Source organism: Lithobates pipiens, unplaced genomic scaffold (genome assembly GCF_037356315.1).
Source record: "Lithobates pipiens isolate NorthernLeopardFrog02 unplaced genomic scaffold, aLitPip1_a1.2 Scaffold_8, whole genome shotgun sequence".
In the NCBI taxonomy this organism is placed as follows: domain Eukaryota; kingdom Metazoa; phylum Chordata; class Amphibia; order Anura; family Ranidae; genus Lithobates; species Lithobates pipiens.
In genome coordinates this window covers 420,568,032-420,640,120 of record NW_027507903.1, presented here as the reverse complement: position 1 = coordinate 420,640,120, position 72,089 = coordinate 420,568,032, and positions in this window count along the sequence as shown.

Sequence of the window (72,089 nt, the reverse complement as noted above, 5' to 3'; positions counted from 1 at the left end):
ATACAACACTGTACCCAAATGAAATTTTTATCATTTTTTTCCCACAAATAGAGCTTTCTTTTGGTGGTATTTAGTTACAGCTCGGAGTTTTATTTTTTGCTAAACAAACAAAAAAAGATGCAAAAAAAAAAAAAAAAAATCATGTTTTAATAGTTTGTTATAAAATTTTGCAAACGGGTCATTTTTCTCCTTCATTGAAGTGCGCTGATTAGGCGGCACTGATAGGCTGCATTGGTGGGCACTGATGGGCTGCATTGGTGGGCACTGATGGGCTGCATTGGTGGGCACTGATGGGCTGCACTGGTGGGCACTGATAGGCATAGTTAAGGCGGCACTAATAGGCACAGATAAGGCGGCACCGATGGGCACAGATAAGGCGGCACTGATGGGCAAAGATGGGCACAGATAAGATGGCATGGATGGGTGGCACGGATAAGTGGCACGGATGGGTGGCACGGATGGGCACTGATAGGTACCACAGATAGATGGGACTGATGGGCACTGATAGGTGGCACTGATAGGTGGCTCTGATAGGTGGCACTGCTGGGCACTGATGGGCGGCACTGCTGGGCACTGATGGGCGGCACTGCTGGGCACTGATGGGCGGCACTGGGGTGCAGCACCTTTGAGGCAGATTTTGGGTGGCACTGTGGGTGGCACTGTGGGTGGCACTGTGGGTGGCACTGTGGGCACTGCTGGGTGGCACTGTGGGCACTGCTGGGTGGCACTGTGGGCACTATGGGCACTGCTGGGTGGCACTGACAGGGGGGCACTTACTTTATTTCAGGATGGCACTGCGGGTGGCAGGTGGGCACTGGCAGGGGGCAGGTGTCCGCTGGATATGCTGGCCGTGATCGGGACTGATGTCCCGAACACGGCCGCCGGCGATCGGCTTTTTTTTTTTCTCCTCGCGCTGTCAGCGCGAGGAGGAATACTAGCCGATTACCGGCTCCGTTTTATCACATGATCAGCTGTCATTGGCTGACAGCTGATCACGTGATAAGGGGTCGGGATCGACCCCTTACACGGATCGGTGATCAGGCGAGTCTCACGGACTCGCCGATCACAGAGCGCGCCGCGCACGCCCCTCAGGGGGCGCGCAGGCCGCTCGTAACCGGGACGACGTCAATAGACGTAGTCCCGGCAATCTAGGTCCGCGCTAATGCCGTCATTCGGCAATAGCGCGGTACCCAAGTGGTTAATAATAAACACCTTCATTTACAAATTGCATTTTGTGTTTACTTGTGTTGTCCTTGACTATTGTTTAAATTGGTTTGATGTTCCGAAACACTTAAGTGTGACAAACATGCAAAGGAACAGGAAATGAGGAAGGGGGCAAACGCTTTTTCACACCACTGTATTAACTGTCCGGTGGGCTGCCAATAGTATAAGTAAGGAGGGGCTTCCCAACGTATCACACATTATTTAGGCATTCAGCTCTCAATCAAGTGGAGAGGGTTACCTGTCCAAAACATCCCCTCCTCATTTTTTAGCAAGGGCCCCTCAGATGGGGGGGGGGGTGGGGGGGTGATAACTCTGGTAAGGGGACCTTATATTTTAGGATTTAAATAATAATTTCCCAAAATGTTATACTAATTTAGACCAAAAATGTGGGTGTCTAATCTGCTTGCAATGTTGATTTGAAAAAATTTAAAAATTTTGGTCTTGTTTCACTCCACAGTGTCCTTCAACACCACAGGAATGGCAGACTGTGGCCTCCCACTTTGCCAGTCGTTGAGACTTTCCCAATTGTGGAGGTGCAATTGATGGGAAACACGTCTGCATCGTCCCACCACCCAACTCAGGGGGTCTGACTATTTTAAATACAAGGGGTTTCATAGTATTGTGATGTTGGCGGTGGTGTCTGCAACCTATGACTTCTTGTATGTGGACGTGGGGCAAAATGGATGGATGGATGTCGGATGGTGGAGTGTTCTCACGGACGGAGTTCTACTGGCGTCTCCAGAGTGGCAGTCTGGGCTTGCCACCCCCAGAAGAGAATCAGGAAGGACTCCCGTTCATCTTCGTCACGGATGAGGCGTTTGCCCTGGCAAACCATCTGATGCAGCCTTTCCCGATGAGGACCCTCACCCCGGACAAGAGGATTTTTAATTTCCGCCTGTCCAGAGCCCGAAGAGTGGTTGGAATACTGACCAGCCAGTTACGCCTTTTTTTTAACACCTATCCACATGGCAGAATACAAAATTAATCACATTGTGCTGGCGTGCTGTGTTCTTCACAATTTCCTAAAAAGACATTCTGCAAACAATGCGGTCTCAGTTGTCCAAGAAGCAGACTTGCTTGAAAATGAGAACCTCACGGGCCTTTAAGCTGCACGTCCTGGCTTGCCCCCCCACAAAGCGCCCGTGAGGTCAGAACCCAATATATGGACTACTTTGTGGGTAGGGGGGCCATTGATATGTCAGACAATGTCTGAGAGGCATTTTTGGGAATACATTTTTCATAGAAACTGCAATCTTTGTTTTCATTTACTGCTTGGCTTGGTTTTAGGTGTCTCCTAGGTAAATTTATGTTTTTTCTTGTTGTGCCTTTTTCCACAACAGTGCAAACCCAAGTTCTGAGCGAGATGAGGGGACAGTCTCTTCTTCAGATAATCTTATTATGTTGTGGGTCTGCTACACACACCTTGTTTTTGTTAACTAATGTATGTAGTGCATTACTGACCAAAATCGTGCTCATTTTCAGCACCATGGCAGGAAAATGGCATGATTGTGAAAGTTAACACATCACTGTGGGTGTTATTTACTAAAGGCACATCCACTATGCACTACAAGTGCACTGCAAAAGTACACCTGAAACTGCACTTGGAGTGCAAAGTGGAGTTGCCTTTAGTAAATATCACCCATTGTCACTGAAAACAACAATTTTACTCCAAATACATCTTTTGCGCAATGAAAAAGGAAGCCACACATTGTTGATAATTTAACTTTTTAATCAAAGCACATTCACGTGTGCGTTTAGAAAAGGGTTTTACAACAAATCAACAAATTGGGTGTATCAAAAACATTATTTCAGGTAATTATTTTTTTTTTAATTGGTGTTTTTGTGTAAACAGGTATGTATCAAAGCGTAACATGCAGAACACAGGAACTTACAAAGTTCAACTTTGAAAAGTGAAGACAATATCAGACATGAGTATGTACAAACTGGGCTGATATTGCCTTCATAACATGGGGTGTCACCCCTGGAAAAGCCAAATTTGGAAGATGCACACAGTGTGTCAACATGTGCTATCTCCCATCATGGGGGATCAATGTACATGTTTTGGGGCTGCAACCCCTTCATCTCAGCCACTTTCCACAAAACACGTACATTGATCCCCCATGATGGGAGATAGCGCATGTTGACACACTCTGTGCATCTTCCAAATTTGGATTTTTCTAAAATACAAAAGTTGTGTTTTAAAAGCAAAAAAATAAAACCCTAGCTAGTTTGGGCTGTTTCACATTCTCCCCAAAACATCAATGATGTTCTTCATTTTATTTTTCACATCATTGATGTTTTGCTGTATATTTTCTAAATCCCGATTGCACCCCATTATCTCCCCAATCAGGATCTGGGCACTTTCACTGGTAAAATGGCATTCTTCTTCCACATCACCTACAAAACAAAGCAAAAAAACACACCATGTATTATAAATATGGTGACATACATTGATGAGCTTACCGGAAGCTGTGTTCTCTGACACTCACCTGTTGTGGTGACAATTTGTTCAACTTCAACGATCTCTCCCTCCTCCTCCTCCTGCTCCTCTGCTTTTGGTTTTGGTATTTTGCCTTCTTTGGGAGGGGTGTGGTCCCTAGTGTCCTCAGACTTCCCGAGTCTTCTTTCCCCTATGTGAATGTAAAAAAGGAATAATTAGCACACAGAGGGCAGAAATAGAAATATGAAACATTGCTTGGAAGTGTTGTACAATTGTGTTTTTTGGCCGAGTTCAACGGTGAGAACATTATTGTGGACACTTGGTTAAGCTGGAATACTTACCTGCAGAACGATGTTTCTTACGAACGAATGAAACCATGAACTTGAAAGTTTCCATTTTAAACTGCACAACATGAAATCAAAGCACATGGAGCAGTATGCAAGCAATAATAATAATAATATGAACACACGACAACTACTTACTTTTTTGAAGAACACGCTTGATCCTTCTGTACTGATCGTGCTCCCTCAGTTTCAGGTTTGACCAGCGTTTTCTCAGTTGATCCTTGGATCGGCGTACCCCAAAATTCTTCTGAAGACTCTTTACAACTTTAGTCATGATCTTGGCCTTTCTGATATTTGGGTTTGGGTAAGGTCCATACTTCCCATCATAGTCGGTCCTGTTCAATATGTCCACCATCTCCAACATCTCTACAAAAGACATATTTGAGGCCTTAAATCTTCTCTTCCTGGATGGGGACATTTCAGGCTCTGGGCTTTCCTCGCTCTCCTCCTCGTTAGTGGAAATTTGATTGCGCACCTGCGTTGTCTCCGCCATGTGCTCTCCCCACTGCGCCGAAAGTGAAGGGGCGGGGAATAGTCTAGAAAGAACGTCAGGGGTGGGCGGAGTTTCACGCATGCGCACTGTATATAAAACGCAACACATGTGTGTTGTCCGTACGATCTGTGAACAGAGTGAGGAGCTGACGTGACGATCGTGCAAACGAAGGTAAAATTTTAAACTTGGTACATCACTAGACTAGACTGCTTCTATCTAGGCCGATGTTGGGACAAGATTAGGAGGGTTTATCATGGCATTATTAGTATTTTAGGGTTTGTCTTGTGTTGTGTCTTGCAGACAAAATGGATCCATTCCAAAACCCCAATTTTATGGGTCTATTCCTGGAAGTGTACAGGGAGCTGCCCTGCCTGTGGCAGATCAACAACCCATTTTATCACGACAGAAGAAAGAGGAACGCAGCGCTGGAGAAACTTCTTTCTTTGGTGCGGCAGACATGGCCTATGTGAAGAGGAAAATTGGTGCCATGAAGATTACATATCTCAGGGAGAGAAAGAAGCACCCAGAGTCCCTGAGATCAGGAGATCCAGATGCCATTTATTACCCCAGGATGGTTTACTTTGAGAGGCTGCATTTTCTGGTAGACCAGGGGGAACCCAGGCCACCACTCTCCAGTCTTCCTTCAAGGCTTCCTTCACCCCCAGCTGAGGCTTCCAACGTCCAACCTGGGCCTTCCAGGCAGCAACATGTGGTGGGGCCCAGCTTGAGACAGGTATTGCATTGTTGAACATATTTCTTGTTGTACATTTAATGATGTTAACTAGATGTTCTTATTGATCAGTAAGTTGTGATTTAACAAAGTGGTTTACATATCAATAGACAGTAGTGACAAAAATGATTGGGATGAGAATGAAAAATGCTGGGCTCAGAATGATAGTCTGGTCTATTTGGTAACATTCAATTTGCAACAGTCATGAGCTAAAAATGGTGTGATTGATGAGCAAAAAAGTAAAACTATGTCCCATTTTCATACACAGGAAGACCTCAGCCGGGGGGAGGCTGTGGCAAGTGGCAGCCAGGAGGTCGACCAACGCCCTCCTTCTCCTCCTCCTGCCACAACTACAGGAGCCCAGCCACAGCCTGGAAGGATGCCTGGTGGGAAGTGCCTAAGGAAGACGAGAGAGTGATGGCCTGGGTTCAGTCTGGTCTGACAGAAGATGCAGCCTCTTGAAGAACCATATCCTGGGGACATAGATGGCATCGGCTTTTCCTGATCTCTAGGACTTCTGGACCAGACTTCTCTCCCTGAGATATGTACTCCTCAGGCCACCAATTGTTCATGTTAAAATTAGTTCATGTCTGCCCTGGGGGCCAAAGGCTTCCCCAAATTGACAAGTTTATCCAGCGCTGCCTTCCTCTTTTTAGTTGTTTGAGACCTAAATAAAGTTTTTTTTGGTTTGAAGAAATACTTGCATATGTGTTTTACTTCAAAAAGGACAGTTTATTTGTGAACAGGCAGGTACATTTCAAAAAAACAAAGTGAAATGAATAACAAGGGGTACCAACACTAAACAACCTCCTGTAGATTAAAAAATAAAAACAAAATATAAAAAAGATAATAATGTTGTTGTGGTAAGTTTACACACAAAATACACCCCAAAAAATGGAAAATATGAGCAAACTGTCAAAAAAGGACATGTTTATGAAAAAAAACAAACCCAAAATTCACCCAAAAAACAATAAAAATAAAATTGTGTAGATGTGACGAATTCAAAAATTGTATTGCTGAAATGAGTAAAATAGAGTCAGGAAATACATTCGGGAGAAGTATGTGTGACTATGAGCATGAAAAGAAGTTCCTTCTTGCAGCATTGTAAAGAACAAGAGAATGCGCTTCATGAAAGAATTTTTAACATTGCAACGTGACGAATGTGCTATATCGATTACGAGCAGTAGTTTTTCCTGAGCGAGTACTTCCTTGTCGGAATTTGATTGTGAGCATGCGTGGCACTTTGTCCGTCAGAGCAGGCTACACATGATCGGAGTATGTCCGATCGGAGCATTTTGTCGGAAAATTTTACCGGCAAGTTGGAAAAGTTGGTCCGTCGGAAACAGTCCGATGCAGACCACACACAGTCAGAATATCCGACAAAACGCTCCGATAGGAAACATTCCGTCAGGGTATCTCCGACCGTGTGTACAAGGGCTAGGTCTTTATAAGATCAGATCCAGTCCATACAGTAACCCCTGGCACTCACTTCCCTCTAGCAGTAGGCAGGCACACCTGAGAGTTCCAACACCAGGTCTTACTCACAATCTCCTAGCAGCTGTCTGCCACCCAACTTCTATACAACACTCTTCAGGGAGGGAGAAAAAGATCCTTCAGTAGACCTGGACCCCAGAATGACATCCTCCAGCAAAAAATTCTTTAGTGGTCCTCTGCACACTCCAGCCCAGAAACTGCTGAGGCCCAAACGGCAAATCTTCTCTCACACTAGCCCCATGAAAATTGGAACACTCGTAGCATAGGAAGAACACTTTGGAAAGGCCTCCCAAATTGTCTCTGATCATGTTTTATATAAACCACTTAGCGACCGTACCATGCAGATATATTGCGGCAGGGTGGCCACTCTGTGCCAGATCATTGACACTTCCAGGTCTGAGGTGCACGCTTGCGCCTCCGGGACACACCAATCTTTTCGGAGATCAGCAGAGCGGCGGTGTGCCTGTGTAAACAAGGCAGATTGCCATTCTTTAATAAGGGAAGACAGAGATCTTGTGTTTTCCACAGTAAATGCACCCCCCCCCCACACAGTTATAAAACACTCCCAGGGAACACAGTTAACCTTTTGATTGCCCCTGATGTTAACCCCTTCCCTGCCAGTGGCATTAGTACAGTGACAGTGCATTTGTTTTAGCACTGATCACTGTATTGGTGTCACTGGTCCCCAAAAAGTGTCAAATTTGTCAGCCGCAATGTTGCAGTCCTGCTATAAATTCCCGATTGCCACCATTATTAGTTAAAAAAAAAAATCCATAAATCTATTCCATAGTTTGTAAAAACTTTTGTGCAAACCAATCAATATATGCTTTTTTTATACCAAAAATATGCAGCGGAATAAATATTGACCTAAATTTAAGAAGAAATGTGATTTTTGTGATTTTTTTTTTTATTGGGTATGTTTTATATCAAAAAGTAAAAAAAATATATTTTTTTCAATATTGTCAGTCTTTTTTGTTTATAGAAATAAAATATATAAACCAAACATAACAAAAAATAAAAACCGCAGAGATAATCAAATATCACCAAAAGAAAGCTCTATTTGTGGGACATAAATTGTCAGTTAAAATAACGCGATGCCGTATTGCAAAAAATGGCTGGGTTGTGAAGGGTGTAAACCTTCTGGAGCTGAAGTGGTTAAGGAAACGTTGTTAAGTGTATATATGAATGTCATTACTCATTTACATTTAGCACGTGGCGAGTGGCGAGTGGCGAGTATAAGTTATATAAATGTGAAATTCTAGAGTTTCAGACATTTGGTTTACAGCTATGTTGATGTTGCTGTAGAAAGGGGAATTGCACACCCCTCCTTCTCTCCTCCAACCTCCTATGTCCTTCCTGACTGTTATGAAATTTTCCATAATCAATGGACTCTAGGGAAGGTACAGAAAGTGATATCAGCTCAAAGCCCATTTAAAATCTCACATTTTAACTTCTCTTTTTAATCTTGTAGCACCATATTTTATCATGTGTAACTCATTTTTACTTGGAAATGCTATAAAATATTCAAAAACTATTTTTTTCCCCTCAGAATGCTGCTTCTCTTTAATAGTATTGGATGTATAAATATTAAAAAGGTTTTTTTCCTAGCTCTGATGAAGGAGCAGTTTTGGCCCCCAAAATGCGTTTGATACTTTTTGAATTGTCCCTTTGACCTTTATTGTAATAAAGTCATATCTGGTCCATTTAGCAGTGGTGTGGCACTTGAATTTCCATTTTTGTTATATTACATTACAAGCCAAGAAGACCATGATAACCCTAGGGCAGTGATTGCGAACTTTGGCACCCCAGATGTTTTGGAACTACATTTCCCATGATGCTCATGCACTCTGCAGTGTAGTGGAGCATCATGGGAAATATAGTTCCAAAACATCTGGGGTGCCAAGGTTCGCCATCACTGTCCTAGGGTATAGAAGCCAACAGCCTGGGAACAAGATCATTTACAGGACTTCCGGTTCCGGCGCCGCATGAGCTAGCTGCGTTCCCGCCTAGCTCCCGCTGCAGAGCCCCACAAACTGGCCTAAAAGACCTGCTACAGCGGCCCCAGTGCCCCACTTTGGCTCCGAGTATCCCCCCACGATCCCCGCTCCTATGGATCGTTTCGTCGAGAAAACGGGAGCCCGTTCGTACGCGGCCACGGCGGCGTCCGCCGAACGGCCGCAAATCGAGCCCCCGGCTTCGGCCTACTCCGCCCCAGCTTCGCAGGCCTCTGCTGCGGATCACCCGGAAGCGGCTAGAGAGGTAAGCGGGGTCGCTTCTTCAGCATCCCCAGTGAACTCCGGACCCCCCCACCCCCGTGGGCACGCTACAACAACCCCTCACAACCAGACTGGGGATATCCACCAGCCATCCCTTGGGGATGATGGACACACAAACCGCATAGCACAAGCGGTGGCGGCCCTGCTATCTCCCATGATCACAGCTTCTGTGGAGAAAGCCATACAGGCTGGGATGAAACAAATTAAGGACCAACTTACAGAGCATGCTACAAGGCTTAATGAACTTGAACACAGAGTCTCTGAGGTGGAAGATGATCTCTATCAGTCCCAAGCCACAGAGCAGTCTCAGGAAAAAACGCTTCAATATGTCATCCAAAAGTTAGATGATTTAGAGAACAGATCCAGACGCTCCAACCTGCGATTCGTCGGTGTCCCCGAGTCGCTCCCCAATGCTAATTTGAGTGACTTCTGCGCAAAACGCATCCCGGAAGCCATGGGACTCACTGGCCCCTTCACAGTGGAAAGGGCCCACCGCATAGGATAATTTCATGCAGACCGCAAGACCCCCCGTCACATCATTGCCAAATATCTTAATTACGCGGAAAAGGCTGTTATCCTACAAGCATTCCGGCAGTCTCCCTCTGTGCATGTTGATGGGGTCAAGATTCTTTTTTTTTTTTTTTTTTTTTATTCCAGAAAATGTCTTTTATTTATATAAACAGTTAATACAAGAGACAACAGATGCGGAAAAAGTGACACGAGTACATAGACCAAAAATCTTGTTCAGCCTTGTATAAGTACAATTAATTAAACAGAGCACAAACTGATCAGTAAGCCCCTCTCCTGTTACTGAAGGGTGTGGACTCGAGAATCAAATGGTCTCTCATATCGTGGACAATCATGGTATAGGGTCTCGAGTATGCGGTCTGCAAAGATAGTTGGAGAAGTAAAGTGTTTTGTTGTACGTGGAGATGGCTACGTTGAAGGCTCGTGTGACAAGCTCCACATGTAAGGTGGTGTGTAAGTAATTTGGTCAGGTGTATAGGGGAGGAAATGGTGAGTAAACAGTTCAGTTGGAATGGGAGGGAGAGGGGTGGGAAGAGGGGGAAGGGGGGAGAGTGGAAGAAAAAAAAAAGGGGGGGACCTGGGGGGAAGATGGGGGTGTTGGTCTCTGACTCCCTTGCAAGTGCTCTTAGCTGAATTATTCTTTTGTTCGGTAAACTGAAGGGAGTACAATTCTGAACCGGATGTCTGGAGTTCCATTAAAATGGGATGGGTACAGAGAGAAAGATATCAATATATTTTGGTTGTAGTTGATGAAACAAATTAAACCAGTTTTCAGTGGACTGTCTATCGTATCCTGAGTGGCCCATTCGAGCTAGGTGGTAGGGTTACTGAGGGCGTTAAATGCCGTTGTTGCCTGGAAGGATATCCAGCCAGCCCATTGTTTGCTAAATCTGGTAGGGGTATCGTGGGCAGTGTGTATAAGTTTTTCCATGTCTGCAATTTTCTGAATCCTGGCGAACCATTCTTTAAGTGACGGTGTGGTCGAGGATTTCCAGTGTAGGGGTATACATTGTTTCGCCGCGTTGATTAAATGCATCGTTAGGGACTTATGATACTGCTTATGAGGGAGTGTCGAGAGGTGAAGGAGAAATTGTGCCGGTGTGAACGGGATGTCATGACAGGTAACGGTGGAGATAGTTTGATGGACAGCTTTCCAGAACGTCTGGATAGCTGGGCACTCCCACCATATGTGAAGCAGGGTGCCCTTTGACTGATGGCAACGCCAGCAAGCATCAGAAACCGTCGGTTTAAATTTGTTAAGGAGAAACGGTGTGCGATACCATCTGGATTGGATTTTATATCCATTTTCCTGCGCATACACATTTCTCGAGCCTTTGTGGATGTTCAGGAAAATCTTCTCCCAGTTCTCTTCTGAGATCGGGATCGCTAGATCATTTTCCCATTGCTTGCAGGCTTTACCGTCGTTAGCTTTTAAGTTTTCATACAAGAGATTGTGGGTGAAAGAGATAAGATGAGTTTGGGGTGTTCTCTGCATACATAGTCTTTCGAAAGAAGTCAGTTGTCTTGAGTATTGTGCATCTTTGTCTGTGGATTTAAGGTATTGTGTAAGGAGAAGATAATCCCATGGGGGGGATGGGCGGGCGTTCCACCGTCAAGGATAGTTGATGGGCTGAAAGGAGTTTGCCTCGACGGTACAGTTGATGTGCTCTGGGGCACTTTTCCGGCCAGTAGTTAGTCAGGTAGCGATTGTGCATGCCCGGAGGAAAGTCAGGGTTTAGTTTTATTGGTGTCATTGGGCCTGGGGTCGAGGATAGGAGCGTTTTTCGACATGTTTGGTGGAAATACTGCAAGGTCGGACCAATCAAGGGGTGTTCTAGCATATCCCTTGGGATGCGGTTCAGGGGTATTCAAGGGAGGGCGTTCAAATGCAAGTCAGTAAAGGATGCCTCCAAATTGACCCAGTCTTTTCGAGCTGAATGAAGGTTCCAATCAAGAATTCTCGTGAGATGTACTGCTATGTTATAGTTAGAGAGATTAGGAAGGCCGATGCCTCCGAGATGCTTCGGACGAGTAAGCGTGAGAAATTTTATTCTAGGTGAGCGGCCAAGATTCTAATTTTCGCGGACTACTTTATTGAGGTATCAAAAAAACGTAAAGCCTTTCAACCGATATGTTTGGAACTGTTTAAACTACAAATTAAGTTCTCACTGGCATTCCCCCGCCGTGCTTCGTCTCAAATCCCCCAAAGGGGAACAACTCTCCTTCCAAGACCCTTCTGAAGCGGAAGCATTCTTACGCTCTCTTCGATCAGACTCCTCACCGGCTACACCATCCAAATCTGCCTCAACCCTTCGAGCCCTGGATCAAAGGAGCCCTAGGAAAGACTCCCCCAAACGCTTCCGAGCTTCGGATCCAGACCATCGGCACCGTAACTTTCCTCGCTGAGGACTCTACTGTCTCCTTACGACGGTTTTGTGTTTTTCTTTTGTCCCCTCCTTCCACCCGGTTTGCAAGCTAAGATGTGCTGAGTAGTGGCTGTCCGCTACCCGCACACCCTTGGGTATTCGTCTCATCTCTCCCTCCCCTCCATACCAGCCACTCGGATCTGTGCCAGTTAGTACCGGGAGCTGCTACTCTGCCGGACACGAAGGTTCTGGACTACGGACGCCGCAAGCCTTCAGCATTTGTCCCTCTCCTTTCAGGTTATACGCCCGAGTTCACAGACAAGTGTTCAGGTTTTTATTATACTGTGTTTGCTCCTTTGACTTTGCAAAATGTTCTAAGTTAATGTTTACAATTTTTATTGCCTTACCCTGCTTTACCTTTGTTTCTACAATTATGCCAGGTCTTAGCATGACTCCACTGTGTACTATACCCCCCTTCTACTGACTAGCCGTTACGCTGTGACGCATATCCTAGTCCGGCGGGCCTTATAGGGTCTTACGGTACTGCCCGCTATTTACCCCTTCCTCCGCGGGGCTCTGCTGGGGAGCTCCCCCCTATACACAGTGAGCTCATGCGGAAAAAAGAGAAGTACATGCTGTTGTTTCTTTGTTTGGTTATTCTTCCTCTATTTTCGTTTACCCCCATGCCCCCACTTTCCATGCCCGTCCCTGGTCCTCCCCCCATGTTCCCCTGGGTTCTCCCCTTTATCAGTCAAGGATCCCTGGACAGAACCCCATGCCCTATATCTCTATTGAGCTCGGCCTATGCTACCTAACTATTCATGCCCATTTACGTTTCACATCCGGTCATTTACACCCACAGATTCCGCCCCTCTTAGAGTAGTCTCCTGGAATGTCAAGGGTCTCCGCTCTCCTCAAAAGAGAGTGAAGATCCTTCGTCATCTTAAAAGGCTCAAGGCTGACATTGCCCTATTGCAGGAGACCCACCTACATGCATCCGATTTTTCGCGCATGCAAAAACTGTGGGTGGGATCAGTACATGGAGCCGAATCAGTGGGTCGGAAAGCGGGGGTACTACTCCTAATTCACAAAAATCTTCCTTGCACAATTCTATCCACCCTCTCAGATAATATGGGTCGTTTTTTCACCGCAACGGTGCGGATAGGCACCAAAGAAATTTTTATCTCCAACATTTATGCCCCTAATAACCCCACTAAGCAATTTCATTCTGAGCTTTCGTCGTGGCTACTTCAATTCACCCACTTGCCTCATTTAGTAGGGGGTGATTTCAATGACGTTATGCACCCCTCGGTTGACAGATCCTCCCCAAACAAACAATCGCACGGTGCCACCACACCGAGTCCTACTATATTTGCCTCCACCATGGACTCCCTACACATGACGGATCTATGGCGTCTCGCCCATCCTACAGACAGAGAATTCACGTTTTAATTCCAACCCTCATAGATCCCTGGCCAGACTTGACCACTTTTTTGCTTCGGATGATTTCATAACCATGATCTCCGACTCTGAAATACATGATATAGCGGTCTCAGACCATGCTCCAGTAGCTATCGCCCTGGACAGACTGGAGCTCCCCCCTCACCCCAACCTTTGGCGCTTTCCAGCTTTCTTGGCTAATAACTCAGGTTTTATTACATTCATGGACAAGGCCTGGGTGGAGTACTCCTCTACAAACGCCATCCATGTGGCAGACCCTAATCTATTCTGGGATGCAGGGAAAGCGTACCTTAGAGGTCGCATTATCTGTTACGCCACGTCATTTAAACGCAATGCACTCAAGCATTACAAATCCGCCAGTGCCAGACTACATGCAGCCCAACGGCAGCTCTCATTATCCAACTCCACCATACATCACGATGAGTGGGTATCAGCCAAGTCAGCTTTCGACAATTGGGCCGACACCCTTGAACGTACGAAAAAGGCTTACTTGGATGCTACCCTTCACAAGTACGGCAACAAAGCCGGAAAACTCCTCTCCAGACTGTGTAAAGGGGGTCATCGCCCCACTCACATCACCTCCCTCCGTGATCACACGGGACGCACGCACTCTTCTCCTCAAGCCATAAATGAGACTATGTTAAAGTACTACACTGATCTCTACGCACCGGACCCCGTCATACGAGAAAAGGCTCGGCCCTTCTTAGACAAAGTGTCACTTCCCACCCTTTCAGCGCAGCAATTAGAGTCCCTCAATGCCCCCATCACTCTATCTGAAATTGAAACTACCATTCGCCATCTTCACTCACATAAGGCACCAGGCCCCGACGGCTTTACTAGCGATTTTTATAAAAACCTCATTCACATCACGGCACCCACACTCCTCTCAGTCTACTCCTCTATTTGGGCGGGGGGCCCTTATCTTCCTTCCGGGAATCAAGCTGTAATTAAGCTTCTTTCTAAAAAAGGGAAAGACCCATTGCAACCCGGTTCATATAGACCTATCTCCCTCCTTAATCTAGATGTGAAAATCCTCTCAAAGATTGTTGCCACGAGACTAGCCGATATTCTCCCCCACCTAATCCATCCAGCCCAATTGGGATTTGTTAAAGGTCGGACAGCCACTTTAAACATCCGTAAAGTTCTACTAGCTCTCGAATCTGCCAAACAAAACCCCAATGGTACCTATGCCATCATTACTTTAGACGCTGAAAAAGCCTTTGACAATGTCAGTTTCGATTGGCTATCCATGACCCTCTCCAAATTAGGATTCTCAGGCCCATTTAGTCACCTTATACCCTCGATGTACGCCTCTCCCACCGCCCATCTGGTAGCGGCAGGCCTTCTCTCACCAAATTTCCCCCTACACAAAGGTACCAGACAGGGCTGCCCCCTATCTCCCCTCCTCGTTAATATAGCCTTGGAACCCCTCTCTAGATACCTATCCCATTCGGCTCCCCTCCAGGGTATAAAAATAGGAGGCGTGGAACTCCGCACATCCCTGTTCGCAGACGATATCCTTATATTCTCCTCAAACCCCTCATCTGACATTCACACCATTAAAAATACTTTCGATGAGTTTAGGTTGTGCTCAGGGCTACGCATAAATTACTCTAAAAGTGAAATTTTACCCATTGGCTCTCACTCCTCCCCTTCCTGGGTTAGTGACTCCCTATTTTCTGTAGCCCACTCATACATCACCTACCTGGGAATCAAAATTGGGAAACTGCCTTCTTCTTTGTATCAGCTGAACTATCCCCCTTTGTTGACTAAGATATCCCAAGAATTGACCAACTGGATGGATCTGCCCCTCTCACTCCTGGGAAGGTGCCACCTTATAAAAATGGTCAGCTTTGCCAGACTTCTATATCCTATGCAAACTCTCCCACTCTTGCTCAAGCACAAAGATGTTACTTCATTAGAATCTGCTATTTCCAAATTTTTATGGCACGGCAAAAGACCACGTATTGCTTTCAAAAAATTGCACCTTCCCAGGGGCGACGGAGGTATCAGTCTACTTTTTGTTATTAGAAAAATCCAATAAACTCAATTTTAGTCATACATTTAGGCCAAAATGTATTCAGCCACATGTCTTTGGTAAAAAAAAAGTCAATAATTGTATATTTATTGGTTTGCGCAAAAGTTGTCACATCTACAAACTAAGGTACGTTTTCTGGAATTTACGCAGCTTTTAGTTTACGACTGCCTATCTCATTTCTTGAGGTGCTAAAATGGCAGGGCAGTACAAACCCCCCCCAAATGACCCCATTTTGGAAAGTAGACACCCTAAGGAAATTGATAAGTGGCATGTTGAGCCCATTGAATATTTTATTTTTTTGCCTCAAGCGATTGAATAATGACCAAATTTTTTTTTTTTTTTTTTTTTACACAAAGTTGTCACTAAATGATATATTGCTCACACATGCTATGGGCATATGTGAAATGACACCCCAAAATAAATTCTGCTGCTTCTCCTGAGTACGGGGATACCACATATGTGGGACTTTTTGGGAGCCTAGCCGCGTACGGGGCCCCGAAAACCAAGCACCGCCTTCAGGCTTTCTAAGGGCGTAAATTTTTGATTTCACTTCTCACTACCTATTACAGTTTTGAAGGCCATAAAATGCCAAGATGGCACAAAACCCCCACAAATGACCTCATTTTAGAAAGTAGACACCCCAAGCTATTTGCTGAGAGGCATTTTGAGTCCATGGAATATTTTATATTTTGCCACAAGTTGCGGGAAAATTACAAACTTTTTTTTTTTTTTCACAAAGTTGTCACTAAATGATATATTGCTCACACATGCTATGGGCATATGTGAAATGACACCCCAAAATAAATTCTGCTGCTTCTCCTGAGTACGGGGATACCACATATGTGGGACTTTTTGGGAGCCTAGCCGCGTACGGGGCCCCGAAAACCAAGCACCGCCTTCAGGCTTTCTAAGGGCGTAAATTTTTGATTTCACTTCTCACTACCTATTACAGTTTTGAAGGCCATAAAATGCCAAGATGGCACAAAACCCCCACAAATGACCCCATTTTAGAAAGTAGACACCCCAAGCTATTTGCTGAGAGGCATTTTGAGTCCATGGAATATTTTATATTTTGCCACAAGTTGCGGGAAAATTACAAACTTTAATTTTTTTTTATTTTTTTTTCACAAAGTTGTCACTAAATGATATATTGCTCACACATGCTATGGGCATATGTGAAATGACACCCCAAAATAAATTCTGCTGCTTCTCCTGAGTACAGGGATACCACATATGTGGGACTTTTTGGGAGCCTAGCCGCGTACGGGGCCCCGAAAACCAAGAACCGCCTTCAGGTTTTCTAAGGGCGTAAATATTTGACTTCACTCCTCACTACCTATTACAGTTTTGAAGGCCATAAAATGCCAAGATGGCACAAAACCACCACAAATGACCCCATTTTAGAAAGTAGACACCCCAAGCTATTTGCTGAGAGGCATGTTGAGTCCATGGAATATTTTATATTTTGCCACAATTTGCGGGAAAATTACAAACTTTTTTTTTTTTTTTTTCACAAAGTTGTCACTAAATGATATATTGCTCACGCATGCCATGGGCATATGTGAAATGACACCCCAAAATAAATTCTGCTGCTTCTCCTGAGTACGGGGATACCACATATGTGGGACTTTTTGGGAGCCTAGCCGCGTACGGGGCCCCGAAAACCAAGCACCGCCTTCAGGCTTTCTAAGGGCGTTACAGTTTTGAAGGCCATAAAATGCCAAGATGGCACAAACCCCCCCCCCAAATGACCCCATTTTGGAAAGTAGACACCCCTAAATTTAGGGGTACACTAGTGAGACTAGGTAATAAATGGCGGGTGCCCTGAAACTATAAAAAAAATAACTAACCAACCAGCGTCACCTGTAACAGTTATATGGTGATCACTGGTGAAAGGGTTAACTAGGGGGCAATCAGGGGGCTTTATGCGGTAGTATATGGGGGTCCCTGGCGCTATAAAAAGCTGCGGCGAACCTAAATACCTACCTGCCTAACTAGCGTCACCTGTGACACTAATACAGTGATCAGAAAAACGATCGCTTATTAGGCTGGGTTCACACTGGAGCGATGCGGGAACGCCACGAATCCGCGGCGGGTTCCCGCATCACATGCCTCCCGGCGGCAGTTCACACTGCCCTATGCGAACTGCTGGGAGTGTCAGTGAAATGTTAATGACACCCCCAGATCAGTTCGCATATCGCAGTGCGATCTGCAAACTCGGATCGCATGGTGTGAACACCCATGCGATCCGATTCTGCTGCGGACCAAAAAAAGGGTCCCGTGCGAGTTTGCAGCGGGTGCGGCGGGTGCGACACGAATTCAGCCATACTATCTGTATGGCTGAACTCGAATCGCACAGAGATCGGATGTGATTTGCACTGCAGTGCGGTGCGAATCACATCCGTTCTCATAAACCGCTGCAATGTGAACCCAGCCTTAGTGACACTGGCGACGGGGGGTGATCACGGGGTTAAACCTTTATTGGGGGGGTTAGGGGGGTACCTTAGAACTAAAGGGGGCTAACCCTAACTGCCCTAACAGTTATTACAGTCACAAATGACACCCGCCGGGTGATCAGGGGGTTAAACCTTTATTAGGTAATAAATGGCGGGTGCCCTGAAACTATAAAAAAATAACTAACCAACCAGCGTCACCTGTAACAGTTATATGGTGATCACTGGTGAAAGGGTTAACTAGGGGGCAATCAGGGGGCTTTATGCGGTAGTATATGGGGGTCCCTGGCGCTATAAAAAGCTGCGGCGAACCTAAATACCTACCTGCCTAACTAGCGTCACCTGTGACACTAATACAGCGATCAGAAAAACTATCGCTTATTAGGCTGGGTTCACACTGGAGCGATGCGGGAACGCCATGAATCCGCGGCGGGTTCCCGCATCGCATGCCTCCCGGCGGCAGTTCACACTGCCCTATGCGAACTGCTGGGAGTGTCAGTGAAATGTTAATGACACCCCCAGATCAGTTCGCATATCGCAGTGCGATCTGCAAACTCGGATCGCATGGTGTGAACACCCATGCGATCCAATTCTGCTGCGGGCCAAAAAAAGGGTCCCGTGCGAATTTGCGGCGGGTGCGGCGGGTGCGACACGAATTCAGCCATACTATCTGTATGGCTGAACTCGAATCGCACAGAGATCGGATGTGATTTGCACTGCAGTGCGGTGCGAATCACATTCGTTCTCATAAACCGCTGCAATGTGAACCCAGCCTTAGTGACACTGGCGACGGGGGGTGATCACGGGGTTAAACCTTTATTGGGGGGGTTAGGGGGGCACATTAGAACTAAAGGGGGCTAACCCTAACTGCCCTAACAGTTATTACAGTCACAAATAACACCAATGCAAAAAAAAAAAAAAAAAAAGCAATTGGTGTCACTGTGACTGGGGGGGCAGGGGTAATTGGGGGGTGATCGGGGGGTAAAGGGGGGGTGTGAGTGTGCCTGGCATGTTCTACTGTATGTGTGGTGTGTTGGTGCAACTCACCGAACCTCTCTCCTCGGTGCCGGAACGAAAAATACCGACACGGAGGAGAGAATACATCACTTCCTCTCCTGTGTTTACATTACAGGAGAGGAAGTGATGTCACGGGACATTTTCATTCGTCGGGAGCGATCGCGAGGGGGTGGCCATGAATGAATGGCCGTCCCCTCGTCCGGGATCGCTCCCGAACGAATACCGACCGCCGCAGGCACCGGGCGGGGGCCCGATCGGGCCCCCGACCGGCGGGCAGGCAAGGACGTACATGTAAGCCCTTATGCCTGCCCGTGCCATTCTGTCGACGTACATCGTCGTGCGGCGGTCGGCAAGTGGTTAAGATTGCCCACAGGGCCTACATTCCTTTTCTTTCCCCTAAATCCAAACGCGATGGAGCCTCCTGCCCCCACTGTCATCACTCGAAGCCGCCCCTCTCTCATCGTTTATGGTCTTGCCCTATTATATCCACCTTCTGGGACCAGGTCTTGGCTTTCATTTTCGACGTCACCTTGCTGAAATTACCTAAAGAACCTCTACTCCTAATCTTCGAATATTGGGACCCCATTCTGTTACCCTGGTCTACCTCTACAGGCACTGGACCCTCTCCAGGGTCACATCCAACGCGAGCTATAGTGGACTGGATCCTGTTATGTTTACTTTTGGCCCGTCGTCTCATACTACGATTTTGGCTACAGCCTTCTGGCCCTCCAGCCTCCCAACTCCACAAGGATCTTCTATCCCTTCTACACACGGAGAGGCTCACGACAGATTTCTCCCATGTTAAACAAAAAGCGGCCTTCCTCGCCAGGTGGCAGTTGTTCATGACCACAACCATGTCACTACAGGATCAACGCGCATTGGATCAACTCTCTTTTATCTACAATGATTTCCTCCATTCCTGATACCACTTTGTGACTTTTCTACATAGGCCAACTCTCCTCAACTCTCCTCCTCACCAGGATCCTTCTATGTGGACATTACCATTGAACCCCCCTCATCCATGTCCCTCCCTGTTCTTGCTTACCCCCCCTATTTCTTTCAATACATTGCTTTACAAGTTACAGTTAGGCATTTGGCCCTTGGGGAGCCGGATTTATCGTCTGCTCTATTTAAGGTTCAAAACAGTCGCTGATCCATCCAGTCTGGTCATTATTGCCCTCGGTTTCCATAATTTCACTGTCTTTGTACGTTCCTATGTCTCACGGTTCTCTTTTGCCCCAGGGATTGACCTGGATATGTACCTCTTCTGTACTGAATGTGCCTTAACATGAGTCTATGTATTTTCTTTTTCCTAATAAAAATTATTATAAAAAAAAAAAAAAAAAAAAAAGATCATTTACATCAACATCAATACGGTAAGATAATATAGTAATACCAACAAGATAACCTTACATGTCCAGCATTATTTTTCCACTTTCCTGAAATAGAGTGAACTGGACAGCATGGTAAAACTCTTGTGCCTACTGGACTTTGTAGTCATATCGTTCAACGGTTATGAAAAAGAAAATGAAGGTAACACTCTGAAAATGCAGCTTGTTAGTACAGTGTATATCTACTAGGAATAGCATGCCAATAACCAAGATGACTCCTTTGGGTAGATTCCTGTGCACAGTCACAGGCCAGTTCCTTGCCCTTCATAAGCACTTAGAAAATGTGCACATGTGCATCTGTGCACGCAGACACGCTCATCTGTGACAGTTCATGGAGCCAGATGGGCTATTTAAACGTAGTCTCTGCTCCAGTGATGTCTCGTCTACAGCATTCCAGTGCAAACCTGCCTTCTGTTACCCTGCAGTTACTGACCTGATTTGTCTTGACTATACCTTGAACTTGTCTCCTGACCTCTGCTCCCTTGGCTTGTACACTGCTGATCTGTTATCTTTGGCTTGTACACTGATTATACTTCTGTCTGTGACGCTGCACCGGATCTGACTACAAGTATCTGACCTGGCTTGCCTGACTCCACTGCTATCGGGCCTGATGCTAGTCCTATGTTGAAAGCATCTGTCTGCTACCAGCCTGTGCCTCATCAGTCTGCTGCCACCAGTGCCAGCTGTTCTGCCTGCTGCTAACCTGCCATAACCCAGCTTGCCTACTTGCTGTGGTTCTCCCCCCAGCTTACCGCTGTCCGGTCTGGACATCCTATCAGCTTCACTGATAGCAAGACCAACAGGCACTCATTCCACTCTGCGCCCCTGCGCCACCTGTCTAGTCTATCAGGGGCCCCAAGCCAGAGGTGTAAGAGCGGCCTTCTTTAGTACATTAAGCTTCCCACCATGTATGTGACAATATCCATGCGATTGTCTATTTCTGTAAATTCAATTGGGCTTTAAACATTTTTTATATGGAGAATAGAATATGGTGAGGATCCCCTGTTAAAGTGATATTACGCCACTTTTTTTTTCACCCGTATCTTGTATACTGCTTCTGTTTTTTTACAAGCTTGCCATTATAGCTATTGCTACCAGTTCCTTGATCGCTGCCCACACTTTCCTGTTCTCATGTGTCTCCTGTACTCTGTGGAGTCTCATAAAGGACACCCTTATGTGTACTTCAGCCCTTGACCATAATGTGCGACCTTATTTTGTACTAGAGATGAGGGTGGCCATGTGACCAAATCATGTGCACAGGACTTCAAAAAGAAACAAGATATGAAATTGCTGCTTTGTAAAGGTGATGAAGACAGGCCTGGGGCATGCGCAGTGCTATCATTTGGATGGGAGACACAGTAATGCTGACATGATCAGTCATGCGACCCCCTACTGTGTGCACTGCTTACACTCAATGCCCTCTGTGACCAAATTCCACATTAGCAGCATGGATACATAAGGGGGATGATTAACTAAAGGCAAATGGACTGAGCTTAATGAACGCAGTGAAGCTTCTCTTTGTAAAGACCACCCAATCAGGTGCAAGGAAGAAAAAAAAAAAACAGTATTTTTGCTTACACATGATTGGATGATGGAAATCAGCAGAGCGTCACCACATTCACGAAGCTCTGGGGAAAACGAGTGCAATAGTTCCAGGCTTTTTGCTGTTTACTAAATCAACCCCTTGGAGTACCACAAGTGACACAAGAGATTGGGGATATAAAAAAAAAATAGCTGATGTTGTTGCTTTGATTTAGGTTAAGGCTTTTATATAAAAAGATGAAGGTTTAGATCTACTTTAAGTAATCATACTATACACTACACACAGAAATGTGTACATAAGGCTAATTCACTTCTACACTTACAGCTTTGTTGTCTGCCCTAAAGATTGGATTACAAGATGCTAACAGATACTCTATGATATGCTTATAATTGGAAAAGACCTCCTCTCACACTCTGTGTGCCTGATTGATTTTACTTTATTAACTGCAGTTTCCCTGTCTTGTCAAATAAATGATTACTATTCAGTACAACACAGCATGCAAACAGCTCTGTAAATACAGTGAGCCATAGGTTAGACAGAGAACCAGCTGAATGCATCTTTGTGCTTTTGTTTTTAAAGTATAATAAAAGAGGGGTTACTTGGGATTTGGGTCACTTGTCCTAAAGCACATGCACAAATATACACATATATCTTAAGGCTTTCATAAAGGGGCACTCACAAAAATATTTTTTCTTAAAGAGCAATTCCAGGTAAGTAAGAGCCATAATACTACATTGTAAATGCTGCCATTGTTTCAGAATGTGCAGATAAGTTTATTTTTGAGGCACATTTTTGAGTTTAAAGGATATCTAAATCCAACAGCAAAGATGCAATATATTGTAGATATACCAGTCCTTGTGTGGAAAACCAAAAATGTATCCTAAATCACAGAGTGGTACTGTGGATACATCAGAGATAATGATGTGCCACGTCCTAAAATATTATAAAGAATGAAGGAACAAAAGGGCTATGGACTTTTTAGGCACCGTGGACAAAGAGACAACATTATATATAAAATAAATTGTATTTCTTTTTTTTGTTTACAAACGATTTTTATTATTTGTAAGGTCAGAGTATAAAACAGTTAAGTGAAGGTACAGGTATAAAAGTATATGATAATAACAATAAATGTAGTACAGGAATATAACAAGGATTATGGTTGAATGAATAATAGAAAAGAATCTGTAAATTTGCTCATTGTTGTATTATTGGCTATATGTAAGTGGTAGAGGTGGGAAGGGTTATATAGTAATTGATACTTGAATGTTGCGGCGGGGGGGTGGAAGATAGTAAAAAGCTGAGCCTAGGTTCCTCTTTTCTCACCCCATACCTACCATTCTCTCTTAAATTAAAAGAGCGGTATCCCATAGCATCCACTTCTTTTGGTAAAGGGGCATTGAGTCGTATAGCATGTGGTGAATTCTTTCTGAAAGTTTGATGTTCATCATGCGGTTGAGGATTTGTGGCCAAGGTACCGTAGTGGAGCGCCAATTAAAGGCTATGGCCCAATGTATTGTGCTTAGGAATGTATGGATTAGGGTAATGTTGTTCTTTGGGATATCTTGTACAGGGAAGAATAGGAGACATATTTGGGGCGTAAGAGAGAGCTTTTTACCGGCTATTTTTTCTATAACTTTGCTGGCCTTATGCCAAATGTTTTTTATGTGAGGGCAATCCCAATAGATATGTAATAGGGTTCCCTGGGAGGGGCAACCCCTAAAGCAGAGAGGAGAAATTGAGGGATAGAAAGTGTTAAGTTTGGCAGGGGTAAGGTACCATCTATGTAACAATTTGATGGAAGATTCTCTAATTGAGGTTGTTTTTGTGCATTTATGTAGGTTTGTAATGATAGAGTCCCACTGCTCAGAAGTATATGTGGTATTTAGGTCAGATTCCCACTGTAGCATGGGGAGTGTTTTCTCAGGCATATTGGACTCGTTTAAGCACTTATAAATCTTGGATATTATGCCCCTATCTCGAGGGAAGGAAATGCAAATTTGCTCGAATTGTGTGTAAGGGGGGTGGAGTGTGAGTGAATAAAATTTCTGATAGAAGTGTTTTATATTGGTATAGTTCTCTAATTCCGAGGGTGGGAGATCATATCTTATTTGTAGACTAGTGAAGGTGAGGAATGAGTTATTGTGAGAGAGTGATTTTAGGTGCGTTAGATTATGTAGCTTCCAATGAGATAGAGAATTATGATCTTGGGCTCTTTCTGGGGGGGAAAAGCGAGGGTCGCCTAGAAAGGAAGCAAGGGGGGGAGTATCAGAGGATAATTTAAATTTAGTGACCTGTTTATTCCATAGTTGAAGAGTGTGAGTGACGATAGAGTTTAAATGCCTTAGTTTCTGTGGAGGAATAGATTTGGACCAGAGGAGTCCTTGTAGATTATAGGGTAGGATAGATTCTTCCTCAAAGCGAAGCCAAGGGATATGAGGTGAATGGGCATACCATTGAGCTAATTGGGTGAATCTGGCCGAAAGATAATATTGCCAGAGGTTAGGGATACCTAGACCTCCCTTTATTTGGGGTCTAAACATAAGAGAATTGCTAAATCTATTTTTTTTGTTAAGCCAAATAAATTTATTGATGTCCCTTTGTAGGGAGTCTAATGTTTTTTTAGCTAATGCAATGGGAAGAGCTCTAAAAAAAAACAATAATTTTGGTAAAATCATCATTTTCACGGCAACTATTCTGCCCGAGAATGAGATGTGGTATGACGACCAAAGTTTAAGTAGATTTTTAATCTTGTTGATTAATGAGGGGTAGTTTGCTTGGTATAGTGATTTATATAATGGTGTAATCTGTATACCTAAATATCTGAATGAGTCCTCATTCCAGTTAAATGAGAAATTGTCTTTAAGCAAAGAAATTAAGGTTGGGGGAATGTTAATCGGTAAAGCCGAGCACTTGGACAAGTTTACACAAAGACCTGTCAAGTCATGAAAGATGTCTAGGGTTTTTGTAAGGTTGGGAAGAGAGATGAGAGGGTCAGTTATAAATAGAAGCACGTCATCAGCATAAAGACTTAATTTATATTCTCTGGTTCCTTTGGAGTATCCTTTAATATCTAGGTTGTTTCTGATAGCGCAGGCTAGGGGTTCTATTGCAAGTGCGAAAAGTAGAGGGGAAAGGGGACATCCCTGTCTTGTGCCTTTGGTCAGGGGGAAGAATTCAGAATTGTTGCCAGGGAGTTTAATACGTGTTTGTGGGTTGTGATACAGAGCCTTAAATCCATGAACGAAGTTATTGTTAATGCCATATTTGGGAAGTAGAATGTCTAGATATGACCAGGATACGCTATCAAAAGCTTTGTGTATATCTAGGCTAAGTAGTAGAGTGGGTTTGGAATGTAAATTGGAATCTTGAATAATATTTGAGGTCAATCTTATGTTATCTGTAATTTGCCTGTTTGGAATGAAGCCTGTTTGATCAGGGTCGACTAAAGGAGAGATAACTCTGGATAGTCTATCTGCCAAGATACGACCAAATATTTTCAAGTCATTATCTATCACTGATATTGGGCGGTAGTTTTGGGGGGCCGTATGGTCTTTATTTGGTTTGGGAAGAAGGGACATGTTGGCTAAGAGCATCTCAGATGGAAATTGGGCGCCTTGTAAAATATTGTTATATAGTTTAGTAAGGTGTGGAGTAATAATAGAGGAAAATTTTTTGTAATATGACGTGGAAAAGCCGTCTGGGCCAGGGGCTGTGGATATCTTTAAAGTGCCAATGATTTTATTGATTTCAGTGTCAGTGCAAGGGGCATTGAGAGATTCAACTTGTTCCGTGGAGAGGGTAGGTAGTGTAATGTCATTAAGCCAATCTAAAGAGGTTTGATTAGGAAAGGGTTGTGGAGTAGAGAGGAGATTTTTATAGTAGTCTAAAAACAGTTTCATGACTTCTTTGGGGTGAGACACTGTGTTTCCAGATGTATTTCTTAATTTATATGTGTGGGGTGGTTTCATGGATTGATTTAATTTTCTAGCGAACATAGTGGAATATGAATTACTGTTGAGTAGAAATCTAGCTTTAGACCATCTAAGGGCTTTTTCAGTATCAGAGGTTAATAATGAGTCTAAAGTTGTACGTTTCTCCTGGATTTGTTTAAGAAGGTCGCTAGACGGGTTCTGGTTATTTCTATGATATAGATGGTCTAGATCCTTTGTGAGGGACCTGATGTCTGCTAGCTTGGACTTGTTTTTGAATGAGGCGATATTAATCAAATGGCCTCTAATCACCGCCTTATGTGCCATCCAAACATTTGAAGGAGACATGTCCGGTGTTACATTATTTGCAAAATATTGCTCAAGGTGAGATCGAATTTGCTGGATGCATAAAGGGTCAGTAAGTATAGAGTCGTTAATTCGCCATGAATGTGTAGTTTTGGCTAGACCTATGCAAGAGGTGTCAAAAGAAACTATGTGGTGATCCGACCAGGAGCATGTGTGGATGTCAGCCTTGGAGGAGTTGGCAAGTAGGATTGGGGAGCAGAAGATATAGTCTAGACGGGCGAAGCTGTTGTGTGGGTGGGAATAAAATGTGTAGGATTTGATGCCAACATTGTGTGCTCTCCAAGAGTCTATTAATTGGTGGTTATATAATAATTTATTAAGAGACTTGGGGAAGGCTTTTGAAGATGGGACAACTCTACTTCTGTCAAGGGCAGAATGGGCAGCTAGATTGAAATCACCTCCCACAATTAAGTGCGTGGAGTGATATTTATCCAGAGTGTCAAAAAATGTATTGAAAAAGTTTGAATGGGCATTATTGGGAGCATAAATCGAAGCGATGGTGATGGAGCGGCCCTTAATTGAGCCTTTCAGAATTAGATAACGACTATCAGGGTCTTTATAGAGACTCTGAATTTCAAAAACTACTGAGTTTCTAATGAATATGGCGGCTCCTCTAGATTTCGTGTTGTAGGTAGTACAGTAATATTGACTAAAGCTTTTGTCAAAAAATTTGGGGTGTTTTTCTGTAGCAAAATGGGTTTCTTGCATTAAGATTATGTCCGCCCCCAATCTTTTGTAGTGGCGAAAGGCTTTCTTCCTCTTATGAGGTGAGTTAATGCCCTGGGCATTGTGAGAGATCACCCTGAGACCCATTGTGGAGGCATTAATAGGCTACAGAGGTTATTAAATAGTGGCAGGGGGTCATGGGGCCCAGGAATTGATCTGAGGCTGAGTTGATTTGATATTGGTGATGTGGTTGATTCCTTCAACAAGGTGTAAAGCAAGATGGAGATACTACCTAGCGAAGGGAGGAATTCTGTGGTAACTATGTGGCCGACTGTGATATCAAGTGTATATATTAAATACTTCATCAAAACCTTGTGTATGTATATTCTAGTTATTCTTTTAGTAAGAGATATATTGTACCTATACCCGTAAACAATGTACATATGGGTTCTTAAAGTGTAGAACCAAACAAATTCTAAGATCCTGAACAGTGTGAGTGCTACCCAGCATAAAATCTCACCATCATATTGCATTAAATAACGTAGAGAATATTTGTTTGACCTAATCAAATGTATCAGAACATAAAGTATAATACTGTAAATAAATGAATTATAGTCGTTAATAACATGGGGGTCAGTGTGAGAAGCACTAACTGACCAAAAAGAAAATTGCTGCGGACAATAATGTCCATAACTCACAAATGGAGCATCCTCCAAAAAAAAAATGGAAAGCAGGTTCATTAGTAGAAGTGTATCCACCAGGTGAATCATGCTTATGGAGTCCTTTGTGAGTAGGGGAACAAACTAGCAGAGGCGGAGAAGAACAGCCTCAGCGAGGATTTTATAAACTATAAAAAGAATAAACCAAGAGTGTGCTATTACCCTATGGAGAGAGGAAGAAAAGGGGAAGAGAAAAAAACAAAAAAAATTATATCTTTATCTTTAGGAAATTCCCCTTCTCTTTAACCATACCACAGGTGCACAGTGTCATATAGAAACATGCATAGGGGGTTATATAAAACCAACTCGAAAACTCTTAACGGTGTGTAACTGCTAAATATAGATCATAATAATACAAATATTAAAATTTAGAATCATTTGGGCTATAAAGGTTATGTTTTAGGGACCAGTAGGGAATGGGGGAGAAAAAAAAAAAAAAAAAAAAAAAAAAAAAAAAGGGAAGGAGGGGGATGTGATAAGTGTATACAAACACATGAAATCCCATAGAAAAGATTATGTAAATACCGAACTGATAATTTCTGAAGGAATAGAGCTGCTAAGTACCAATCGTAATAAGTCAAACTTTAGTACTTGCTGAATAAAAAACTGTAAAAGTTGGTCTTAGGATCAAGCGTAGAAAAAAAAAAAAAAAAAAAAAAAAAAAAAAGGGGGGGGGGGGTTTCCACTGCTCCTGTAAAAGAATGGAGACAAAGCAGTCGGCAGAGCGTAAATATAGCTTCAGGGGTCTAAATTTCTGAGTGAGGGGCGCCATCTTCCTTGTCCTCGACGTGTGGCTGGGGTGGCCCAGATAGGTGAGGTATGAGGAGTAGAAGGTGGTCTTGCAACTGTGCCCGGGTCCAGGAGTCCCAACTTTACTAGAAGATCTTTGCCTTCTGATATGTTGAAGACTGTGTAGGTAGTACCATTGTGAGGGACTGTTAATTTAAATGGGAAACCCCACCGGTACCTGATATGAGCTGATTGTAATACCGATGTTATCTCTTTCATTTTGCGTCTCCTCTCCAGGGTGGCTTGTGAGATATCTGGGAATATTTGGATTCTTGAGCCATCTAATTCAATATTTTGCATGTTCCTAGATGCTCTAAGTATACTTTCTTTTACTATGAAGTCTTTCATGCAAAGTATAATGTCCCGTGAGGGTTTATCTGGGGGAGGCTTGGGACGCAGGGCCCTATGAATCCTATCACACGTGAATGAGGACGGAGGTAAATCTGGGAGGAGGTTGTGGAACAGCTTGGACACCGCAGGTAACAATTCCGTGACAGACTCTGGGATGCCACGAATCCGCAGGTTATTTCTGCGGTTGCGATTGTCCAAATCCTCCACTTGTGATTGTAAGTAAGAGTGGTTTTCTGCCAAGAGTTCAAAGTCCCTTCTAAGATCGTTGTGCGCGAGTGAGAGTTCGTCGTGTTTGGTTTCTAGAACATCTGTGCGATTTCCTAGAGTAGCAATTTCTTGAGTAAGTGTGTTTGTAGTCTTTTGGAGTTCGCACTGTATTTTGTCTACAAGTTTTTCGTAGATCTTGGTTAAACTGGAATCTAGGTCAGCCTTTGTGATCTGGGAGGGGAGATCGCTGATATTTTGTTTTGAAGGAGACTTTACTTGAGGGCCAGAAGCGGCCGTGCAGGGTTGCTCCTGTGATGAGCTGGTGCCTTTTTGAGCCATATTCCTTTGCTCTTTATTGCGTAGTGGGTATGTGGTTAATAAGTGCTGTTGCGCACGGCGATTGTTCGCCTTCCTGCCCGACGGCATGCACTAGTATGAAATGTATGGATTTTTATATGAAATATGACTATTAAAGGCAATAGAACACTATCTTTCGTATTGAATCCTCGCTGAATCAATGGGGTTATTGGATACGTATGCTGAACTGCATCGCGACTCGCAAGCGTCCCCTATTGTATGTGAATATATCTTCAGTTCATTTTATCTCACGGTCTCAGGGTTATAGCCTGTATCCGGATCATTGTGCGACTACATTTTGCCTGATGAGTATAGGGTAAGAACCAGTAGCCAGGGTTTGTGGTAAAACAGTCTGGGAGATGTAGAGTAATAGTGGTCACTGGTCGCAACACAAAAGGGAGTTCTCTCCAAGAAGATAAACTTGGGGGTTGCTCTTGGGGACCCACAGAGAGCAATTGCGGACTGTTATGGTGGCTGCAGCTGGTAGTAGGGATAGGGTAGGGAGGGGATGTGGACTTGTCTGCGCCTTGGCCCGGGAGAGCCCCCAAGGTGATGTATTGCTGTGATATATCAGGGAGAGGATCTGATTGTGATGGGGCAGAGGGGCTACAGGTGGATTAGGGTGTACCAAGATGGCCGCTTCTCACCTTGATGTTCAGATGTGATGCTCTGCTGTTGATCCTCCAGTCGACCTTGGGGTTCAAGGGAGATGAGATGCTGGACCTTTGGTGCGGGAGAGTTAAGGGGGGCCGCCGCAAACCCCACGGAGCACAGCAAAAAGGCCTAGAGGAGGCCTGGTAGGCCGCAAAATGGTGGACGGCGCCTGAAGGCCTGATGTATGAGTGTGTCAGCAGCCTTAGGGCGCAGAGCCCCCTGATCACCTGTCGTGGTGCGGGCGCTGTTAGCAAAGGGTAGCTGTAGGTCCGGATAGTGGCTACAACAGGCTTGGAGTCTGCAATAGGTCCCGATAGCCGCAGGATGGAGGCCGTGTGTTGGGGGATGGATCCGGCCGCGAGCCGGGGTGTAAAGTGAATGTGCCGTCCGGTGCCAAGAAGACCATCTGTCGTCAGGGGGCTGCCGCTGATGATGAAGATCCCCGATGGTCCGGCCGAGCGGTGAAATCTAGCCCGGTGGACACGGAGGCCTCATAGGCCGCAAGATGGCGGCCGGAGGTCCGGAGAAGGCGCCGGCCGCGGGCCGAGTTAAAATGCGGGGCGGTAGGTAATTTGGCACTGATCGGGTCAGGGGAAGCCCGGACTACAGTGCAGTGGGTCTGTGAACTCGAAGGGCTGTCCGATGGCGGTGGATGGCTCTGGATTAGGTCCGGGGTGAGGGAGCCTCTGCAAGGTGCGTCTGATGTCTTCTCCGTCCGGACACGCCCCCAAATAAATTGTATTTCTTAAAAAATATTTTGAATTATACAAACACTTTATAAACCATATTCCACAACAATAATCATATCAATATACAACATCTGATATAGGTACCACAAAGAGTTCAAAAACTATAAATCAAACCTCAGCCCAGGATCATCTGAATCATCAGGGTGGCCTATAAGAAAGAAGTTTTTTTGCATAGTTGTATTTTGTATTTTGTATTTTCTTTTATTTATTTCAGTATCCTAAGTATAATTAGATTTGTATTATTATTATTCAGTTACCCTTATCAAGCATGTATATAAACATGCCATGGGTACATTATGTTCTCACTTACCCCACAATATACCAAAAGTAATTAGCAACCAACTACCCCAATATAAACAAATTTAGTAATTGATAAACAATCAATTGATGAGGCACTCACCGAAAACAAAAGCCAAACACGATAAAAAGTAGTCCCCTTATATTTAAATAGAAGGGAGATGTAGCCAATCCTGGAGCAACAGGTCCAAGAATCACAATAAAATCCTTGCAATAGGGAGGGGAAGATGACCCCACCACTAGGTAGTTGGTACAAAACTGGCAAAACATCTGAAATTGATAGTAACAAACCGTAAGCCAAATTACCAAATGGCCATTAAACTAGCAAAGACAGTGTTTAAACATGTCACCTACAGCTTATACATAAAGCCTTTTGAGTAGTAGCATCCGTATGATGGAGAGAGGACAGTGTGTAGCAGCTATGCAGAGCTCGCGCAGAGCATGCTATTTGTATACACATCCCGCCCGTAGTCACCCAATCGGCGTGAAGCCGACGTGACGTCATCCGAGCTGGCCGCTGTATCATTGCACATGAGCCCGGCCAAACAACGCACCTACGTGTGATCACACATCGCGCTGAGCAGCAGAGCGCATGGAGAGACAGGCATCGGTCAGAGAGGCAGCGTCAAGGAGCTCCCCCTAATGGGCCGATGCCTGCACCGCATCTGCAACAAGGTTGCAGTCTGTGACGCTGGGCTGCCGCATGGTGCCAAATCCCGATCCTCCCACCGCCGTAAAGTACCCAAACGCTAGACAATCTCAGAGGACACCTTCTAATGAGAAAAACACCATAAAATAACATGTACTGAAACATATTACTATATAATATAAGGTATAGTCATTCATCCTATAGCTAGACCCTGATGAAAGGTCAATCTAGCAATGTTAAACAGGTTAGTTAAATCGCCATTAATTATGTCGGTTTATTGCCTGTAATATAGAAATCACATTGTTTTTAAGAGTACAAAAATAAAGAAAAAAGGGGAAGAGGGGCAGCATGGAACTATAAAATGTTTTTTTGAAAGTAGACATTCCAAGATATTTAGTAAGATGCGTAGTGAGGTGTTTGATGTTGTAATTTTTCCCCGCAATTCTTTGCAATATGAAGATTTTATTTTTTTTTTTCACACAAAATTGTCATTGTAATAGGTTATTTATCTCACATGGCATGTGTATACCACAAATGGCGCCCCAAAATACATTCTGCTACTCCTCCTAAGTATGGTGATACCACATGTGTGGGACTTTTTCACAGCCTGTCCACATAGAGAGGCCCAACATGCAGGGAGCATCATCAGGTGTTCTAGGAGCATAAATTACACATCTAACTTGGTGACTACTTATTACACTTTTGAAGGACCTGGAGTACCAGGACAATGGAAACACCCACAAAATGACCTCATTTTGGAAAGCTAACACCCCAATTTATAATCTATGAGGCAAAATGAGTCTTTTGAATTGTTCATTTTTCTTCCAGAAGTTTTTAGAAAACATGCAAAAAAAAAATTAAAACACATTTTTTTTACACACAGTTGCCCATTTATAAGATATTTCCAACATATAACATGTACATAGCAAAAATGACACCCCCAAAATACATTCTGCTACTCCTCCTGAGTACGGCGATACCACATGTGTGAGACTTTTACACAGCCTGGCCACATACAGAGGCCCAACATTGAAATAGCACTTTCAAGGGTTTTAGGAGCATAAATTACACATCTCATTTCTCAACCACCTATTAGCCCTTGTACACACGGTCGGACATTCCGACGGAAAATGTCTGATTGGACCATGTTGTCGGATAATCCGACCGTATGTGGGCTCCATCGGACTGTTTCCGTCGGAATATCCGACCGACATAGTTTTAGAGCTGACCTATAAAATTTTCCGACAACATGGTCTGATCGGACTTTGTCCGATCGTTTGTAGAGAATTCCGATCGGACAAAGTGCCACACATGCTCAGATCAAATTCCTATATTAAAGCTATTGGCTACTAGCCTGAACGTTGTCCCGTCATAACGAAATAACGTCATCATGTTACGTACGATCGGATTTTCCGACAACTTTGTCCGACCGTGTGTATGCAACACAAGTTTCGGACAAAATCTTGTTGTCAGAATGTCCGACCGTGTGTACAAGGGCTTACATTTTTGAAGGCCCTGGAGCACCAGGACAATGGAAACACCCACAAAATTACCCCATTTTGGAAAGCTAACACCCCAATTTATAATCTATGAGGCATAATGAGTCTTTTAAATGGTTATTTTTTTTCCAGAAGTTTTTGGAAAACATGCAAAAAAAAATTAAAACACATTTTTTTTTTACACAAAGTTGTCCATTTATAAGATAATTCCAACATATAGCATGTACATAGCAAAAATGACACCCCCAAAATACATTTTGCTACTCCTCCTGAGTACGGCGATACCACATGTGTGAGACTTTTACACAGCCTGGCCACATACAGAGGCCCAACATTGAAATATCACGGGTTTTAGGAGCATAAATTACACATATCATTTCTCAACCACCTATTACACTTTTGAAGGCCCTGGAGCACCAGGACAATGGAAAAACCCACAAAATTACCCCATTTTGGAAAGATAACACCTCAACTTATAATCTATGAGGCATAATGAGTCTTTTGAATGATTAATTTTTTTTCCAGAAGTTTTTGGAAAATGTGGAAAAAACTATGAAAACGCATTTTTTTTACACAAAGTTGTCCATTTATATTTATATATATATTTATATATATATATATATATTTATAGATATTTCCAACACATAGCATTTATATAGCAAAAATGATACCCCAAAATACATTCTGCTACTCCTCCTGAGTATGGCGATACCACATGTGTGAGACTTTTACACAGCCTGGTCACATACAAGGAACACCGTCAGGTGTTCTAGGAACACATAGCATGCACATACCAAGAATTACACCCCGAAAAACATTCTGCTGAGCAAAGGGTAAAAAAAGATTACCTGTGGTTTTGGTAGCACAGTTGTCCACAGGAGGATAGCACTGGTCCAGGCAGCAGGCAGGGACTTGGTCAGCAAAAGCAAATGCAATTGTCCAGATAACAGGCAGGAACACTATCCATAGTCGGTAAAGGCAACATGCAGGGATATTGTCCATATACAGTCCAGGGTCAGTGCAGGCAGAGATTGTCAACAGTGCCAAAATATTGATCCTGGTAATAGGCCGGAACATGGGTCATGGGCATCCATCCATGTGGTGCGGTCAGTTCATGCGACAGGCAGAGGCAGGATGGCATAAGTCCTACAGGCAGCACGCAGAAGTAGGGCCTCGTTCAGGACAGAATGGGGACAGGGGTAGAGGCTTCGTCCACCCAAATCTCTTTGAAGCCTCCGAGTCTCCAGACCCTAATACAGGAATGAGAAAACAAAAAAAAATGTTTTCTTCATCCAGAAAAACAATTCTGGGGCCCCGCCCCTCACATATGTGAGACCCCTGTGTTATGAATCCCACTAGTCCAGTGGCAGGGCACAAGATCAGTCCAAGAGGCAGGCAAAAAAGATGGCCAAACAGTCTAGGGTTAGTTCTAGATCAGGCAGAGGTATGAACAGAATCGGTAGGCAGAAGCTTGGTTAAATAACAAGCTAGGGTCAGTTCCATATCAGGCAGAGGTATGAACAGAATCGGTAGGCAGAAGCATGGTCAAATAACAAGCCAGGGTCAGTTACAGAGCAAGTAGAGGCATAAGGGGTGTGAAGGTAAATGGCAGGAAGTGAGGGTTATGTTTACCATACTTCACTAATAATTTAGTGAAGTATGGTAACAGCAGAAACAGTAAACTATGCAGAGACCTGGTTGGGAAGGACATTGGGGACAATAAAAAATGGTGTCTCTTCTCACTCCTCCTTTGGAGCACACCTGGGAGGGATTTTTTCAGGAACGTGGCATTCAGAAAGTCTGCTAATCACATCGGATTGAATGGATTCTGGTGGGCCATTTGGGAATACAAGGGCAGTGGTAATTTCCTCCTGGTAGCCAAGTAAGGATTTGGGGTTTTCAGTGGATTTGTGATAAATAACGTAGCTGTTGTATATGATCAAACAAATAAATGGAAACTTTTTTATACCACTGGTATTTTCGTCTTGTGGCAAGGTAGGGTTCAAGCATTTGGTCGTTGAAATCGACACCCCCCATGAACATGATGTATTTGTGGATACATGTTGGCTTTTGGATTCGGCCATTCCTCCTGGTGATCTCCACAAAGGTATTATTGTGGATCGATGAAAGAATATATACATCCCTTCTGTCCCTCCACTTCACAGCCAGAATTTCCTCATTCCGTAAGCTCACCATCTCCCCTCTTCTTAGCTTCTTGTTGACGAGGCTTTGAGGAAAGCCCTTCCGATTCTTCCTTACGGTGCCACATGCTGGAGTGTTCTTTCTGTGAAGGTTGCGGAACGGGCAAACTAGTATAAAAATTGTCCACATACAAATGATAGTCTTTCTCCAGGAGTGGGTTTATGAGTTCCCAAACGACTTTCCCACTCGATCCAATGTATTCTGGGCAATTAGGGGGATGTAGATGGGTGTCCTTCCCTTCGTATACCATGAAGGCATAGGTATACCCTGTAGCTCGGTCACACAATTTATACATCTTCACCCCATAGCGGGCCCTTTTGGTGGGAATAAATTGTTCTATGCACAGCCTGCCAGTAAATTTGACAAGGGACTCATCCACACATAGGTGTTGGTCTGGGCTAAACAACTGGGGGAAGATATCAGAAAAATAATTTAGTAGTGGCCGAATTTTATAAAATTGTCAAAATTTGGGTAATTTCGGGGAGGGCACTGGGTATTGTCGTTATAGTGTAGGAAACTCATAATCATGAGATATCTGGCCTGGGAATTACTGAGGAAAACATAGGCATGTGATGGATGGGGAAGGTAGACCAATAGGAAAGTAAAAAAATTTTTTTTTTGGTTAGTCTAATACAAAATGTGAGGTCCAAGCATTTTTTAAACTTCTCCACTGTTAGGGCTCTCCACTCATAGGGACAGGCATAATAGGACTTTGGGTTACTTGCTATAAATTGTTGGCCATATAGGTTGCACTGGGCCACAATTGATGCAAGCAGGTCCTCAGTAAAAATAAGGTTGAAAAAATCAATTGGTGAAAAATTTCTGTGTCCACTTGGACTCCTGGCTTGGCAGTGAAAGGGGGAATGATAGCTTCTCCTGAATTAGGAGGAAGCCATAAGGGGTTCTGAAGGGAATAGGGAAGGCTGGCATGGGACCTAACCCTTTGGGACTGAGGTGACACCCCACTAATACATGGCCTTTGCCGAGGTACTGCGGTGCTGGTGGATGGCACTGCCTCCTCACCAGTACGCCTTCGTCTGGCGGGTGGACTCTCATCCTCCTCTGAGGTTGTCAGTGTTCCACTGCTTCGGACAGGCTAGTAGTCCGCGTTAGACTCAGAATCCAAATATGAGGAATATGAAGCAGAGAGCTCCCCATTGCTCTTGTTGGCCACAAGAATATTGTATGCCTCCTCGGCTGAAAATAATCTTTGTGACATTCTTAGTGATCACAAATGGCACTGATGATATGTGACACTGGCAGATTGCACTGGTGACAGATGGCACTGATGTGGCAGGTGACACTGACAGGTGACACTGATGTGGCAGGTGACACTGACAGGTGGCACTGATGACAGATGGCACTGATGACAGATGGCACTGATACGTGGCACTGATGACACATGACACTGGCAGATGGCACTGGTGACAGATGGCACTGATGACATGTGACACTGGTAGATGGCACTTATACGTAGCACTAATGACATGTGGCACTTATGTGGCACTGATGACACGTGGCACTGATGTGGCAAGTGACACTGACAGGTGGCACTGATGTAGCAGGTGACAATGACAGATGGCACTGATGACAGATGGCACTGATAGATGGCACTGATGACAGATGGCACTGTGACACTAACAGTGATGAGCACTGTGGCACTGTATGGGCACTGATGTGTGTATTCTGTACTTGCAAATACTGTTTGCACTCACAGATGCAGCACAGATCCTCTCTCTCCTCACACGCGGTCTCTGTGTGAGGAGAGAGAGCCAGCAATGAGAGATGATCTCATATGTTTACACTTGAGATCATCTCTCATTGGCAGCTCTGATCGCGCTGTAAATGGCCACTGTGATCGGCCGCTTACAGAGATGTGTGACTGGCTGTGTCCAAGGGACATGGCCAGCACAGAACTTCCCGATGCATGCCCATGGGAGCGCGCATTGTGGAAGTAAACAAGAGGACGTCCAGGGATGCCATCCAGGCAATTGGAGTCTGCGCTGTAGCCGTCTTTCGGCTACAGCGCGGACGCCTAGTGGTTAAAGTCTATGGGTGTCAGGAAAACCCTTCCCACGGACATCCGAGTGGTGTAAGACGCAGAAGATCACCTGTGCGTAAGAAGAGCGTTATTGCGGTCGGCTCCCGTTTTGACACAATTGGCGCCAATGGCGCTATTTAAAGGGGATCTTTGCCTTGCTGTCTTGCTGCCCGATCAACAGCGTTCCTGTGTGCTCTGCTATCCTGCATCTGAACTCACCTGATCTGTACTGAACCCGGCCTGTTCCTGACTTCTCTGCTTGCTGCCTGCCCCCGACTTTTGGCTTTCTACCTGACTACTCTTCTGGATTTAGTTTCGGTACCTGATCTGCTCGTCTGTGCTTGACCCGAACTGTTGACCTACTCTGCTACCCGCCAGTCTCCTGTTTACTGTTGTTGGACGTGTTCAGCAAAAAGGGGGCAGAAATACTTCCCCCCCATAGACCCTATGACTGTCCGATTGAGCTCCTCCCTGGAGCCGAAATCCCTTTCGGGAGAATTTTCCCCTCAACGGAAGTGGAACTAGAGACTCTCAGGACTTACATTGATGACAATCTGAAAAAAGGGTTTATACGCCCTTCTACCTCCCCAGCAGGAGCAGGGATCTTTTTTTGTAGAGAAGAAGGACCATTCCTTGCGCCCTTGTGTAGACTATCGGGACTTAAATAAAGTTACGGTCAAGAACCGGTACCCATTGCCTTTGGTACCCAAATTATTTCAGAGACTCGGAACAGCCGTTATTTTCACTAAGCTGGATCTTCGCGGAGCCTACAATTTGGTCCGTATCCGAAGCGGGGATGAATGGAAGACTGCCTTCTGCACCCGCTTCGGACACTTCGAGTATCTTGTAATGCCCTTTGGGCTATGCAACGCTCCTGCGACCTTCCAGCATTTTGTGAATGATATTTTCAGAGACTATCTTGACCTGTTTGTCATAGTGTATTTGGATGACATCTTGATCTTTTCCCCCTCTCTGCCTATTCACAGGGAACACGTCAGAAAGGTTCTAACCCGGCTTCGTCTACACGGCCTGTACACGAAACCTGAGAAGTGCGAGTTTGAACGTCGCAGCATCCAGTTTCTGGGGCTGATTATCTCGGTAGATGAAATCAAGATGGACCCACAGAAGGTTTCCGCCATCCTGGACTGGCCAGCTCCTACAGATAAGAGAGGAATCCAACGTTTTGTGGGGTTTGCGAATTTCTATCGCAAATTTATCAAGGGCTTCTCTACTATCATCGCCCCGATCACAAGATTGACCAGACAGGGTATCAAGTTCCAGTGGACCCCGGAAGCTCAGGCTGCTTTCACCTCTCTTAAAAAACAATTTGTGTCAGCCTCTGTCCTGAAGCATCCTGATCCTGCGCTGCCCTATATCCTAGAGGTTGACGCATCCGAGATTGCAGTGGGAGCAGTACTCTCTCAGAGACAAGGCCCCAAGGCCCTACTGCATCCGGTGGCTTTCTTCTCGCGCAAATTGTCCGAAGCGGAGAATAACTATGACGTCGGGGACAGGGAGCTACTCGCTATCAAAGCCACACTTGAAGAATGGCGCTACCTCCTGGAGGGAGCGGCTCATCCCATTCTGGTATACACTGACCACAAGAACTTAGAGTACTTGAAGGCTGCTAAGAGGCTGAAGCCGCGTCAGGCCAGATGTGCACTCTTTTTTACGAGATTTTCATTCCACATTACCTATAGGCCCGGGTCAAAAAACACCAAACCCGACGCGCTATCTCGGATGTTCAGTGAACCCAAAGCTTCTCAACCACCAGATACCATCCTTGCACCCGGAAACTTCCTTATGCTCCAGGGAGACTTATTGTCCCAACTCAAGCAGGCCTCATCGTCGGCTCCTCATCCATCAAACACCACCTTACATTCCAGCGATGACTTATTGTGGCATGAAAATAGGATCTACGTACCTCAGCAACTACGGGTTGCCGTCCTTAAATCCTGCCACGACCACGAACTGGCCGGCCATTTTGGGGTACACAAGACTGCCAAACTCCTTCAACGCACCTTCTGGTGGCCCCAGCTGCTAAGAGATTGCAAGCTTTATGTTGAGTCATGCATCACCTGTAACCAGAACAAGGGTAGCAAGACCAAGGCCTGGGGGCTGCTGAACCCGCTCTCTATTCCGGAAAGGCCATGGAAAATGATTTCCATGGACTTTATTGTTGAATTACCACCGTCAGAAGACTACACCACTATCTTCCTGGTGGTTGACAGATTCTCCAAGATGGCTCATTTCCTGCCCATGAAGGGTACACCTTCTGCCCCTGAGACCGCAAGGATCTTCATTAAGGAAATAGTAAGACTACACGGTATACCTGCAAACATTGTTTCCGATCGAGGGGTGTGATTTACGTCTAGATTTTGGAGAGCTTTGTGTGAGTCCCTGAAGATTGACCTCTCGTTCTCCTCTGCCTACCATCCCCAGACCAATGGCCAGACCGAAGGAACAAACCAGACCCTCGAGCAATATTTTCGGTGCTATTCTTCTTTCTCTCAGGACGATTGGGTATCCCTTTTGCCCCTTGCCGAGTTCGCCTACAACAACTCCATCCATTCTGCAACGAATCAGTCTCCCTTTTTTGCCAATTATGTCTTTCACCCTCTGTTCCTGTCAAACAACATTCCAGAATGCACAGTTCCGGCGGCCCAGGAAACCTTGAACTTTTTCTGCACAAATAACAAGCTGCTTCAAGAGACAATGGCAAGGACCCAAGAACGCAACAAGGCGGCATTTGACAAGAAGAGGAGAGCTTGATTTGAAACCCGGGGATCTAGTCTGGCTGTCTACCCTGAATTTGAAATTGGCATGCCCATCCAGGAAACTGGGCCCAAAGTTTGTGGGTCTCTTCTCAGTAACTAGGAAAATGAATAATGTGGCCTATGAACTGAAACTACCGGAATCTTTTCGTATCCACCCAGTGTTCCATGTGGCCCTCCTAAAACCCTCAATCCAGGATCCCTTCACCAATCAGAACGTCGGTCCCCCTGAACCTGTGCTTATTAACGGTGAGGAAGAATTTGAGGTTGCGCGCAAGAAGAGCGTTATTGCGGTCGGCGGTGCGTGCGTGCGGGAGCGCGCGCGGCCGTTTTGACACAATTGGCGCCAATGGTGCTATTTAAAGGGGATCTTTGCCTTGCTGTCTTGCTGCCCGATCAGCAGCGTTCCTGTGTGCTCTGCTATCCTGCATCTGAACTCACCTGATCCGTACTGAACCTGGCCTGTTCCTGACTTCTCTGCTTGCTGCCTGCCCCAGACTTTTGGCTTTCTACCTGACTACTCTTCTGGATTTAGTTTCGGTACCTGATCTGCTCGCCTGTGCTTGACCCGGACTGTTGACCTACTCTGCTACCCGCCAGTCTCCTGTTTACTGTTGCTGGACTACCGAACACCTCCCGGTTCTCCACCGTACCCGGCTGTTGCCTTCCGCTGTGTTCTGTTGCCTCTCACCTCCTGCTGCTGGACTACAGGACTCCTCCCGCTGTCCGCTGTACCCTGCTGGCACCTGCATTCTGCTGCTGGACTACAGGACTCCTCCCGCTGTCCGCTGTATCCTTCTGTTACCTGCATTCTGCTGCTGGACTACAGGACTCCTCCCGCTGTCCGCTGTATCCTGCTGTCACCTGCACTCCGCTACTGGACTACTGGACACCTCCCATTACGACCGGTCTCCTGCCTTCTACACTGGCCATCCAGTCAGGCGCTTGTGCTCCTCTGTGCTCCCGTGCCCCTGTCATCTCTATCAGGGCCTCCCGAGTCAGAGGTTTACGAGAGGCCGCTCCCTGCATTCCGGGCTCTGCCTTAAGGTACGTGACAATGGGACATGAACATGAAAAATCTAAAGTGCTCAATTTAAAGACTTATATGCAAGTTATTGCCATAAAAAGTGTTTGGGAACCCGGGTTCCACCCCAGGGGACATGTAGCAATGTAAAAAAAGTAATTTAATATTGATTGCGGCTTTAATGAATTGTCGGGTCTCGACAATATAGATAAAATTCAATGAAAAAAACAGCATGGGTTCCCTCACAGTCCATTACCTGGACTGGTTTGGTCTGAATATTAGGGGGAACCCTGAAACAAGATTTTTTTTAAGAATTGCGTGGGCTTCCCTCCAAAATCCATACCAGGCCCTTCAGGTCTGGTATGGAAAATAAGGGTAGCCCTGCTCCAAATATAAAAAAAAGTGTAGCCCCCCCCCCCAAAATCCATAGCAGACCCTTATCCGAGCACGCAACCTGGCAGGCTGCAGGAAAAGAGGGGGGTGAGGGAGTGCCCCCCTTCCTGAACCATACCAGACCACATGCCCTAAACATGGGGAGGGTGCTTTAGAGTAGCCCCTCAAAGCACCTTGTCCCCATGTTGATGGGGACAAGTACCTTATTCCCTCAACCCTTGCCGGTGGTTGTGGGGGTTTACGGGTGGAGGGCTTATCTGAATCATACAAAAAGACCTTCCACTCGTTTCTATTACTACCATTGGAGCAATGTTCATCTCTGACCATCACTCAATTACTGCCACATTAACATTTCCAGAACCTTTGCAATTCACCAAAACCTGGAGTCTAGATTCCTTGCTACTTTCTGATACCATCTCGGACATCCACAATCACTAAAAACACATCCTCGACTTTTTTGACATTAATAATACCCCTGACATCACAACCCCCTGACCCAGTGGGAAGCACACAAGTGTATAATTAGCAGTGTCTTCTTGAAAATGGCAGCTAGCCACAAACTAATCAAACAAGAGTCTATTAATGCCATCTTAAAGAAGATACAAAACCTGGAAAAGACACACAAACTAACCAGAGTTTGGCACACCAAATTGGAACTAGATCAAGCTTGCTCTTGCTTAACTATTTCATTACAGGACATCTACACCCCCTTCCTGCCCAAGCCAATTTTCAGCTTTCAGCGCTGTCGCTGTTTAAATGACAATTGCATGGTTATGCTACACTGTATTCAAACAGAATTTTTATCAGTTTGTTCCCACAAATAGAGCTTTCATTTGGTAGTATTTGATCACCTCTGCGTTTTTTATTTTTTGCTAAACAAATAAAAAAAAACAAAAAAAAAGTTTTTCTTTAGTTTCTGTTATAAAATTTTGTAAATAAGTAGGCTTTCTCCTTCACTGATGGGCACTGATAAGGCGGCACTGACAGGCACTGATAAGGCGGCACTAACAGGCACTGATAAGGCAGGCCCTATGAGGTGGCACCAATGGGCACTGATGGGCACTGATAGGTGGCACTGATGGGTGGGACTGATATGCTGCACCAATGGGCATTGATAGGCGGCACTGATGGGCATTCATGAGTGGGACTGGGGGTACTGATGGGCACTGATAGGCGACACTGATGGGCACTTAATGGCTGCACTGATGGGTACTTATAGGTGGCACTGATAGGCGGAACTGCTGGGCGCTGATGGGTACTCATAGGTGGCACTGCTGGGCACTGATATGTGGCACTGATGAGCACTGATATGTGGCACTGATAGATAGCATTGATAGGCATCACTGATAGCACAGGAACTGGCAGACATTGGGGATGGACACTGATTGGCAGCTGCCTGGGCACTGACTAGCATCTGCCTGGGAACTATTTGGCATTTCCCTGGTGGTCTAGGGTGGTATATCTGGTGGTCCAGTGTGGTGCCAATGCCTGGTGGTCCTGGTGGCATCCTGGGAGTCCTGGATTGGCTTCCGAGGGGGGGCTGCACTGATAACCAATCAGCACAGAACCCTCCCGTCAGGAGAGCAGTCAATTGGTTATCTTCTACTCGTGTCTGTCAGACGTGAGTTAGGAAAAGCCGATCAAAGGTCCTGTTTACATTATGATCAGCCGTGATTGGACATGGCTGACATGGTAAAGAGCGTCCGTCAGAGGCTGTTTACCGAGTTCGGTGTAGCGGTGTGTCAGACTGACACACCAAACCACCGATCGATGCAATGCACGCCCCCACGGGCGTGCGAGAGCGGTTGTTCTGGAGGGCCATCATATGACGTCCACCCAGAATGAGAGCCACACCGCCCAGCCGTCATTTGACTGTGGGCGGGCGGCAAGTGGTTAAAGGAGGAACTAGGAAAGAAAGTTAGAAGAAAGTACATTTTCTCACAAAAGCTATTCTACAAACATAGTAATAAAAGCGGAAGACTTCTAGACCAAGCCCTTCAAAACAAAAAAGCAAGCTCCTCAATCCGTTCTATACGTACACCAACAGTATATCGTCTATACATAACATGATGTGGGACAACACACATGCTGACGACTGGAAAGCTCACAAGGCCTGGGCTCAAAACCTTCACATAAATGTGTCAAATTCTAGTTGGTAAAAAATATACTGTAATATACACAAGGGCTCCATCAATGTCTCCATCCAAGGGAACAGTTACAAAATTGCATCACATTGGTACTGTACCCTTGCCATTTTACACAAATATTATCCCTCTGTCTCAGACCTATGCTGGAGATGCCAGCACATGTAAAAATAAATAAATAAATAAATAAATAAATTGGGAGCCTAATAAATACCTAAACACGATGGTACCTCCATATATGATGGTAGGGTGTGTTCACAAGCTGAATATGTCACATAAAATTTAAATAAAAATTGTACACACCCAAGGGTTAACTCCTCATTACAATTTATTCAGATAGGTTTAAAACATTACATATCTCTCCATAAAATATCTATGAAAAATATAGCCTCCCCCACACAACCCCACCACCCCCCAACAACTGAAAATCCCCACCCCTCCCTCCCAAATGACAAAAACCCACTAACACTAAACCAACCCCCACTTCCCCCTAAAAAATGGGACCACTGATTTACTCCCCCGCTGAACTGGAACCAGAAACCAAATACCCCCCCTGCAAAAAAAAAGGTACCCCGAAAACACCAAAATGCAATTACCACAGATGTACTGGAGCCAGTAGCACTCAGTGCCCTGAATGAGGAGCTCCGCACCTTATGGTCACAATGGGCGAATGCAGTAGCTGATCAAATACAGGGAAAAGTGAAGAAATAATTGAATTAGAGAGGGTAGGATTATATAGAAACATGATATACTATAAATCTGTCTATCTGTGCCATCAGGTTCTGGACAGGCAAAGGGTAGCATATTCATAAAAAATCCACTGAGGCCCCATGTACCACTCTGAAATGTAACACTACTGGTGATTCATTGTATTTTTTTATCTATCTATTTTGCCTATACTTGCTACGTGTTCCCCCATTCTCTTACGAAATTCCCATCTCGTCTTCCCTATGTACATCATGCCACAAGGACACAGCATTTGAGAAACTACGAGACTGGAGTAACAGTTAACAAAGAACCTTATTTGGTATGTCTGTTTGCCTTCTAATTCAGTAAAGGACTTTTTCGTAATTACATATTTACATATGCTGCATTGCCCCACATGAGTACATACCATTTAGGTGTCCCATTTCCCATATGTTTCTATCATTGTGTTTCTTGCTTTTGTACTCACTTTTGACTGGGGCATCTCCCAGAGTTGGGGCTCTTTTGGCAATAAGAGTAGGTCTAGGACCCAGAATTTCTTTGAGTCTATGGTCAAGGAGAAGGATATGCCGGTGTTTTGTCAGTATTGCATTCAATTGAGTCCAGTGTGTTCCATATGTGGTTACAATTCCTATTTTATAATTTTTTTGAGAGGGATGTGGTCTGGTGAATATTCTCTTTGAGTCTAAAGCCGCGTACACATGGGCGGACTGTCTGGCCAACTAAGTCCGTCAGACAATCCGACGAACAATCCGTCCTACTTTCGAATGAACGGACTTGACCACACACGATGAACAAACAGTCCGTTGAAAGCTTGCGCGATGACGTGTACAGCACGTACGACGGGACTAGAAATAGGACGTCCAATACACAGCAATGCAACCTTCCGCCGTGTAAATCCTTTCTCAGCATGCGCCATACTTAGTCCGTCCAACTAGCCTACTCACGAGCGGACTGTCCGCTGAAACCAAAGTTGGACGGACAATATTACGGAAATTCCGAAATACTTAGTCCGCCAGACTGCACGCTGAAAAAGTCCGCTGAAGCCCACACACGAGCGGACTGTCCGCTGAAATGTGTTTCGGCGGACTAAGTTGGACAGACAGTCCGCCCGTGTGTACGCGGCTTTAGAGTATCTTCTCTGCTTTTATGTAGGGATTTTTTCATCCCCTGTCTGATTAGGATAACCCCGTGCCCTAAATCTATGTATAAGTTCCTTGCTTTCCTGATAGAAGTCCCTAATGTTTGAACAGTTCCTGCGCAGTCTTAGGAACTGTCCTGTTGAGATCCCTCTAATTAGGGGCCACGGATGATGGCTGGTGGTGTGTAGGAGAGTATTGCCCACGGTTGGTTTCCTGAACATTTTAGTTTCCAACCTGTTGCCCTCCTTACTTATCATGAGATCCAAAAATTCAGGGGGTTTATTTGGTTCCTGGTTCCAGTTCTGCAGGGGAGTAGTTCAGTGGTTCTATTTGTTAGGGGTTGGTTTAGTGTTAGCAGGCTATTGTCATTTGGGAGAGAGGGGTGGGGTTTTTCAGTTGTTAGTGGGTAGTCGGGTTGTGTAGGGGAGGCTAGATTTTTCATAAATATTTTATGGAGAGATATGTAATGTTTTATACCTTTCTGAATAAATTGTAATGAGAAGTTAACCCTTGGGTGTGCACAAATTCGATTTTTATTTTTTATGACAGATGCCAGCACACAACTGGAAACCTCTTACACATATGGTGGGAATGCCCTCTCATCCAATCCTTCTGGACACAAATGCACAAACAGATACAAAAAATTACATACATATTCTCTGGACTATACATCGGCACAGTTCCTTCTCCACCACCATGTTTCAAACGACATACCATACTATAAATCTCTCGCTCTGATGCTTGTAAATACAGCAAATATGTGCATACCTAAGCTATTGAGCACCTCCAAGGTCCCCACTTTATGCAACATATATATATTATACTGAAATGGAAGAGCTTATATCGATTTGACAGGACTGCCCTCACAAATTTGCCTCTAAGTGAGTTTGTTGGACGCACTTCCAGCCATCAAATGAATACCTACAAACAATGAATCTTACCTACACATACCTGACCTAATTTTTCAGATAATTCTCCCACCTGGATATACTAATTCATTCACAACACTCAATCCAGACTGCAATCAAAATCATTGTATAAACACAGAGTCACTTAACACCCCTTGCACATTAATCACTTCATAGCTCCTCCTACCCCTACACAATTTTTTTCTACCCCTCCCGCCTTCCTCTTATATCCCCTTTTATACTCTCTAATAGGGATGAGCCGAACACCCCCCAGTTCGGTTCGCATCAGAACTTTTGAAAGGACCCCAAATTCGTACGAACGTTAGAACCCCATTGAAGTCTCTGGGATTCGAAGGTTCAAAATAAAAAGTGATAATTTTAATGGCTAATATGCAAGATACTGTCCTAAAAAGGGTTTGGGGACCTCGCTCCTGCCTCAGGGGACATGGGTCAATGCCTAAAATGTTTTTAAAAATGGCCGTTTTGGCAGGAGCACTGATTTTAATGAAGATTAAAGTGAAAAAAAAAGTGAAATATTCCTTTTAAATATCGTGCCTGGTTGGTGTCTATAGTATGCCTGTGAAGTGCCACGTGTTTCTCATGTTTAGAACAGTCCCTGCACAAAATGACATTTAACGGAAAAAAAGTAATTTAAAACTGCTTGCGTTTTTAATGTAATATCTGGTTCCGACAATATGGATGAAAATCATTGAGAAAAATGGCATGGGTAGCCCCCCCCCCCCCTGCCCATTACCAGCCCCTTTGGGTCTTGTACGGATATTAAGGGGAACCCCGTACCCATATTAAAAAAAGGAAATATGTGGGGCCCCCAGGTCCTATATACTCAGCAGTATACAGGCGGTGCAAACAAGAGGGACTGTGTAGATTTGTTGTGTTAAGTAGAATCTGTGTGTAATTTTGAACTGGTACATTTTTAAAAGTGTAGCTCCAGTCAAAAAATCTATTTTTAAGCTTTTTGGAAAACATAGGGAAGGGTTATCACCCCTGTATAATTTGTTTTGCCGTCCGTCTTTTTTCATCTCACTTCCTGTTGTCTCCTTCCGTTTGCGAGTAGGAGACGTTTGTAAGTTGGATGTTTGAAAGTAGTGGCCTGCCCTATATGCTCTGCAGAAATGGCAGAACAAGGTGTTGGTGTTGCCACAACATTGTAAGCCCTCAAAGTGACTCTTGGTGGGCGCTGGAGTGCCCTGCTGTGAACGATTATATCAAGAATTGTAATTACATGCCATTGTTGAACAGTGGTAAAAACATTGGGCCTTTGCTGGTTGTGGTGCTGGTGCTGGTGCCACAACACTCTAAGTCCTCACAGTTACTCTTGGTGGGCACAGGAACGGCCCTGCTGTGAAATATTATATCAAGAATTGTAATTACATGCTCCTGTTAAACAGGGGCTGAAAAATTGGGCCTTAGGCACAAGTGCTGGTGCCATGACACTGCAACCTCTCCCATATACTCTAGTTGTGGTGCAGGAATGAGCCATGCTGCAAAGCATTGCATCAAAAATTGTAATTAAACACCCCTGTTAAACAAGGACTGAAAAATTGGGCCTTAGGCACTGGTGCTGGTGCCACGACACTGCAACCTCTCCCATATACTCTAGTTGTGGTGCAGGAATGAGCCCTGCTGCAAAGCATTGCATCAAAAATTGTAATTAAACGCCCCTGTTAAACATATCAGCGGAGGAGGAAGAGGATAGACAATCAACATAAAAGGACAGTCACTCAGCATCAGCATAGGCAGTCTTGAAGGGATGTGATATTTAAAAAAAATTTATTCGGTTACATCAGCTTCAGCTGCTTGGTAGCTGTGGGTGATTCAAGACTGATTCATCTTGATGAAGTTCAGTCGATCAACTGAGTCGGTGGACAGGCGCACCCTGTGATCGGTAACAAAGCCACCAGGAGCACTGAAGGTGCGTTCTGAAAGAACGCTGGATGCAGGACAGGCCAGTAGCTCAATTGCATACTGTGCAAGCTCTGGCCAGTGATCCATCCTCAAGACCCAGTAAGCCAAAGGTTTTTCGGTGGGAAAGGTGTCCAAGTCTGACCTTGCCCCTAGGTATTCCTGCACCATGTAAATCAGACGCTGGCGATGGTTGCTGGAACCGATCATACCTTGGGGCTGCGGATTAAAACATTGTCTGAACGCATCGGTCAGACGGCCACCTTCTCCACCACTCCTTCTGACCGATGCCTCAGCAACACGTTGTCCAGGACCAGGAGTTTGTAACCTCCCAGTCTCTGGGAACGGGTTGCACAGACCTTTCTGCAAGGCCTTCCGGAGATGTCTCATCCTTTGCTCCCTCTGTGACGGCAAAATAAGGTCGGCAACCTTACCCTTGTACCGTGGATCAAGGAGAGTGGCCAGTCAGTAATGGTCCTTCTCCTTGATCCGAAGAATACGAATCGAATCCTTCCGCAGGCTTTGCAGGATCAGGGAGGCCATGCAGCGTAGGTTAGCTGAGGCATTCTGCCTGTGGCCAATCATGGCTCTCGCTGCCGGCGCTGTGATTGGCCAAGCATGCGGGGTCACCGTGCATGCTTGGCCAATCATGAGCCAGCAATGCACTGCGATGGCGCAGTGCATTGTGGGTCTTGAGCGCCACAGAAATTTGGCGCGAACGGCCCATAACGTTCGGTATTAGCCGAAAATGCGAACAGCCGATGTTCGAGTCGAACGTATGTTCGAGTCGAACGCGAAGCTCATCCCTACTCTCTAAAGCCCCATACACACTATCAGATTATCTGCTGAGTTTTTCCTTCAGATTTACCAAAACCATGTAGTAGAAGGGCCTATCTGATTGCATACACATTGAAACTCCTAAAGTTTGTCCTCATATTATATGGGTTTGGTAAATCTGAAGGAAAAACTCAGCAGATAATCTGATAGTGTGTATGGGGCTTTACACAAAACCAGGACTAGCTGTAGTGCCTGTGCTGGACACTCTCACTTGTACATAGACCTATTCCCTTGCTATAAAAAATCAAATCTACTAAATGTACTTAAAAAAAACAACTTACCTACCTGACATAACCTTTTACAGGTAATAATAAACCAAAAACAGAACAAAGCTAGCAATGATCATTTTGCTCAATGTCTTTGGAGGCTTTATGTACCATTTTGTGTTTAATTTTAATATTTTGTTCTTAAATGTAACATAAGCAATATACTTATACCTAAGTACTCACAATGTTTATTTGCATTTAATACTTCCTCTCACCAGTTATTAAATACTTGTTTGTGCTCTTTTGATATATCTCAATACTGCACTAATCTTGTTATTGTAATTTACCAGAACCTTTGTATTTCTTTTATAATAAAATGTGTTTGGAAGGAAAAAAGAATCAAGAACCCTATGGGGGTAGCATTTCGTCTCTATGTATATATATATATATATATATATATATATATGTACAGTATATATATATATATGTATATATATATGCCCTTATAAAATCCCCCCCAAAAATTGTATTATTATTATTATAATACAGGATTTATATAGAGCTGACAGTTTACGCAGCGCTTTACAACATTAGGGCAGACAGTAAATCACAATACAATTCAACACAGGGGGGAATCAGAGGGCCCTGCTTGTTAGAGCTTACACACTGGTAAGCGTATATTGGTATTATTAATAGATTATGTTTTTTTTTTCATAACAAAATTTCAAAAAGTAAGAGAGACGGCTATATTTTTCAGAGCTTGTTATCGTGTTGTTAGGCTTGTATCTAACTACAACAACCTGAAGTGCAGTATCCTCCATCCGCCCTAGTATGGCTAGCTTTAGAGTGTAAAAGACCAACATTTTAGTGTGAAGTCTTAGTGCATAATCAAATTATGGTTTTAGATGCTTTGAATTAGTATTTCAGGGAAATTTTCATTACTCACCCCAAAACCTTATGATTTTAAACAATATATTGTTAAGAGCAGGTCACTTTTTCTAAAGGAAAGTAGATAAAGAGACTGTCAAAATTAATGTAGCAATATTGTTTAGGACAGATGCTGAACAAATGACAACAAAATCCCATGTTTTTTTTTCCAATAGATGTTGGCTCAAACTTGTCTTGCATACACACTGTCACATAAAGTTGGTTGGAAATTCTGAACGTCAATAACGCGGTGACGTACAACTCATACGACGAGCTGAGAAAAATGAAGTTCAATAGTTAGTGCTGATTGCAAGCATGTGTGTCACTTTTGTACATCGGAATTGTGTGCACACGATGAGAATTTGCGCACATGGATGTTGTTGTTGGAAAATTTGAGAACCAGATCTCAAATTTTGTGCGATAGAAATTCCGAAGGAAACTGTTCGATGGAGCCCTACACACGATCGTAATTTCCGACAACAAGCTCCGATCGCACATTTTCCATTGGAAAGTCCAACCGTGTATACAGGGCATAAAAAAGATTTACCTGGTCAAGAAAACATGATCACAAGAGGCAGAATAAAACTAATATTAGACAAAAGTCGAAAACCTTCTAAAGGAAACAAAGTGCAGGGCTCTGAACTGTTTCCAATCACCACCCTATATATATATATATATATATATATATACTGTGTATGTATATATATATATATATATATAAATCATGGACGAACTATGAGAAAACATATAAAGATGTATCATAAAAAAGAAAACCTTTCCATATATAAACAGCTATACATATGAACAGACAAGAAGTAAAAATTATTAACAATGAGAAACTTTTCTTGTGCATGAACTAATAAGTTCACACAGTATATCTCAAGAGACTAATTAAAAGTCAAAGACCTGAATACTGATTTCTCAACTAAAAGAAGAACATAAACACCTGAAAGCTCCATATGATAACACTGAGACAGTATAACCATACAGATTATGGCGAGAAGGGTTTAAAGCAATTAGAAATCTCTTGCTCTAATCAGGGAGTAGCACAGTAAGTTCTTCTTCAACAGAAAGTATTTACATGTCTCATTTCATTACATATCCAAAAATTACCAGGAGTACTCTTCATTGCAGGCATTCATTCCGCAGTGAATGCATGTAATGGCAAAGGGTGCTGAGTGTGCTGATGGGTTTAATGAGACTGGATTCTGGGAGACCTATTGTTGTGTGGGATCTTTTGTTTGCCTGATTGGCCGTGGCGGCCCGTAGTTCAGGGCGCAGGGGTGCCGCCCCCCTAATCCATGCATCCCTCCCCCTAATCTACATGCGGGGCACCGGACATATTGATTCCAATGGGGTTTTTTTTTGTTTATTTTAGAAACACATAATTAGAGCCAGAGGCTCTAATAGGCTTCAAAAAAGGGTGGGCTGGGGGCGCAGTCTGTGTATAGACTTGTGGATACGCAACAGCATACCCATTTTTTTTCTCCCCATAAGTAATTCATGGAGTACCTTTGTTCTCTGTATCTGTGATCTCTACATATATATGTTACTTTATTATAGCTATTCTCCTGATGAAGCGGCAATAGCTCTGCGAAACATGTAGAGGACCACATGTCCTGTGAGGGCCTACTATACCTTTTGTGTCCACCATTTTGGGAGTATATTAAATATTAGTAATACACCCATATAGTCACCTTTGTATTTTACTGTTTTGCATAAACATTGTACATAATATCCTGTATGTTCAGACATCTTGCTTTTTAACTTAATGTATAATAAAACTATGCTTTTTTATTCATATGTGTATGCTGTCTTATCGGTACCGAGATAGTCCATTCCCCTATTTTTCAGAGACAAGTTTGGGGAAATGTCTCCATTCCTTACAAATAGCTTAATTTAAATGATGGTACCCCCCTTTTGAACTTTCCAACTTCTTGTATACTCTAAAGGCCTTTTGTAACTCTATTTCTTTTGTCCATAATTGTCCATAAGCAGGAGAGCAGTGCACGTAAAACTGTTTTTACCAGCTCTATACTGCACATGCTCAGTTCCAGAGCTGGATCTGCCCTGCCACCTGAGCTAAGGCTGAGCTTGGCTGTTTACAAATCTCCAGAACTGTGCATGCACAGAACAGAGCCAATGAGAAGTTAATTTCCCACCACCTGCCATTCCACTACAGAGGAGTCAAGATGAGGCAATGGGGGTTATTTACTAAAGCCAAACCCACATTGCACTGCAAGTGCACTAAAAGTGCACTTGGAAGTAAAGTCGCTGTAGATCCGAGGGGGACATGCAAGAAAGATAAAAAACAGCATTTTAGCTGAGCTTCCACTTATTTCAGATCTACCCCTTAGATTTAGAGTGACTGCATTTCCAAGTGTACTTTGAGTGCACTTGCAGTGCAAAGTGGATTTGCCTTTTGTAAATAGCCCCCAGTGTGTCTAATGCCGCGTACACACGATCAAATTGTTTGCCGGACTTACGCCGGACAATTTGTTCGTGTGTGGACTCCAGCGGACTTAGAAAGTAGTTTTGACTCAAAATTTGTCCGCCAGACTTGGCTTTCAGCGGACAATCCGCTCGTCAGTGTGCTAGTCCGGACTAAGAATGACGCATGCTCAGAAGCAAGTACAAGAAGGAAGCTAAAGGCTACTGGCTATTGAACTTCCTTTTTCTAGTCCCGACGTATGTGCTGTACGTCATCGCGTTAGAAAGGCGGATTGTTTGCTGGACTAAGTCTGCCAGACAATTCGATCGTGTGTATGCGGCATAAGGTGTTCTCAGAGGTGTTTGCTCTGACATGGCTCAGATATAAGGCCTTATTTTTTGTATTATTGGAAATCATGTGTTCATAGTCACCAGTACATGTTATCTGATATCAAAGCAATGAGGCTAATTAAAAAAAATATTCGATTAGAGTATTTTCCTGTGGAAGGCAGAACACAACGTTCTGCCTTTCAATACAAAACTTTATAAAGCAAAATTAAAATGATACAACAAATTCATGAACAGTAAATATGATCCAGTCTGAGACTGCAATATCCATACAATAAAGAATTTATCGAGATGTCTATCAGCATGTGCATTCATAAATATCACTGGCCTTGACCTCACAGTTGCACTCTGGGGTGACTAAATCACCAAGACTTCTAGGGAAGATTTTGCACATGTGCAGTATGTAATCAGGGCAACTTGTTATTCATCAATAATATTCCACCTCAGATCAGTACAAGAACTGGCACATGCAAGTACGTAAACGGGGCCATTTTTTTTTTCTCAATAATTTTTATTCAAATGTTGTCAGCATACAGAAGAGTGAACAACATTGTCATACATCAATAGGTATCGTAGACTGGGATATAGACAGTAATAGCTAACAGAGTTGTATATTAACATTGCATTTACATTACAATTGTATGAATTATGAGGGATATGGACAGGGTGGGAAACACTGTCTTCCTACACCAGCCACCCCCGTGGGAGCTCACTGTGACTCTGTGGAGGTACAGTCCCTACAAGCCCATGCTTCTGAGATAACATCAATTGGACTGTAACTGTTAGCAGTCATTCACCAAGAATGTGTAGCTCATAACTAGGAGGATGTAAACAAACATACAAACTAACAAGGATCAACTCAGAGACAGGAGAGGTAAAAGGTAGAAAATGAACCTTAATAAAAGTACAGTTAATCAATAGATAGTTTACCAGATCGTTGTCTGAAGAAAGATTCCTTACTTGTTGTGTGTGTTTTACCAATTTATCGTTGCCAATGTAGAAGAAGTTTGTCATGTTTTCCCCTAATGAATGCTAGAATCCTTTCATAAGTGTAGTGTAAGTGCAGTGTATGCAAAGCCTCTTCTTCCTCTGGAGGATTCAGAGATCTCCACTTTCTTAGTATCACTAACTTGGCTTCTAGAATTAAGTGAATGATAAATTGCCTATGTAGTGGTGGAATGTCCTCTATACTGATATTTAAGATAGCTAATGAGGGGGAAGTTCAAAGTTGTAGATCTGTTACTTGACATAGAATTGTGAAGATGTGGGACCAATATTTGGCTAGGCCCTTGCAGCTCCATAAGACATGAAAGATGGCACCCGGCTGTCCACAATTTCTCCAACACATGGTAGATGTGGAAGGGTCAAATATGGCTATCCGATAGGGTGTTAAGTACCATCTCTGTGTAATATTATGGGAGAGTTCCCAAAGGTTGGTACATTTAGTTGCTGAGTGAATGTGTTGTAAGGCTTTGTGCCATTGCTCTTTGGAGAGGAGTCGTTAAGATCCCTTTCCCATGCTAACAGGAAGTTTGTTTTGGTGAGTATGTTTTTATCATGGAGAAAATTATAGAACAGTGAGATACCTCCTTTACGAAGTGTCTGGGCAGTGAAGTAGAGTTGAATCTGCCAGAATAAGTTGTATTTAATGGTGTAATTGCTCTTCCAATACGATGTAACTCGGAAGTGATTAAATTAAGTGATTAAATTGTTCTTAGGTAAGCCGTATTCAAATTGTAAGTCAGCAAACGGTTTTACATTAGTACCCGAGTATAGAAACCCGAAACCCATTTCCATCCGCTTATTTTCCATTTATTCAGGGTCAAATCCGGCATTGTCAAAGCCAGGGTAGATAAAGGTATTGACAGAGGGATAGTGGGAGATGACCGAGATTTGGTAGTCAGTAGTCACCAAGGTCTTCCATGAATTCGTGGTTGCTAGAATTGGTAGAGGGAGGTTAGTAGGTTTGGATTTAAAATGGAGGTAAGCTAAAACATATTTGTAAAGACTACCTCCTGGTATCATGGCCTTTTTTGTTTGAAAGAGTGGAGTAATTATAATCTAAGGTCATGCCTCAGGGCCATAAGTTTTGCCCTAATGCGGTGTGTAGGGTATTTTTTTTTTTTCATTTTGAGCTTCAAGGACACTGATTTCTGAAAGAAAGGTTTTAAGCCGCTGCTGCCTTTGCTTTTGGGTCATTTTTTGTAGAGGAATTGATCTGGAAATAATCAGAAAAGTGACCTTCTAGCATATTCTTAGTTAATGGGTTTTGTATTACCTGTGGATTAAAGCGCCATACATAGGCCTTGTTGTTAGGGTAGCTACCCCCTAGAGTGAGAAGAATGGAAGCTTGGTCCAACCATGTTATGTTATTGATTTTAATTTGAATTACTTTTTGAAGCAGCCACTTGTCCATTAGAAATAGATCAATCCTCGAGTAAGTGCAGTGTCTGTGAGAATAAAATGTAAAGTACTGTTCGTTAGCATGTGTGCAGCGCCATGCATCGTACATGTCATGGGATCGTAAGAAGAAATTCAAAGAAGGTGATCTTTTGGAGAGTACTGATGTGGAGTCCATGTGTGGGTCAGGTGTAATATTAAAGTCCCCACAGATTACAAGGAAACCTTGCTAGATTTTTTTAAGCTTTTTCATTAACTTATTCGGGAAGCTATCATGGTTGTTGTTGGGAACATAAACATTCACTAGAGTATAATGGGTAACATTAATGTCACATATAATAATGAGGTAGAGGCCCGCCAAATCAGATGCTTCAGAGTGAAGTTGGAATGAAACAGAGTCTTTAATAGCCACCATGACCCCTCTTTTGTTTTGCTGTCATATTGGAAAAAAAGTAGTGTTGGAAGTTTCTATGAGAGAATCTAGGCGGAGCTATGTGATGAAAGTGTATCTCTTGGATGCATAGAATATCGCATTGGGAAGAATCTGCTTCTTTCCAAAGGGATGCTCTCTTGGCCGGGTGGTTTAGGCCATGCGCATTAATGGAGAGTAGTTTAACTGGTATGTATCAAATTGGAGAATGCATTATATGTCGTCGATAGTACTCACACTTATGTTGATAAGCGGTAGTCCACTTGGAGATGAGTGTCCTTTGCTCCAAAGCGACAATGTCCCTAGAATGCTCTTTGGCTCGGCTACCATGCAGAATCCAGAGGTTCCTTTCCATAGAAGTGAACTTGGAGATGTCTCTGGTGTTGGTTGTGGATCCATTAAATCAAATAGGGAGGTAAAACAGAACAAACTGAAAAAGGAGAAAAGAATTGTCACAGGGTAAAAGGAGAATCCGCAGGGGGATTCTTGATCTATATGCACTGTTCAATAAAGGTGAGGGGTATTGGAAGTATTTCCATGTGTGCTGCAACCTGGGGGTATAAACACTAGAATTGTTTTAAACGTTTAGAGGTATCTCTTTGGGTGGCCAGATTTTTTATCATTTTTCTTACGTGCCACCACCTGCCAATCAGCCTGTATATGTGAGGATCCATCTACTTGTATGGGAACTGGAGGTAAGTCCAATAAAATTCCCCATTGTCAGAGGACAGTCAGACCCTCTTCCAGGGTGGAAAAATTGGTGTCAGTCCCATTATGCATGATGGAGAGTGTGGCACGGTATTTCCACTTGTGTATGATGTGATGGTTGCGTAGCGCCTTGGTGATATTGGCTAGATTGCGGAGGCGCAGGAGAGTGTGCCTAGAGAGGTCAAGGAACAGTTGCAAAGAGGTGTATTGAGCTGGACGTTGGTCAGATTTATGAAAAGCAGCTAGTATGGTTTATTTTTCCCTGTAAAAATTTAGCCGCAGAAAAACATCCCTGGGTACATCGTCAGCTAAGAAAGACGGCTTTGGGATTCTATGCACTCTGTCCACTGTAAGCTCTAATGTGGACATTGCGGGTCCGATTTGGTGTGGATATTGCGTAATTGCGGTGCCAATTTGGTGAAGTTGCCCGGTGGCTCTTTCCTCCTCCTTATCATCCCAGGCGAGGTTCTGCGGGGTCGGATGTGTGCGTATAGGCTGTGACAGGGCTCCGATGTTCGTGGATTCCCCCGGCTGTGTGGCGGAGCTCGCAAGCTAAGCGGCCATCTTCGGGCTCGGGGGGGCTGATTTGTTTTTGAACAATGCAGAAATATGACTGCATATTGCAAAAGCACCAAATCTGCATTGTATGAGGCATGGGGTAAATTTTTATTGAACAATAACAACGTGAGCCAGATCCAGGATTGTCAACCGTCCACATTTTCACAGACAGTTTATAAAAAAAACTGCATTTCTTCCATACATAAAAGTCTGTGGAGGGTGAGAAACTGTCCATTTAGACGGAATAACTAGCTGCAGCTAACCGCTCAGAACCGCTCAGAACCGCTCAGGCTGTCTGTGACCTTCTCCAAGAGCCTATCTTGCTTCCGCATAAATAGGATGGACTGGATCTGCTCTGCCTTCTGCCCTATTCCTGCTATGTCTGGCCAACCTCGCACTCCACTCCCCTGACATGCAATGTGTGTCTGTAAGATTGTTATTTTCTGGCCCACTAATTAGGAGTGTTTTGGGGGTACAAGGCCTGTGAATAGGTGTGCAATGTATACAGTGACTAGGCTCATATTCTGTTTGATCCTCCTCATGTCACTGCCACTTAGGTGCAACCTGGCAATGACCACCATTTGCTATGACACTCTACACATTCCACATGACTTGTTTTCTGAATGAATGCAGCCAGATCAGTGCCAATTAAATGCAGCTATACCAATGCCCATGAAATACAGCTGTAGCGGATGACATTTTGGACAAAGTGTCATTCATGTGTAAATTTAGTTTTTGCCTCAGGACAGTAGTGGGGTTCTGAGGTGCACATGACAAGCCAAGACCAGGCCTGGTTGGACGTTTTGGGTATCGGCCTTCTCGGAACCAATCAGTGGGTGTGCCGGGCCCCGCTGAGGAGTCTGGGAAGGGGTACTTAAGATGTTGAGGTCAGGTGTTCGGTAGAAGTTCGTGAGGCCCGTGTGGTCTGTTGTTCTTCCAGGACTGGGGTGGCCCCGCGAGGGGTCCCGGTCACGGGGTGTTCGACATCCTGCAACATGCTTCTGTTGGTTTGGGGTAGGGATCCGTCTGTTCCCGAGTCTCGGAACCGGCTGGTCCGAGGTGCAGTAACTGAGGGAGGATTCAAGGTGTGCAGGTGTGCTCTCGCCTTAGAGGGGCACCACAGCTCGTGAAACTGACCGGGGGAGGACTCTGTGAAGGGCCGACATGTGGCATCCTGAGAAGTGCCTGGTTACTGAGTTGGGAAGGACATTGACAAATCCACGCTTTTTCCAGTACTATAAAGGAGAGAGAGAACGTTCCAGGTACTGAGGAAAAGGGTTCCTGTTCACTCCCAGTTACAACTTGTCCACGTTTAAAGATTTTACAAGTTCTGAATCAACGTGCTGATTACCATGATCTCTGGCTAGAGATCTGTTCAGCCTTGAAGTGTCCAACTGCGAGTGGCTAGTGATGGACGAACTTCCGACGGGATGTTTCGCGAACGCGCCCCATTGACTTCAATGGTAGGCGAACTTTGCAAACCTACAGGTCAAATTTGCAGCCACAAAATAATTACTAGCTGTGCAAACATAGTCCCACCACATGGCCAATGACATAACACATGTATGAGGTGAATCTGGGATCGACAACTACAAGCATTCTTTTTTTATATGTGAAATTGTTGTGACAATTCAGGACTGTGGAGCGCATGAAGGCAATGGAGGAGAGGGAAGGTCAGGGTAGGCAAAGAAGATGGTGCAGGAGATGATCACCAGCAGCGTGACATACAGCAATGACACCTAGACCGTGATAGAGTGATCTGACACCAGCACCGTGATAGAGAGCACTGACATCAGCAGCGTGACATACAGCAATGACACCTGCACCGTGATAGAGTGATCTGACACCAGCACCGTGATAGAGAGCACTGACATCAGTAGCGTGACATAAAGCACTCACACCAGCACTGTGATATACAGCACTGACACCTGCACCGTAAGCAGCCCCAGGAGGAAGTCAGCATAGCACAGGGATGGTGGGAGCCCCTCATAATGAGCATAGCAAAGGGATGGTGGGAGCCCCTCATAATAAGCAGCCCCAGGAGGAAGGCAGCACAGCACAGGGATGGTGGGAGCCCTTCATAATGAGCATAGCACAGGGATGGTGGGAGCCCCTCATAATATGCACAGCAGAGGTACAGCCCCAGGAGGAAGTCAGCACAGCACAGGGATGGTGGGAGCCCCTCATAATGAGCATAGGACAGGGATGGTGGGAGCCCCTCATAATATGCACAGCAGAGGTACAGCCCCAGGAGGAAGTCAGCACAGCACAGGGATGGTGGGAGCCCCTCATAATAAGCAGCCCCAGTAGAAATATGACACCGCTCAACCTCTTCAAACAGGAGGGTACGGGCATATAGTACAGTGTGCTTTTTTTGGACAAGGAAGTGAGCCAAATGAAGAAAGAAGGTCTGTGTGCTCGATGAAAAAATTTTTTCTAGACATATACATGGTCTACTGGTCACATGTGTTGAATTACTCCGAGATCCATGCCTCATTCATTTTTAGAAATGTGAGGTAGTTAACACTGTCGTGAGCTAGGCGAGTACGCTTATCGGTCACGATCCCCCCTGCTGCGCTGAACGTCCCTTCGGACAGGACACTGGACGAGGGGCAAACCAACAGTTCGATTGCAAATTGGGCAAGCTCTGGCCAGAGGTCAAGCCTGCCCACCCAGTAGTCCAGGGGTTCATCACTCCTCAGAGCATCCACATCGGCCGTTAACCCGATGTAGTCGGACACCTGACGGTCTAGGCATTCCCTGATGCTGGATCCGGATGACACCTGTCAATGGGTCGGCTGAAAGAATGACCTCATATCCGAAGTCACCAACACATCTTCAAACCGGCCTCTTCTTGCAGGCGCTGTTGGATTAGTACCCGCAACTCCTTCTCTGGGAGTGGGAATTGCTCCTCTGCCAGCGCACGCAAAAGCAGAATGCAGCATTTCTCGAAGCAAGGCCTGGAAGTGCTGCATTCTGACAGCCCTCTGTGACGGCGGTAACATTTCCGCCATTTTGTGTTTGTACCGGGGGTCTAAGTACGTTGCCACCCAGTACTGGTCCTTGACCCTTATGCTTTTTATACGGGGGTCCCTATTAAAACACTGGAGCATGAAGGCCCCCATTTGCAATAAACTGGAAGCGGTGTGGTGGCCTGGCTCCTGCTCATCATCCAGGATAATGTTGTCCTCTTCATTCTCCTCTCCCCATCCACGCACAACAACAGGGATCCCAGAAAGGTTTAAAGCATGCTCTTCTTGCTCCTCCTCATCTGCCCCGGCACCATCCTCCTCTGACTCCTCTTCAGACTCCTGTTGTTGACTTGTCTCAGATAGAGTAGCCCCCCCTGGGAATTCATCCAGCATTGCGACTTCCTCATCTTCCCGCTCCTGCTCCTCCACAGCTTGATCAATGACACGACGCAATGCACGCTCCATAAAGAAGGCATATGGTACCATGTCACTGATGGCGCCATGGCTGCGACTGACCAGTTTGGTGATCTCCTCAAATGGCTGCAGAAGTCTGCATGCGTCGCGCATGAGCAGCCACTGGCACGGTGAAAAAACCCCCAGCTCCCCAGAACCTATTCTGCCGCAGAGTTCATACAGGTAGACGTTAACTGCACGTTTCTGCTGGAGCAGCCTATCAAGCATATAGAAGGTTGAGTTCCGACGCATCTGGCAATCGCAAATAAGACGTCTGACTGGCAGATTGTGTCGCCGCTGAATGTCAGCAAGGCGAGCCATGGCCATGTAAGACCGTGTAATAGGCCAAGATTTTAATTGCCTGCCGCAAGATGTCCTGGACCCCAAGGTATTTGATAGGCGAATCGCTGCACGACCAAGTTTAAGACGTGTGCCATGCATGGCACGTGCGTAATTTTGCCCTGTTTCAATGCGCTAAGCAGATTGGCACTGTTGTCACACACCACTTTACCAACTGTCAAATTAAGCGGTGTTAGCCACTGTTCTGCCTGTGAACGCAAAGCTGAAAGGAGTGCCGGGCCAGTGTGGCTCTTGGCTTCCAGGCACAACAGACGCAGCACGGCATGGCAACGTCTCACCTGGCATGTCGAATAGGTTCTGGGGAGCTTGGACGACGCAGCGGAAGAGACGCTAGCAGCGGAAAAGGAGGAGTCAGCCGAGGAGGAGAGGGAGGAGGATGGAGTAGGAGGAGGAGGAGGAGGAGAAGAGCCAGGCCTGCATGCAATCCGTGGCGGTAAAACCAAATCTACACGGGTGCCACGGGTTGCATGCTTGGCGGCCGTCAGAAGGTTCACCCAGTGGGCAGTAAAAGTGATATACCTTCCCTGCCCGTGTTTGCTAGACCACGTGTCTGTGGTCAGATGTATCTTGGCACCGACACTGTGTGCCAGAGATATATTCACTTGCCGTTGAACATGGCCATATAGCTCTGGGATGCCCTTCTCTGAGAAATACTTCCTTCCTGGGACCTTCCATTGTGGTGTTCCAATGGCCACAAATTTTTGAAAGGCCTCCGAGTCCACCAGTTTATATGGCAGTAGTTGGCGGGCTATCAGTTCTGACAAGCCAGCCGTCAACCGTTGGGCAAGAGGGTTATCCGGCGTCATCATTCTTTTACGCTCGAACATTAGGCGCTCGGAAGCCTGCCTTTTTGCAGAAAAACGTGAGCTTGGCGTGATGGAAGGTGGAGTGGAGGACAATTGTGAGGAGAGAGGAGAAGGAGAAGTAGAAGACGAGGCTGGACGGTGAGAGCCTGGAGTGTGGCTTTGTGTGTTCCGTTGCTCCCACTGGGCTCGGTGATGGCTGCTCATGTGCCTTCTTAAGGCGATCGTCCCTAGGTGAGTGTTGGGCTTACCGCGACTAATGCGTTGACTGCAAAGATTGCAGATGGCAAAGCTATTGTCAGCAGCGGACACGTTAAAAAAAGCCCACACTGCGGAGCCATGTGCGCCAGATGTGACCGTACATGGTCGATAACTCGCTCCTGATACATTAGCAGTCTGCTTTGTCCCTCCTGTGCAATGTAAGTTATTCCTGCTTCTCCTCCCTATCTGCTGGTCCATATCTCCCTCTGAACTCCCCTCCTCTTCCTCTCTTGTGGGCACCCACGTGACATCACTAGACACGTCATCATCGACGTCACCTTCCCCACCGCTACTTAATTAGAGATCTAGGAGTAGGCAGCAACACCGGGGACCAACCTCCTCCTTGGGCTGATCTGGGTACTGTCGTCAGACTGCTGAGTGGCGGTTGTTGCTACCTCCTCTTCCTGATCCAATACCAAGAGTGGCTGCGCATCAGTAATGTCTTGATATGGATCGGAAACAAAATCATGTGCCTCAAGCGGAAGGTATGTGGTGGTGGTGTTGTTGGTGGTAGTGTCTTTGGGGGTGCACATAGCAGAGAGTGAAGAAGAGGGTGCAGATCGAGAGGATGAGGAGGGTGCAGAAGAGTAAGGCTGAGTGAGCCACTCAACTAAGTCTGGTGCGTCCTTTAAAGTAATTGAACGCACCTTCTGCAACTTCCCACTTTGGCTCAAGCCTGTTGCTCCTGCCCTACCCCTACCACCCCTGCGGAAGGGCCTGCCTCTTCCTCTGCCTGTCATTTCTTAAATGACCCTGTGACAAAACTCTCAGTCCCTATACTGATAAAGGACTGCTGCAGTATAGGGCAGCAGTCAGCGGTAGTGCACCTCAACCCTATATATTGTGGACCTATACCAGTCCTTAAGGAATAGCAGACTGTACCTCACTCAACCATATGTACTGTTGTACCCTATACCTTACCAGTCCTTATAAGGACCTTTGTGGAACTAGTAGGTTGTGAATGATTAGCAGACTGTACCTCAGTCCCTATACTGATAAAGGACTGCTGCAGCAGAAGGGCAGCAGTCAGCAGTGGTGCACCTCAACCCTATATATTGTGGACCTATACCAGTCCTTAAGGAATAGCAGACTGTACCTCACTCAACCCTATGTACTGTAGTACCCTATACCTTACCAGTCCTTATAAGGACCTTTGTGGAACTAGTAGGTTGTGAATGATTAGCAGACTGTACCTCAGTCCCTATACTGATAAAGGACTACTGCAGCAGAAGGGCAGCAGTCAAGTATAATATTCTTTCTATATTTGGAAGAAAGAATATTATACGTGTGCAAGCCTATTACCATATCAGTCCTGAAAAGAACCTTTGTGGACCTAATAGTAACAGCTACTGATTAAACTGACTGTCCCTCACTGCCTCACACACAGCGTCCTGCCTGTCCCTATTTAAACTGACAAAACACAGGCTGCTAGAACAATAACTTGAATAGCACTTTTGTGGACCTAATAGTAACAGCTAATGATTAAACTGACTATCCCTGTAGCACACAGCATCCTGTCCCTCTCTCTACACTGACAAAAAACAGGCTGCTGCAACAATCAGTAGCACAGCAGTGCCTCAAACCTATATCCTGAACTACACCTAACACCTATACCAGTCCTGAAAAGAACTTTTGTGGACCAAATAGCTAGCGATTTGGGTCACTGCAGTCTCTCCCTGCTCCACACAGCAACCTCTCCCTATAGTTACAGAAGAAAGAATGTAAAATGTCCGCCGGATTGGGTCTATTTATAAGTTAAGGGGAATTTCCAAGTGTCCATGTGCTGTAATGTCTCAATTGGCTGTCCTGTACCCCATGATGGATGTGTCATCATAGGTCAAAGTTCTTTTACACAGTAAACACGGAAGTCCACCGGGCGAATGGCGGCAATAGTCCGCCGATCGGGCGGACTGCGAACAGCCGAAATTTGCCGCGAAACGACCGCCGGGCGAACCGTTCGGCCATCCCTACGAGTGGCTACTCTCTGGGTTGTATTAGAGACATTGTTACGTCTGCAGTTCAATATGCCTAAGTTCTTCACCCTTGCCCTGTGTTCCTATACGAGACTGTGTTGTTGGATGTTACCCCTACAAAATAAAACCTTTCAAAAGGACTTTATTGATGTCAGCGTCCAAGTTGTTGGGTATCAACCCTGGGAACCCCTAGACGTGGAAGAACAAGCTAAGTGGAGGTAACTGGTAAGCCCAATAAGTCAAGGCCGCCCTACAAAGGGTTATGGCCACTACACAGCCTTACCCATGCCCATTAAATACTGCCTTACCCATGCCTATGGATTACAGCCTTACAAGTTCTCATGGAATATAGCCTTACATGTGCCAATGGAATACAGCCTTACACTTCCCCTTGGAATACAGCCTTACATGTGCCCATGGAATACAGCCTTACCAAATGCCCATGGATTACAGCCTTACCCGTGCTCATGGAATACAGCCTTACCAGTGCCCATGGAATATAGCCTGATCAGTGCCCATGGAATAGAGCCTGATCAGTGCTCAGGGAATATAACCTGATCACACAGAGCCCTGAAATGGATTTGAATATCCTGGTGGCCACCGTAACAAATTTCCACCTCCTATGATACACGTCACACTGATTCAATGTATCATTACAGTTCTCCACCTTGCATAAACTGGGACGTCATCACCAGGGCAGCCATCAGAAATTTTGGGCCCCCTATATAGCTTGGGCCTAACCACCAACATTCAACTGGCTGTCCCACTGAATCTGCCCACCGGCCATCCCACCGACTCTCCTACTTATCCCCACCCAGAATCATCCAAATCCCTCTCCACAATCTAACTCTCATCCTCATCCAGAATCCTCCTCATCCCTTTCCACAATGTAACTCATCATTCTCATCCCCACCCAGAATCATCCACATCCTGGAGAGGGATGGTTGATTCTGAGTGGGGATGAGGAAGAGACTCACATTGTGGAGAGGGACTGATGATTCTGGGTGGGTAATAGGTTGAGAGTTACATTGTGGAGAGGCTCTCCACAATGTAACTCTCATCCTTATCCCCAACCAGAAACCTACAATGTAACTCTATCATGTCAGGGTACATGATTTCCCATTGGGACAGATTAGTACAGACAGTCCACTCTCCATATACAGGCTGAGATGAGACTACAGCAGCCAGCAGGCTGCACACGCACTTACTCCCCATGCTACATTCTCCAATCTGAATTCAGCACCTGGAGAAGGTGGGCTGGGTCCCACCACTTTGGAGGCTGGCCACATCCCTTCACCGAGTCCCACCCAGTCACATTGCTAGTCTAGAGCCTGGAAGTGCCCAATCACTGATGAGCTGTGGAGAAGAACTAGGGGAGGAGGAATGTTTTAGCTTTGGTGGCTTGTGTGACGGCAGGAGTGCTGTCTATTCTCTTAGGCCATTGGCTGGCTGCCAAAGTGCTTACGCTGCTTGAGCCCTGGTCATCACATCTGCCTGTCAACTCAGCCACAGACAGAAGACAGATCAGTCTGAGCTGCCGTATCCGGCAGATCATCCAGCACTTGCGGGTGTCTGGGAGCCAGCAGCAAAATTCGGGAGACTCCTGCGACTCGCAGGATATTTGGGATGTCTGAAAAAGGGGCCTATGCGAGTTTAGTGCGGAGCAAATTTCAGCTCTATAGATTTCTACAGGACCGGATTGAAATCGCAGTCCACAACACTGCGATTTTTTTTTTGCCTAGAATTTATAGAAAATAAGATCACAGATGTGACCACTCCTCTCAAAAATGTGCACTAAATTTGCATTGAGATCGAATATGGCAAGCAGAAATCGCAAAGAAAATTCACACCATGTTTTAAATTTGCAATAAATTCCCAGCTCATAAGTGTGAACCTGGGCTTACTTAGAAGTTTCCCCTCCCCTCCCATCCATTCTGTGACTGGACAGTGCATGAGAAGCTACAAACAAGCTCATCTCTCTGTCACTCTGTCAGCACACCTGTTTGGCCCATCGTGGTAGTTCTCCCTTCCCTCACTGAGATCTGCTGTACAGGCTGTACAATAGACTGCAAAAAATGGCTGACATAAGTCAAAATTAGGTATTTGCATTTTAAAAAGTGTGTTAATTAATAATGAAAGAGCTTTATTAATATGTGCCTTTTATGACTGCCTGGAACTCAACTTTAAATGTTATATCATTTCACGCATATTAAAGCTGGTTTTGTTATGTTTGCATTTTCTATTTAAGTTTATGCAGTGAAAGAGGATGAATCAGTTAAGTGTAGATAAAAAATAAATCTTAGTGACCTGCTTCAAAAATCCAAGTTAAGAGGCTTCTTCTCTCTGTCTTGTTTCCTTGTCCCCACCAATGCACCCACTCTGTGCTCATTTACAATCAAAACAATTTAAGCTCTAAGTCTATCTTCTCAAATGGACAGAGTCTTAGCGAGCTGTACATGAGTTGAGCTTCAAACCCTTTTATGAAAAGGTCAACGTCTACCAAGATTCAGGTCTGGAAGCAAAACAGGCAGACTGGAATCTACCCTCAGTTCTTATTTAAAATAAATTTGTTCTTGGGCCATTGCTTTCAGCAAGCCTGAGCTACAGGACAAGACAGATCACGTCAGCTGAACATGAACAGCTTTTAATGGGTGTCGCCCATAACCAATTTATCTTACAAGAATTACAGGGTGGTTGGGGATAACATCAAATAGTATGAACATATGTGCATTCAGCAATTTATAACTACCATATGGAAGCACATTTAAATGTGTACAGTACATATAACTAGCAGCTATTTCTTATGCTAGGTGAGCTAAGTACCTGCTATTCATGAAGAACATTTTTTGCATAAAGTAAAAGGATATGCAAATATGGATAAATGAACTAAGCTTTTTGGCTGTTTGGGGTCTGGGTGATTTTTTTTTTTTAAACCATCATTTTAAAATTGATGTTAAAACGAAGCTTTGCAAATGAAGATTAATAATACTCACTTGTCCTGCTACCAATGACAATAATATTTACTCAGTCTCCATTGTTAAAGATTCTTCAGATAGTGTAGCGCTGCAAGAGAGCAAAGATTCGACTCAATGGCAGCATAACTGGCAAATATTATAACTTTTCTTTTAAGGGGTATAATTTTAAAGGGGATTTTAATGATTATTAAAAAAAAATAGCCTCAGATAGATAAATCTGGACTCCTGGTATCCCAATACACAATACAAATGCTATTCAATACATATGTAATGCAACACATCACAATGCACAGAATACAGCAGGGGTAGCCAACCTTAAAGTTGTGGAGATCTACCTGAACAACACGGAAGAAGTCAAAGATCACTGGGCACAGTATAAGCAATAGAAGAATAGTGGTGCGCTGTACATGAGAGATGCTGGCAATTGCCAGACTAACAACGTGCAAAAATGCCAAAGAAGCCAAATGTGGGCTAATAGTAAAAAATGACAAGCTCAAGCTGAATGTGCAAGACAAGTGCTGACGATTAACCGTCTTCAGTACGTGAGACGAAGTGCCTATCTCCCAAGTGAAAATTAATAATAAAGGATTTCAAATCATACATGTATATAAATAAAATAAAAAAATCAGAGTGTCCATAAATGTTTCCTTCGACAGATGGGCTAATAATAAAAACGATAAGCTCAAGCTGAATGTGCAAGACAAGTTCTGACAATTATCAGTCTTTGGTACGTGAAACAAAGTGCTTATCTCCCAGGTGAAAATTAATAATAAAAAAGGATATCAAATCATACGTGTATATAAATAAATAAAAATTAATAAAACAGCATGAATTAAAGTGTCCATAAATATTTCATTCGACAAAGATATATATAGTGCAATATACAGTGGTTCTATAAACCCAGAAAATAAAGTGCTAGTGCTGGTAAATAGGGATGAGCTTCGTGTTCGAGTCGAACATACGTTCGACTCGAACATCGGCTGTTCGCCCGTTCGGCGAATTCCGAACGTTATGGGCCATTCGCGCCAAATTCGTGTGGCGCTCACGGCCCACAATGCACTGCGTCATCGCAGTGCATTGCTGGCTCATGATTGGCCAAGCATGCACTGTGACCCCGCATGCTTGGCCAATCACAGTGCCAGCAGCGAGGAGAGCCATGATTGGCCACAGGCAGGATGCCTGTGGCCAATCATAGCTCAGGCTGTGTAGTACATGCACCACACTATATAAGGCCGCCAGCGCGGCGGCCTAGTGTAGTGTGTTGGCGTCTGAAGCAGTTAGTGGGTGTTCTGTGTACCTTCAACACAGTACACACCGATCGTTTTCGGACGATTTTCGATCTTGCTGTTGTGTAGTGGTTGTTGTCTGTGTGCCCTGACCGCAGTATACACCGCTATATTCACCTCACCTATATAGCTAGTGATCTATCTTTTATAATAGAGCTTGCAGTCAGTAGTGTTAGGAGCTTGTGCGTGCTGTCTGCGTGCTCTGTACCCAGTACACACCGCTATATCCACCTACATAGCTCTTCTCTATTTGAGCCCACTTGCCATCTGCAGGAGTTATTGGAAGTTGTGTGTGCCTCCAGCACAGCACAGGCTACATCTGTATATACCCCTTTATCTCTGGTGTTCTATAAAAAAGGCATCTGCAGGAGTTAGTGGGTTTTTTGTGCCTCCAGCACAATATACACCTGTATCTACCCTTTATTGCTGTTCTCTAATAGAGGCATCTGCAGGGCTTAGTGGGTGTTGTGTGACTCAATTACAGTATACCCCTTTATCTCTGGTGTTCTATAATAAAGGCATCTGCAGGAGTTAGTGGGTGTTGTGTGACTCCAGCACAATATACACCTGTATCTACCGTTTATTGCTGTTCTCTAATAGAGCCATCTGCAGGGCTTAGTGGGTGTTGTGTGACTCCATTACACTGCTGTTTTACCCAACTCCCTTCAGGCCATTACCATGTCTGGAAGGCCAGCAAGGAGAGGCAGACAGGCGCGAGCCGATAAAAGAGGGCAAGCAGGCTCTGTGTCTAGAGACAACAGGGCTGGTCGTGGATGCGGTGCATTGTCATCAGCACGTGGCCATGGGACACGCTTGTCCTTCTTTTCGGCAGCTGGACATGTTGAACCGCAACATGCCAACGACTTGGTAGAGTGGATGACCAAGCCCTCTTCATCCTCCTCATCCTCTCTCACCCAGTCTCAGGGTACTAGCAAAGCAGCTGCCAACGCATCGTCTTCCCTCCTCTCAATGTCATCATCAGTGACTCCTTCCCTAGACCCACCACGTCCTCCTGAGGAGTCTCCTGAACTCTTTGAGCACAGTGTTGGGTACATGCTCCAGGAGGATGCCCAGTGTTTTGTGGGCTCTGATGATGACACTCAGCTAGAGGAAGGCAGTAGCGTGAGCGCAGAGAGAGGGGATGCTCAAGAAGGACAGCAATCTGGCAGTCATGTTCCACAAGCTGCAGCATACTGCCAGGTTTGCTACAGCGATGAAGAGGGAGGGGATGATGAGGGCACTGACTCCACGTGGGTGCCTGGTAGGAGAGAGGAGGAGGAGGAGGAGGCACATGTCCAACGAGGCAGGATGCCCTCCGGGGGCCAGCTTAGGGGCAGCACACCGAATGAATCACACCGCAGAGCTCCGCCTGTGCAGGGCGCTGCCTCTGCGCGTTATTCTAAAAGTTCTTTGGTGTGGGCCTTTTTTGAGACGAGTGCATCAGATCGCACCGCTGCTATTTGCAACATATGTCTCAAGTGTATCTCGCGTGGCCAAAACATCAGCCGCTTGGGCACCACATGCTTGACCAGACATATGTTGACCTGCCATGCAGCTCGTTGGCAAGCATACCTCAAAGACCCACACCAAAGAACAAAGCGGACCTCTCCTTGCTCCTCATCAGCTGGCATCTCCAACCCCACTAGACCTTCAGTCCTCTCTGAAACCTGCTCTGAGAGGAATGAAGGTGTAGAATTAGGTGTGTCACAGCCAAGTGCTTCCGGGAACTCTGCTAGCGGTACACCCACGTCCGATTATAGCAGGCAAATGTCCCTGCCCCAGCTGCTGGACCGTCGAAAGAAGTTCACTCCCAGCCATCCACATGCCCAGCGGTTGAATGCTAGCTTGGCTAAATTGCTAGCACTTCAACTGCTGCCTTTTCAGTTGGTAGATTCGGCCCCCTTCCGTGAGTTTGTACAATGTGCGGTTCCTCAGTGGCAGGTCCCCAAACGCCACTTTTTCTCACGGAAGGCGATTCCAGATCTCTACCGGTATGTGGAAGGCAATGTCCTTGCCTCGCTGGACAGGGCGGTCAGCGGTAAGGTGCATATTACCGCTGACTCATGGTCCAGCAGGCATGGACAGGGACGTTACCTGTCTTTCACGGCCCATTGGGTCACTCTTCTGGCAGCTGGGAAGGATGCAGGACAAGGTGCAGTAGTGTTGGAGGTTGTTCCGCCACCACGCCTCCAAAATGCTACTATTGGTTGTGACACACCTCTCTCCTCCACCCCCTCCTCTTCTTCTTCCTCCATGGCCTCTTCCAGTGCTCTGTCCTCAGAACCAGCGGTGCTCCCTAGGCGTTCCAGGGGCTACGCAAGTACGCAGGTAAAACAATGCCATGCCGTGCTTGCGCTGGTTTGTTTGGGGGACAGGAGCCACACTGGGGCGGATGTTTTGTCAGCTCTGCAGGGGCAGGCCAAGAGGTGGTTGACGCCACGCCAGCTTAAGCCAGGAATGGTGGTTTGTGACAATGGCACCAACCTCCTCTGCGCCCTCCGACAGGGACAACTGACCCATGTGCCCTGTGTAGCTCACGTCCTTAACCTGGTGGTGCAACGGTTCTTGGGCAGGTACCCCGGCTTACAGGATGTACTGAAGCAGGCCAGGAAAGTCTGTGTGCATTTCCGCCGATCATTTAATGCCTGTGCTCGACTGGCTGAGCTTCAAAAGGAGTTGAACCTGCCCAAGAACCGCCTTATATGTGACATGCCCACCAGGTGGAACTCAACGTTGGCCATGCTGCAGCGGCTGCACATGCAGCAGAGGGCCATTAATGAGTACCTGTGCGACTACGGCACCAGGACAGGGTCAGGGGAGCTCGGTTTTTTCTCACCACACCAGTGGGGCATGATCAGGGATGCATGCACTGTCCTGTCACCGTTTGAGGAGGCCACAAGGATGGTGAGCAGTAACAGTGCATGCCTCAGTGACACTGTACCTCTTGTCCACCTCTTGGAGCATACGCTGCGTGGAATAATGGACAGGGCACTTGAGGCAGAACAGAGGCAGGAAGAGGAGGACTTCCTTGCCTCTCAAGGCCCCCTTTATCCAGACAGTGTTCCTGCTGTGCCACCCATCACACAAGAAAGAGGATGAGGAGGAGGAAGAGGAGGAGGAGGATGATTGTGTCAGCATGGAGGTGGAGGCTGGCACTCAGCAGCAGCAGCAGTCTTGTAGGGATGATTTACAGTCCCAAGAAACACGTGGACTTGTACGTGGCTGGGAGGAGGTAGCTGCGGATCATGTTGCCCTTAGTGACCCAGAGGACTCCGGACCGAATGCCTCAGCTAACCTACGCTGCATGGCCTCCCTGATCCTGCAAAGCCTGCGGAAGGATCCTCGTATTCTTCGGATCAAGGAGAGGGACCATTACTGGCTGGCCACTCTCCTTGATCCACGGTACAAGGGTAAGGTTACCGACCTTATCTTGCCATCGCAGAGGGAGCAGAGGATGAGACATCTCCGGGAGGCCTTGCAGAAAGGTCTGTGCAACTGGGAGGTTACAAACTCCTGGTCCTGGACAATGTGTTGCTGAGGCATCGGCCAGAAGGAGCGGTGGAGAAGGTGGCCGTCTGACTGATGCTTTCAGACAATTTTTTAGTCCGCAGCCCCAAGGTATGATCGGTTCCAGCAACCATCGCCAGCGTCTGATTTACATGGTGCAGGAATACCTAGAGGCAAGGTCAGACTTGGACACCTTTCCCATCGAAAATCCTCTGGCTTACTGGGTCTTGAGGATGGATCACTGGCCAGAGCTTGCACAGTATGCAATTGAGCTACTGGCCTGTCCTGCATCCAGCGTTCTTTCAGAACGCACCTTCAGTGCTGCTGGTGGCTTTGTTACCGATCACAGGGTGCGCCTGTCCACCGAAT